General features: G+C 50.1%; 2 protein-coding genes and 1 pseudogene across 2 annotated transcripts; 2 read left to right on the plus strand and 1 right to left on the minus strand.

The window, feature by feature from the left end:
* Nucleotides 1-4427: 4427 nt before the first annotated feature.
* Nucleotides 4428-5348, plus strand: LOC128945863 (olfactory receptor 14I1-like; the record flags this gene model as incomplete). The annotated part of the gene is made up of 1 exon (XM_054289756.1): nt 4428-5348. A coding segment is annotated over exon 1 (921 nt), but the record flags the coding sequence as incomplete, so codon positions are not given.
* An 11376-nt stretch (nt 5349-16724) lies between these two features.
* Nucleotides 16725-17642, minus strand: LOC128945941 (olfactory receptor 14J1-like). The gene has a single exon (XM_054289861.1). It carries the CDS (start codon nt 17640-17642, stop codon nt 16725-16727), a length of 918 nt encoding a protein of 305 aa, XP_054145836.1.
* A 32849-nt stretch (nt 17643-50491) lies between these two features.
* Nucleotides 50492-51448, plus strand: LOC128945871 (olfactory receptor 14J1-like; annotated as a pseudogene).
* Nucleotides 51449-63864: the final 12416 nt, after the last annotated feature.

Consider the following 63864-nt stretch of genomic DNA (forward strand, 5'->3'; position numbering starts at 1 on the left):
GCTCTAGGCAGCCTCTCAAGGCATAAAGGCCTGGCTGGCTGGGACACCTGGGGCCACCTGACAGCTCCAGCTGACCCTGGCATGTTGAGGGCTGCTGCTCATCAGCCCCTGGAGCACTGGGACTCTGGGCTCTCCTTCCTGTGGACAGAACTGTCCTTCTCCTTCAGCTGTCCATGGCCAAAATCAGGATTCCTCCTCCAGATTTCCATCTAAGCAAAGATTGTTCCCAGATGAAATCTGCCAGGACAGACAGATCTGGCTGGCTTGGCCACCCAGGGGCCACCTCTCATCTGCCTTTGAAAAACTGGGACAATGTGCTTTTCTTTCTTATGGGAAAAAAAGCACCTTTCACATCCAGGCACCCATGGCCAAAGTTGGGAATCCACCTCCAGAATTCCCTAGATCTAGGGATTTCTCCCAGACAAAAGCTTCCAGGAGAGACAGGTCTGGCTGGCCTTGGCTTCCTGAGGACTGGTTCTCATCTGCCTTTGAAACACCGGGGCTTTTTGCTTTCCATCCTAATGAAAAGAACTCTTCTTCCTGTCCTTGTGTCCACAGCCAAAACTGAGATTTCACCTCCAAAATTCCTTACATCCAAGGATTTCCCTGAGATGAAAGGTGCCAAGAGAGAAAGGTCTGGCTGGCTTGGCCTATGGTGGCCACCTTTCGTCTTCTTCCAAAACATTTGGACTTTGTGCATTTTCTTCCTATAGAAAAACCATGCATTTCAACCAGGTGCCCATGGTCGAAACTGGGACTCCACCTCCAAAACTCCATCCATCCAAGGATTGTTCCCAAGTGAAAGCTGCCAGGACAGACAATTCTGGCTGCCCTTGGCCTCTTGGGAGCTACCTCTTACCTGCTTTTGAAACACTGGGGCTTGGTGCTTTCCTTCCAATGAAAAGGAACTGTCATTCTTGTCATGGTGTCCATGGTCAAAACTGAGATTCAGCCCCACAAAATTCTGTATACACAAGGATTTCTCTGTGACAAAAGCTGCCAGGACAAACAGGTGTGTCTGGCCTGTGGCTCAGATAGCCTCTGCTTCTGCCCCTAAAACAATGTTGTTCCATTATTTCCTTCCTCTGGAAAAGAATCATCCTTCTTGTCCAGTTGTCCATGTCCAAAGATGGGATCCTACCTCTAAAATTCTGTCCATATGGGGATTGCTCCCAGAAAAAATCTGCCAACACAGTCAAGTCTGGCTGGCCTTTGGTGACTGCCTCTCATCTGTGCCTGCAACTCTGGGACTCGGTTGCTTCCTTCCTGTGGAGACCATTGTGCCCCTGTGGGAATTCATGGAACCAAAGAGCCATTGTGATCCTGCAGGGCACTGTGATCCATGGAGAGCACTGTGGAATTGCAAGGCCCCATGGAATCATGGAAACCATTGTGACACTGTGGGGCCCCACGGAACCAAAGGGCCACTGTGACCCTGCAGGGCCTCATGGAACCAAGGGGACATGGAACAGATCTGGCTAGTTTGGCCTCCCAAGGACCACCTGAAAGGTCCAGCTGATCTTGGAATGTTGAGGGCTGCCTCTTATCAGCTCCTGGATCACTGAGGCTCCATGTTTTCCTTCCTTTGGAAAGAACTGTCTCTCTTTTCAGACACCCATGGACAACATTGGTACTCCCCCCTGAAAAATTTCCTGTAGGCAAGGGAAAGATACCCAGAAAAAAACTTGCCAGCTCTGCCTGGCCTTGGCCTCTGGTGATCACATCTCATCTACCTCAGAAACAACAGGGCTCTGTGCTTTCCTTCCTATGGAAAAATACTGGCCTTGACCAGGGGTGGTGGCAGAAACTGGAATTTGACTGACAAAATTCCACCTATCCCAGGATTGCTCCCAGACAAAACCTGCCATTGACAGACACCTCACCCTGGCCTTGGGTACTTATGATATATTCTTAGACTATAAGCAGAATGTTTTCATCTGAAAACACCATGTAGAGGGCTCAAAGATCTCCCATGCTGGGGTTTGCAGGCCTAAAGAACATAACCAATATATGGAGGCTGACGTGCCTGGTCTGAGTTCTGAAGAGACTGAGGACAGAACTGGAGTGGCCTGGCAGGGCTTAAAAGGTGGATTCAGAAATGGTGGAGCTTTTTCTCCATAGTGGGAAAGTGCCAGATACAGAAATGGTAGCCCAAATGCAGCAGGCGAGATCCAGGCAGGACAAGACGAGACAGGAATTTCCCTCCCAGACAGGGCTGTGGTGCAGCACATCCCTCAGAAGGAGTCTGGGTCAGCCCAGGGCTTTGTGTGGGCAGGCAGAGGCAGGCAGGAGGCAGAGCTGTCAGCAAAGGAAGGGCCCAGCCAGGTGGGGCAGCCGGGGGATGCCGACAGCCTGCAGGGACAGAGGTGCAAGGCAGGGACACCGTGGGACAACCTGGGCTGCACAGGGCACAGGGATGGGCAGCAGCTGCAAGACAGCCCTGCCAGAGCCAACTTGGGCAGCACTTTGGCCATGGCTGCTGGGCCTGGGCCTGAGGCCACGAGGGGACAAGTGACCCTTGCAGGGCTGGAGCCTCATTGCCTCCTTGTCCCTGCTCAGCAGCCTGGCAGGGGCCGCCCCATGCTCCTGCCCTTGCCATTGCACATCCCCACATGCCAGTGCCCATCCTGGGAAGAGCCCTGAGCAAGGAGGGAGGGACAGGATCTGCCTGGCCAGAGACTGGGGCTCAGGCCTTGGCCCTTTGCATTCCCGAACCACATCCAGCTTTGCTCAGCACCAGAGACACCTTTGCCTTGTTTGTCCCCAGCTGTCATCACTGCCTCCAGTGTTCTGCTCTAACTGAAACCTGGGGACAATTTCTCATTCGTGTCTCTCAGTGGTTCCCATTAAAACTTGGAAAACTTCAGAGTTTCAATTTAGGTTTGAGTTTTTGAGAAGTTTTTTGAACACTCTCTCAGGGGCTGAGTCTGATGTAAACAACACCAAATCCCCAAGAGTCTCATTAAAGTCCTTGTGCTGTGTCTGTGCTGCTGAGCTTTAAAGGAACAGCTCTTCCCAGGGCCAGCTCCTCTCCCAGCTCAGCAGGGCTGAGGGCTCTGCCTGCTCAGGGCTCACTGAGGGGACACGAGCCAGGCAGAGACAGGCTGAAGGCAATCAGGATTGGGAAGACATTGAGCTGAGACTTCACCTGGGGAAACATCTTCCCAGCCCTGTGCATGGTGAGTGTGTGGGTCCACGGCAATGTCCCTTGTGCTCTTGGAGGGATCTCCTGAAGTCAGCCCACCCCACAGCCTGGGGGATGTGTCAGGAGGACTCTCCCAGTTTCTCTGTGGCACAGGAAGAGGAGGAGGAGGATGTGCTGCAGAGCAGGGCTGCCCTGGGCACCCTCAGAGGCATAGGGCAGGATGGTTCCTGCTGCCAGGGATGGCTGCAGGGGCTGAGCTGGGGCTGCAGCCAGGGCTTTCCAGGGCTGTCCTGCAGAGCAGCTCCTGCAGCCCTCAGGGCTCTTGGCCAGCCCAGGGCATGTGCCCCATGCCACGGCAGCTCTCAGCCTGCCTGGCAGCTCCCCATGGACGCTGCAGGGGAGAAGTTGGAGGTGGAAGGAGCCACCCCCATCAGGGCAGATCCCTCCTGCTGTGGAGATGGCGTTGCATGGCCAGGGCTGCTCTCAGCTTTCTCCTAAAGGGAAGGGAAAGGGGCTGTCAGCTTTGGCTGTGTCACTGAGACTCCTGCACTGTCAGCCTGGGCATCAGCAGATCTCCCTCCGAAAGTGCCTCCTCAGCCTCCTCTCCCTACAGACAGCAGCAGCAGCACCTTGGCTTGCAGCATCTCTGTTTTTCTGCCCTGCCCTTAAGGCCCTGGTGCCAGGGAGATGCCCCTGAGCAGTGCCCTGTGCTGGGAGGGGTCTGCAGGGCAGAGCTGAGCCCCCAGGGCTGGGCTGGGCTCTGGCAGCACTGGTAGGGAGAAGGCTTGGATAGAGAGAAACAGCTCCCAGTAGGCACAACTCCAGGCAGCAGAGAGCCAGATCAAATCTTGGTGTTCCTCCCTGTCCAGCAGCATAGCGGAAGGTGGAAAAATTTAGAGATGCTGAATTTTAAACTACAGCCTACAAAAAGTCCACTTTTTTTTTAAAGCATGTTTAAAGTATGATTGCCCTGAACTAGAGGGAGATGAAATGAGCAAAGGGCACCTCTGTAGTTCCAGAAGGTCTGACTGCTCTGGGGTACAGGCAGTCTGGTTTTCCCTCTGGCATCCTTTTGTTCAGGCTGAGAGCAATGCTGAAGCAGCAACTCAAAAGGGACAGAAACCTGGAACCAAAAAATAAAGAAATTTAGCAAATTTCCTTCAAAACAAGATCAATGGTTTTGAGGGGATTCCTAATAAAATAGCATAGGAGTGACTCAAGGAAATCTATCCCAACCTGTCAACACCTTCTTTCAACAGTCCACCATGGCCAGAGTGAAGCAATGTCCAACACCAGCTCCATCAGGCACTTCCTCCTGCTGGCATTGGCAGACACGTGGCAGCTGCAGCTCCTGCACTTCTGCCTCTTGCTGGGCATCTCCCTGGCTGCCCTCCTGGGCAATGGCCTCATCATCGGCGCCGTAGCCTGTGGCCACCACCTGCACACGCCCATGTTCTTCTTCCTGCTCAACCTGGCCCTCTCTGACCTGGGCTCCATCTGCACCACTGTCCCCAAAGCCATGCACAATTCCCTCTGGGACACCAGGGACATCTCCTACAATGGATGTGCTACACAGGTGTTTTTCTTGATGTTGTTTATCTCAGCAGAGTGTTTCATCCTGACCATCATGTGCTACGACCGCTACGTGTCCATCTGCAAACCCCTGCACTACGGGACCCTCCTGGGCAGCAGAGCTTGTGCCCACATGGCAGCAGCTGCCTGGGCCAGTGCCTTTCTCTATTCACTGCTGCACACAGCCAATACATTTTCCCTGCCCCTGTGCCACGGCAATGCCCTGGGCCAGTTCTTCCACAGTTTAAGGATCTGTGAAATCCCACAGATCCTTAAACTCTCCTGCTCCAAATCCTACCTCAGGGAACTTGGGCTTCTTGCTGCTAGTGCCTGTTTAGCATTTGGTTGTTTTGTGTTCATTGTTTTCTCCTATGTGCAGATCTTCAGGGCTGTGCTGAGGATCCCCTCTGAGCAGGGACGGCACAAAGCCTTTTCCACCTGCCTCCCTCACCTGGCTGTGGTCTCTTTGTTTCTCAGCACTGGCTTTTTTGCCCACCTGAAGCCCCCCTCCATGTCCTCCCCATCCCTGGATCTGACCCTGTCAGTTCTGTACTCAGTAGTTCCTCCAGCCCTGAACCCACTCATCTACAACCTGAGGAACACGGAGCTCAAGGCTGCAGTGTGGACACTGATGACTGGACACTTTCAGAAACATTAAACTACTTGCCAATTTTTTCAAGTCATTGCAATATTACAAGGCAGTAATTCCTTTTTGCCTTTTTTTTTTTTTTTGGGCTGTTGGTGTTTTTTACCTTTGTTTTAGTCTATTAATCTTGTTCACAAAATAGAACCATTGTTTGTGCCATTTCTTGTTTCTTGTCTCTTGCTGTGGCCCCAGATTGTGTCAATGAGGAGCTCTACTCTCAGTGGCTTTCAATAAACTTATGTATCGCCCAGCAGAGTTTTCACCAGAGAGCCCCTTTTTTTCCCTTCTCTGGAACTGCAGCAGCAATGTCTGTGTGCAGAGCTGGGGCAGATCAGGACTGGTCTTGCTGGCCACACCATTCTTGATCCAGGCCAGGAGCCATTGGCCTTCTTGGCTACCTGAGCACACTGCTGGCTCATGTCCAGCCTGCTGTCCATCACTCCCTGCAGGTCCCTTTCTGCCTGGCCGCTGTGCAGCCACTCTGTCCCCAGCCTGTAGCACTGCAGGGGTTGTTGTAGCCAAAGTGCAGGACCCAGCATTTGGTCTTGTTCAACCTCACCTTGTTGGATTTGGGCCCTGGATCCAGCCTGTCCAGGACCCTGTACAGAGCCCTCCTATCCTCCAGCAGATCCACACACACACCCAGCTTGGTGTCATCTGCAAATTTGCTGATGCTGGACTCAATCTCCTCATGCAGATCATCAATGCAGATATTGAAATCCACGCTGGCTGGCTCTGATCCCTGGGCCATCCTGTGGGTGCCCTGTGATGGCACTCAAGATGATCTGTTCCATAACCTTGCCAGGCACCCAGGTCAGGCTGACAGGCCTGGAGTTCCCCAGATCCTCCTTCCAGCCCTTCTTGGGGATGGGCTCACATTGGCACGTCCAGTGCTCTGGGACCTCCCTGCTGAGCCAGCACTGATGGTAAATGATGGAGAGCAGCTTGGGGAGCTCATCCATCAGCTCCCTCATCCCCCTGGGATGGATCCCATCTGCTCTCAGAGACACCTGTGAGCATCTGAGTGGCTCAGCAGGTCCCCAGCTGCTTCCTCCTGGATTACAGGGGGCTGTTCTACTCCCTGTGCCCATCCACCAGCTCAGGAGAACACTTGTCCTGAGGACAATTTGACTTATTCTCAAAAACAGAGGCAAAGAAGGTGTTAAGTACCTCAGCCATTCCCTCATATTTGGTAACCATATCTCCCCTAATATTGAATGCAGATTGTCCTTGTACCTCTTTTTGCCATCAATGTATTTATAGAAACATTTCTGTTATCCTTCACAGAAGTGGCCTGGTTAAGCCTTCAGCTTTCACCTCTCTAATTTTCTTTCTGCATGACCTAACAACATCCTTAAACATTTCCTGAGTTACCTGCCTCTCTGTCCAAAGGTGATGCACCTTCTTTTTTGCCCCAAGTTCCTGCAAAAGGCCCATCACACACAGAATGTCACCTATTGGCTAAAGTACGCATCAGAGCAGGAAAATACAAGAGTCTATAAATTAAAAGAGGGAAAGCAAGCTAGTAAAGTAAAAGAAGAAGAAGAGGCTGGGAAGGCTAACAAAAACTGGGACCCCTGACCACTTACCTCTTCCTACCCTTGCAGTACCTCAAATCCTTCCTCCAATTCCTCTTGCTGTGGACCCAATTCCTCCTCCTCTCCCAGCTCTCATTCCTTTACCACCTCCTAACCCAGTTATACCTCCACCACCTTCCCCTCCACCCTCTCCTTACTCTCTTTACCCTTCCCTACTGCCCCCTTACCTCTACCATCTCATGCATCCCTTATTCACCAGCAAGTTCCTGCTCTGCCTCCCCCAGCACAAATGAGAATCCAAACAACATCTCAGAATCTCATGCCAAAGAGTGAAGTTACCCAGTCAGCCTCCACAGCTGATGTTGTAACACCTGGTCCAAAGAGACTAAAGTGGAAAAGTTGTTCCCCCTCAGAGAAGTTCCCATGGGCAGGGTGGCCAGTGAGATTGGATATGCAAACGCTCGCTGGACTGAATCCGAAGTTAGAAACTTTAGGAAAGAATTGTGAAATTTAGTGGAAGACCCAGTAGGAATAGCAAATCAAATTGATCCATTTTTAGCCCTAAAATTTATACATGGGAAGAATTAAACTCCATCTTTAACATCCTATTTTCCCAAAAGAGACTCGATTAATAAGAACTGCAGGAATGAAAATTTAGGAGGGAGAAAACCAGCCCAGGGCCCCCAGGTGACCAAAAAATGCCTTCAGTGGAGCCTGACTGGGACCCTACTCAAGAAGAGGTGAGAAGGAATATGAGAGATTACAGGTTCCTGATGACCAGAGGGATAAAAGAATCAGTCCCTAGAGGGAGTAATACCAGGTTAGCGTTTGACAGCAGCCAGGAAAAAGATGAGACCCGAGCACCATGACTTGATAAGGCTAGAGCAAAACTTCCAGATTTACTCTAATGTTGACCCAGACAGCCCAGATGGCCAATCTCGGGTTCCCTGCAGTCAGGGATGACACCGAGAATCCTTTTTTCCCAGCCTGGTGTTTTGAAGAAGGAGTCTGAATTCTTCGGCTCAGGTTTCCAAGGTTGTTTATTATTTCTTCTCCTAACATTTTTTCTCTGGCCTGCCAGAGGTCAGACAGAGGCACACTCCCATCCCTGGGCTGGTGTCTACGTTTTATACTATGAACTATGTGTACTTTATTTATCATTATTTTCCAGTACCTGAAGACACACAGCAGGGGACATTCAATCAAAACAAATGCACCTTTTATTGAGTGCCCACAGCAAATGCGACAGAAGGACTAGAAAGGAGATAAAGGACAGAGAGAGAGAGAAAGGAGGGTTGGGTGGGGGGAATAGCTGCCAACAGAGATATGAAATCCTTGTGGTTGGGCCAATAGATCCGTCTGGTCACATTGGGGAGAATCTCAAAGTCTTTGATTAACTCAGGGGTCTTTTATAATCTACCGCCGGGAGGGGAGCAGGACGGCACATGGAGGGAACAGTGGAGAATAAATCCATTGGGAACAGGCACAGACAGTCCAGTTCTGAACGGCACAAACCGGTGCCAGCAGTGAGTGGGGCCCGTTGTTTCAGGACTGGTTCCTATGGGAAACCTCCTGCTTCCTATGGCAGACATCCCGCTCCAGTCAGGCCAGCACCCCTGGGTTAGAATTTGAAGGGTCTCAGTCTCAGTCCTTGGGGAGGGCTTCAATCTCCATCCTTGACGGCAGCTGTGAGGCAGATGAGGGATCTTTGGACAGTCTCTTACAGAATGACATCCCAAAGCATTAAAAATTTATGCATTTTCCTGTAAAAACAAGTAATGAATTAATAAATGATAATTATTTACTCTAATTTACTTGTAATACTGTTATTCTATATTTGTATTACCAAATTTTAATATTTACTTTTTAAAATCTATGCATTTTTAGCAAGCAAAAAATTTATTGGTCATTGGTTCTAAGTAACACAGCTCCCTTCATTAATTCATTGACCAGTGTGGCTATTGATTTCTCCTCCTTTATGCTAATTAGTCCTATTTTAAATCCTTTTGTCATCATTTTTATCATTATCACAGAAAGGGTAAAAGGGGCCACTTTGGGGTTCATGGAGACATTTCTGGGGCACATTTGGGGCAGTTTTGGGTCTGGGGAGGGAATTCAGAGACAACTTGAGGGTCTGGAGGACACTTGGGGGAGCCGCGTGGGCACTTGGAGGGGCACTCAGGGATTCCGAGGGACAGTTCGGGGTCCAGGGCAACACTTGGGGGTCCAGGGGGACCCTTGGAGGTCAGGGAGGGGAATTTGGGGCCCTTCGGGGTCCGGGCGGGGCCTTGGGGGGCTCGAACGGGGCTCTCTGAGGTGCGGGGGATGACGGGAATTGTAGGCGAGATTTTATTACGGTTTAACAGGGCGGTGGAGCATCATGGGAGTTCGAGGCACAGCTGCAATGGCTCTCGGTGAGGCGCGGGGCATGACGGGAGACAAAGTCCCTGCTGGACCAGCGCCGGACGTTCGCCGCGGAGCATGATGGGAGCTGAAGTCCCGGAAGTGGCTCTTACACAATGTTTGGGGGTCCGGGAAGGCTCTTGAGGGACGCTTTTCCGTCTGAGCTGCGACTTAAAGCCTTCGGGGGGAACGTAAACGGTTTGGGAGCCCTTGGGAGGAGGTCTGGGAGCTCTAACCGGGCTCTTTAAGGTGCGGGTCACGGGAGGAGTTTTAGGCGCGGGACTGTGTTCTGAGGGGCTCTGGGGCCGCAGGGGATGAGAGGAGATGAATTCCCAGAAGTGGCTGTACTGGGCATCTTTGGGGTTGGGAGCACTCAGAGGATCCGGGGACGCTTTTGGGGGGTCCCAAATGGGCGCCGAGGGGGTACTGAGGGATCCTGGAGGGTCTGGGGGACACTTAAGGGACAAAGAAGGTGGCGGATCCCGGGGTTCTATGGAGCGCGAGGCATGGCGGGTGTTATAGTCCTGGCTCCAATAGGGCTCAGTTAAGCCACAGGGCATGACGGGAGTTGTAGGCAAAAAAAGTTTCCCACTCTAGGCACCGCCCCCGTATCCCTGATCTCCGGCGCTGATTGGCTGCGGGCGGTGATGGGCGGGAGCCTAGAGAAATGGGATGCGGTGGAGGCAGGAACAGCCCATTCAAACTCCTACAGTCCCGCCAGGTTCGTTCACAGTACAGAGCAGTACAACCCCAGTACAGCCCAGTTCATCCCAAGTAGAACCCAGTTCAACCCTGGTGCCCCTTCAGTCCCTCCCAGTAGAGCCCAGTCCATTCCAATACACCTGAGTTCATTCCGAGTCCTTTCCATTCCCCTCCCCCCATTGTCATCCACAGGATGCCCCAGTGTTTCCCGGTCTTCTCTGCAATGTCCCCAGTGTTACCCAGGTTCTCCCAGTACTCCTCAGCGTCACTCCCAGTATGTCCCAGTGTCTCCCACAGCGTTCCCAGTGTTCCCCATATGTCCCAGTCCTCCCCAGTGTTTCCAAGGACAGTTTAATTTCTCATGGGGCCGTGGCAGCCAAACCCACCAGTGGGGTCAGTGCAGTGCCCATGGCCACAGCCCCTTGCAGTGGCCCAGTGCAGCTTGGGCTGATGATCCACCCTCACAGCTGGCCCAGGGCAGCTCTGCAGTGCCTTTGGTGGCGCCTGGGGCTGGCACACACCTGAGCACTGTGTTTGCAGTGGGGAAACTCAGGAGTTTCAGATTGCTTCAAAAAACCCAAAAAATGAAAACCCCTCTTAGGCTGGGTGCAACCAGCTCTGCAAGCACAGCAGGTCCCAGGGCAGTGAGGACAGACAGGATGGGGCTGGGCAATGTGGAGCAAGGTTGTCCACACTGGGTCAGAGCTCCAGGCACAGCTTCTGTAAGCAGGCCAGAGCTGCTGAGGAGAGATCCTGGGTCAATATCAATCACAGAATGCTGCAATCACCTCTGGTCCAAAAAAAAAAATTTAAAAAATACAGTAAAATACAATAAAAATAAAATAAAATAAAATAAAATAAAATAAAATAAAATAAAATAAAATAAAATATATAATTTAAAATATGAAAGTGTATTTCGTACAAGTCTCTAACACAGGACTAGGAACTAGGAAAGCTTTAATGACCCTCTCAGGGTTTTGGTGTTGTTTACATTGAACTGAGTCCCTGGGAGTGTCTTCAAAAAACTTCTCAAGAACTCAAAGTTAAAATTAAACACTGAAGTTTCTTGAAGTTTAATGGGTCCCATTTGAGAGACATGACTGAGAAAGTGTCCCCAGGTTTCAGTCAGAGCAGAACACTGCAGGCAGTGAGAACAGCTGGGGACAAACAAGGCCAAGATGTCACTGGTACTGAGCAAAGCTGGATGTTGTTCAGGAATGCAAAGGGCCAAGGCCTGAGCCCCAGCCCCTGGCCAGGCAGATCCTGTCCCTCCCTCCTTGCTCAGGGCTCTTCCCGGGATGGGCACTGGCATGTGGGGATGTGCAATGGCAAGGGCAGGAGCATGGGGCGGCCCCTGTCAGGCTGCTGAGCAGGGACAAGGAGGCAATGAGGCTCCAGCCCTGCAAGGGTCACTTGTTTCCTGCTCCTGCCTCAGGCCCAGGCCCAGCAGCCATGGCCAAAGTGCTGCCCAAGTTGGCTCTGTCAGGGCTGTCTTGCAGCTGCTGCCCATCCCTGTGCCCTGTGCAGCCCAGGCTGTCCCACGGTGTCCCTGCCCTGCGCCTCTGTCCCTGCAGGCTGTCGGCATCCCCCGGCTGCCCCACCTGGCTGGGCCCTTCCTTTGCTGACAGCTCTGCCTCCTGCCTGCCTCTGCCTGCCCACACAAAGCCTGGGGCTGATACCAAAAGGCTTCATTCCATTTTTACCCTGCCTGGGAACTTTCAGCACAGCAACAAGTCATGAAGGGGCTGCTTCCCCAGCAAGGATGGTTGGAAGAGAAGAAGAAGACATCTGGCTCAAGGGTGCAGGGATAGAGAAAACAAGGAGTGAATCTGGGAACTTGGGGTGGGTTTTATGGAAATGGATAAATTGTAATTCACATTTAGTGACTGTATGTAAGTAACGCACTGGTACAATTCTATGTCCATGTAAGGTTAGCAGTTATCCCATGTTGGACCTCAGGCCTGAATAAATGATACAGTCTGAAATAGCAAATTAGTGTTAAGGAGCCTTATTCTGATATTTTGGACATTTGGTGACAGCAGAGGCTCACAGAACCAAGGACTCAGCTGTGACACCGTGGAACCCCATGGAACAAACATTGTGATGTTGTGGAACCCTACGGAACCAAAAGTCCATTGTATCAGAGCAAGGCCTCTTGGAACCAAGGAGAGCATTGCTGACAGTGTGGAAGCTCATGGAGCCATGGGGTCATTGTGACAGTGTGGGGCTGCATGGAACCAATGGTCCATTGGGACAGTGCAGAACATTCTGGAATCAAGGGGATCATGTTATGCTAGGGAACTTCATGGAACAAAGGATCCATTGTGACACTGCTGTGCTCAGACCATTGTTGACAGTGTGGAAGCTCCTGGAAACAAAAGTCCATTGTGACACAGCAAGGCCTCCTGGAAAAATGGAGACCATTATGACGCTTTGAGGCCTAAAATTGGAATCAAAGGAGCCTCATCATGGAATCAAAAGAGCATTGTGACACAGCAAAGCCTCATGGAACCAAGGGCACAATAGTGACACTGTGGGGCTCCAAGGGACCAAGGGGGGATTCTTCAACTGCAGAACCAAGGAGAATATTTTGACACTCTGGGGCATCATGGAACCACAGGTCCATTGTGACACAGCATGGCTGCATGAAACCATGGAGGCCATTTTCACACTTTGAGGCCTTGTGAAACCAAAGGGCTGTTGTGGCACTTTGTGTCTCCATGGAACCAAGGAGTCCATCGTGACAGTATGAGGCCCTGTTGGGCCAAAGGGCCATTGTGGCACTGTGTGGCACCACGGAACCAAGGGACCATTGCAACACTACAGGGCCCCATGGAACTAAGGATTCTTGAAACAATGTGGGACTCATGGAACCAAAGGTCCATTGTGACATTGCCGGGCCTCATGGAATTAAGGGGGGGCAGTTGTGATGCTGTGGGGCCCCATGGAAGCAAGGGACCAGTGTTACACAGCTGGGCCTCATGGAACCATGGGAGACCATTGTGACACATGGGGCCTCATGGAAACAAAGGAGCATTGTGACACAGCAAGGCCTCATTGAATCAAGGGGAGACAATAGTGACACTGTGGGGCTCCATGGGACAAAGGGGCCATTCTGACACCGACTCATGGAGCCACAGGTCCATTGTGACACAGCAAGGCCTTGTGGAACCATGGAGACCATTGAGACATCATGGAAACTCATGGAACCAAGGGTCCATTGTTACAGTGCAGAACCAAGGAGACCATTGTTGACAGTGCAGAACCTCAATGGACCAAGATTCTGTTGGTATGCAGTGGAACCAAGGAACCACTGGGACACAGCAGGGCCACATGGAACCAAGGGTCCATGGAGATACTGCAGATCCAAGGAGACCATGGTGATGCTGTGGAACCTTGAGGAACCAAGGGGCCGTTGTGACACTGTGGGGGCCCGTGGAACCAAATATTCATGGTGACACAGCGGGGCTGCTTGTGACCAATTGTCCATTGTGGTACTACAGATCCAAGAGACCAGGGTGACACTCTGGCAGTTGATGGAACCAAGGGGCTGTTGTGACACACCAAAGGCCTTGTGGAACCAAGGAGAGCATTGTGGCAGTGCAGAACCAAGGAGGCCATTTTGACAGTACAGAACCCAATGGAACCAAGGGTCCATTGTTCTGCAGCAGGGCCTCATGGAGCCAAGGGGCCATTGTGAAACTGTGGGGCATAAGGGAGCCAAGGACACCACCGATACTGAAACAAACTGGATAGAAATTTCTGAACAGAGTTTGGAGTATTTGAAAGCAGGTATTCTTTATTACAGTATGGTCGTCCCTTGGGCCATCCTCCCTCCATTGGAGTGCATTAAGCATTGAATGAACAGAGTTTTTATCACACACACTGATTATGTATCCATCAGCTATCTCCGCTTCCTTTGAGTTTATTTTACATAGTTGCACCCCTTATCACAAATCCTTTCATGGTTCTTTGGGTTTTGTCTTCAACATCCAGTGTCCTTTTTAGGCGGCTGTTCCTTGAACCCTCCTTTTGAGTAAGAGCAATATTATTGTTTTGCATAACTTCTGCTTTGTCAACTTTGCAGAGCTGAGCTGGCATCCTGCTTGCATTTGTGTGACTTCTGTTTGCTAGAGGTACATCCTCAATCAGTTTCTCCAAGGCTGTCCTGTTCTGTTCTGCTGTCCTTGACAAGAGTAAATGTTGTTCTGTTCTCCTGTCCTTGTCTCAGTGCTCGCCCCACATGAGGTGTCTGCAACCCCCCCAACCTATGGGTCTGGGGTGGGCAAGTGTTCCTGGGGAACAGGGATGGGACAGCTGGGCTGGACTGACCCAAGGGATGTTCCATTCCATGTCACACCATGATCAGCAATCAACTGAGAGAAGCGGGAGGCACAAGGGGGGTAGGGGATTATTTTCTTTTTAAGACATTTTTCTTTCAAAACAGCACCTACACATACAGAATCCTCTCCTGCCATAATGTGATTAAAGATTTTCTGCTGATTAGAGATTTCCGGTGGATTTTCTTTTCTTCTGTTTGTGGCCTTTGCTTTTTGTGGTTGGTTTGTTTGTTGTGTGTGGGGTTTTTGTGTTGCTGTGGGTAGATCTTGCTTTGTTTTTTTAATTGGGTTTGGGGTCTTTTTTTTTCATTGGGTTTGGGTTTTTCCCTATTGAACTGTCTTTCTTCTGATGCATAAATTTTCTCTGCCCCTTCTTGGGGCTTGCTTGGCACCTGATGGCAAGACAAATTTACCCAACTCGGTCGCCTTGCCCAATTACGTTTTGCAGTCACCATGAACTAGATGAGTTCAGTCACAGACTTCCTGCAATTTGGCAGCATCCACAAATGAATTGAAAGTACATTTCATGGCATTGTAGAGACAATAGAAATATTCCACAGTGGTGGCCAAGGGCTGGTCACTGAGGGATGTTACCAGAGCGTGGCTGCCAAGAAGACTCTGTACCATGGATGACATCTGACCCTCATTGTTCAGCCAAATTCCCACCCAGCCCATGTTCCACTCCTTCAGCCCAGCTCTCTCCAGTCTGGCTCTGAGGAGACCACAGCAGAGCCTGTCCCAGGCCTGACTGAACTCTGGGCACACAACATCCCCTTCTTACATCCCCTTCTTTTCCCTCCCACGTGGGTTCTGCAGTCCCTGCCCCATCCTGCCAGTGCCTGGAATGGTTGCAGGAGGATTTGCCACATCCCCTTCCCTGCTGAGCCTGAGCAGGCTGTGACTCTCCCAGTCCCCCTCCCTGCTCTGTTTACAGACTGGTTCCATGTCTGCCCTTCCCAAGTGCCCAGGACCCTCTGGGATGGCTCTGGCCTTTCCAAGGGGTTTGAGAGAGGTCCCACAGTGACACTGCCCAGCCTTCTCAACAGCCCTGACACCAAAGGCCTTTTCCACATCCCTCAGTGCCAACTCAGTGCCCAGAACACAGCACAGCCCTGTCCAGGTCCTCGGGCTGGTTCAGAAGGGAGGCAGCTCTGATTTCTCCCCATAGACCCTCACTCTATCCAATGTCTCTCCTTATCCAATGTCTCTCTGTGCAGTCCATGGCTGCCCTGAGCATTTTTCCCTGGAGCCTCCCTGCCTGGGATATTTCTCTCCATGCAGTCCTAACCACAACCCAGCAAACAATCCAGGTGTTTTCCCAGAGGATGATACTTTCAGAGTGAAGTGGCCTCAAGGCCCTGTTTGTGCCACTGGAATTGTGCCACCCCTGGGTGCTGCTGATGGTGTTTGTGCTCACTGGGGCTCATCTCCCCACAAACACACGATGCACTGCTGAGATCTCCTCAGTACAGAGCAAACATGGCCTGCTGGCCTGGTCACTTGGTGTCCCTCCGTGCAGGGACAAACAACCTCCTGCAGGTGGGGAGAGGCCAGTGCTGGCAGTGATGGTTGCAGGGGCTGGTGTGGGACAATGCCCTGGGGCACCTTCCCAGGCTGTCCCAGAACAAAGACACAGCCCAGGCCCTGCTCTGCTGCTGCCTCAGGTCCATGCCAGGAGCTCTGGCTGTGCCAGGACACTGCTGTGAGCCCCCCTTGCACACTCTCCCACTGCCCCAGGCACTGGGCTCTGCTGTGCCAGGGCATTCCACAGCACATTGCTGACAGCAGTTCTGGAGGGGAGCAAAGCCTCCCTGCCCTGCCCTGAGGAGATGCCCTTTGCTGCTGGAGCTGCTGTGCTGGAGCCCAGCTAGGTCCCAGCAGTGCCCATGGCCTGGCCCTGCCTGTGGCCACAGCAGGGACACGCAGCAGGACAGTGACCAAGCTGCCAGAGCACTCTGGCCTTACAGCCACAGCAGGGCTGGGAAGGACAGGGTGCAGTTGGGCATAGCAGCTCTGAAAGGACCAATCCCTTCTGCTCCGTAGCCGTGCTGCTCTGCTTGGACTCTTTTCCCCTTCTCCTCTCTAACTTCATGATGGTCTCACAGAGCTGGGATCCCAGATAAAACAGGCACTTCAAGGTAGTTTATTTTCTTCAAATGTAGCAATAGCACAAACCCAGGTTTACAGAGCTTGTGGGTCAAATTCAAGAGGTGGACACTGAATTTGATGGAGGTGATTAAAAATTTTTATTGAGGATAATTTTGTGAGAGAAACCCCCATCGAATACTACCAAAGACCTGGGCAGGCCTGTTGGACCTGTCACGAGTTCCATTCCAAAAACTATGCAGAAGGAAACTGGCAATTGGTTACTTCAGAAATCATCCAGTCATCATTTTCCTCAGGGCATCCTTGAGCTCCTGGTTCCTCAGGCTGTAGATGAGGGAGTTCAGGGCTGGGGGCACTACAGAGTACAGAACTGAAACTGCCAGATCAAGGGATGGGGAGGAGATGAAGGGGGGCTTCAGGTAGGCAAAGGCTGCAGTGCTGACAAAGAGGGAGACCACGGCCAGGTGAGGGAGACAGGTGGAAAAGGCTTTGTGCTGTCCCTGCTCAGAGGGGATCCTCAGCACAGCCCTGAAGATCTGCACATAGGAGAAAACAATGAACACAAAACAACCAAATGCTAAACAGGCACCAACCACAATGAGTCCAAGTTCCCTGAGTTTGGAGTGTGAGCAGGAGAGCATGAGGATCTGTGGGATTTCACAGAAGAACTGGCCCAGGGCATTGCCATGGCACAGGGGCAGGGAAAATGTATTGGCCGTGAGCAGCAGGGCATTGAGAAAGGCACTGGCCCAGGCAGCTGCTGCCATGTGGGCACAAGCTCTGCTGCACAGGAGGGTCCTGTAGTGCAGGGGTTTGCAGATGGACACGTAGCAGTCGTAGCACATGATGGTCAGGAGAGAAAGCTCTGTTCCAATGAAGAAGAGAAACAGAAACACCTGAGCAGCACATCCTGTGTAGGAGATGTTCCTGGTGTCCCAGAGGGAATTGTGCATGGCTTTGGGGACAGTGGTGCAGATGGAGCCCAGGTCGCTGAGGGCCAGGTTGAGCAGGAAGAAGAACATGGGCGTGTGCAGGTGGTGGCTGCAGGCTACGGCACTGATGATGAGGCCGTTGCCCAGGAGGGCAGCCAGGGAGATGGCCAGCAAGAGGCAGAAGTGCAGGAGCTGCAGCTGCCGCGTGTCTGCCAATGCCAGCAGGAGGAAGTGCCTGATGGAGCTGCTGTTGGACATTTGATTTCTCTGGCCATTGGGAGCTGTTCATGGAGAAAAGTCAGTGACTGGTTAGGAGAAACTTCTTCCAGCAAAATCAAAGCCTTTTCCCACAGACCCTTCTCCTGTAACACTCTGACACCCTTTTCAATTTCCAGCAGATTTTCCTTCAGCTCCAAGTGTGGAGCTCTGGCTAGTGCTGCCTGACTGGGACTTCAGGTTCATGGCAGCTACACAGCTACACACAGAGGTTTTTTTTTATTTCAGCCTTGCTGTGCAGACATAGGAGGGGCACAGGGTCCTGTCCTCGTGTTCCTCTTTGAATCTCTGTTAACGCAGAAAGCCCTGTCAGCATCTGCCCTCCCACTGCCAGGGAACAGGAATGGTAAAGTCTATTCAGATGTACTAGTGTTATTTACAGCTTTTCTTCATCTCCTCTGCTGATTATTTTTGGATGTCAGAAACTCTCTGCATTTCTGCTGCCTCAGGGAGAACAGTGAGTTCTCTGAGGCAAGATGGTGAGTGGAGAGGGAGGGAAGGAGGTCTGTCACCCTGTCCTGTTCCAGGATTCTCTGGGCTTTCACCTTTCCCAGACAGAGGATGATCACCCTCCCATGTTTCCTTTAAAACCATCCTGACATTGCTGAGAGCAGATGGATCCCCACAGTCCAGCAAATGTCCATCCCCTTCTCAAGGTCTCAGCCCCATGTTTGTACCCAGGGACAGACAGGGCTCATTTCACCAACCCAACAGCATTTTCTCAGCATAGACCTTCTATGTCTCACCGTGGGGCTTTTAGATAACACAGAGATGCTACAGGACAGGTTTGTATCCTGGAGGGAAGCTCAAAGCTTGGACTGAAATCTCAGGGAGACTTCCAAGTGTCCTTATGATGGCTTTGGATGAAGGGAGATGCAGCTCCTTCCCTGGCTGCACCGACAGCATTGCCCAGAGCTGGGCACTGGGGACAGCGTCACCCTGAGCCAGCTGTGCCCCCTACCAGAGCCCCTCAGGGCCAGGCAGCTGCTCCCAGCCCTGTGCTCTGCAGAGGGAACTGGGCCCGGGGCTGCAGAGCTGCCCCACGGCTCTGCTGCAGCTGTGCCTGCACAGGAGCGGCTGCACACCTTGGAGCCCCAGCCCTGAGGGCAGAGGCTGGGCTGGGGGACAGGAGGGAGGGGGCTTGTTTAGAGGGAGGGGCTGCACTGGAGGGGATCCTATGGGCATCTCTAAACTCTCCCTGCCACAGCAATGTTGGATTTTGATTTCTCTCCGTGCCTGATCTTCTCTCTGTATCCTGGAGATTTCCCTCTTGCAGGTGTTTCCCTGTGCCTGATCTCCCTGTGCCAGCACTCATAGACCCCAAAACTCTGTGCACTCTCCTTTAGCCTGACAGAATCCTGCCTGTTTGCAGGGCACTGGATGGAGGCAGGTTCTGTTTGCAGCTTGGAGAAAGGACAGCTCAGACTGAGCCTGATGGCTCCAGCAAAGGTGATGCTGGTGCTGTCCATGGGCAGAGTGACGGAAAGCACATAAGGGATCTTCTGTGAACCTATTGATTACTAAAAGTAACAGTTTCAGATCTCTCAGGCACTTTTGAAAATTCTTAATTAATAATCAACCACTAATATTTATCCCTCCCTCCCTGCCATGCTCCAATAGTTGGAAACTGAATGCCTGGTCTTTGTAAATTTCCTCATTTTTATCAAAGTCATTGTCTTGGTAATATTCTACAACTGATCAGAACACCTCAGCATGTCAGAACTTCACGAGCATTTCACCGGCACTGCACCACAAATACTCAAGAGTTGTACTCACAGAGTCTGTAGGCATTGGGATGTTCCAGCTTAAGGAAATGGCTCCAGGAGCTGCAGCTGCATTGTCCTGCAGCCAGAGGTTCCTGTGCCAAGGGCTGGCAGTGATTCTGCCCCAGGCACTTCTCAGCACCTTCCCAGCCCTGACTGATTGAAGCTCTCTGTGCCTCTGTGCTGTGCCCAGGGTGGCTGCAGGCAGTGCCCCAGCCCTGCTGGGCTGGCAGAAGAGTTGGTCATCCAGAGAAATGTGCTTTTGAAGCTCTTCTTTGCTCTTTAGGAAGGAGCCAAGCCCAACTCAGCAGCACAGACACAGCACAAGGACTTTAATGAGCCTCTGGGGCTTTGTGCTCAGGCCCTGAACATCAGTCCCTGAGAGGGAGCTGAAGAAACCTCTCCAGAACTCCAAGTCAGAATCCAACTCCAAACTTTCTTGGACTTTTAATGGGTCCCACTGAGGGACACAACCGAGAAAGTGTCCCCAGGCCCCAGGCAGAGCAGAGAACTGGAGGCAGTGATGACAGGTGGGGACAAAGAGAAGACAAGTCTTGGTGCCCTGGGGCACAGCAGGGTCTGTGCCACCAAGGGCTGTGAGGAGACACCTTGTCCTGAGGCACTGGGGCCTCCTGGCACAGCCCCAGCCAGGCTGGGCACTGTCAGCCCCTTGTCCTGCCCTTAGCATCCTCCCCAGCCCACATCCCAGTGGCCTCAAGGATCTGCTGGAAGGAGTCCCTGGGGAGCCTTGCTCAGGAATTGCCCTGGGGTCTCCTTAATGCTCTCAGAGTTTTTCAAAGGACTTTGAGTTTTGCTTTTGCCTTGGAGTCTCTGAGAGGTTTGTGCAATCATGGCCTCCAATTATCGGCTGTAATTAGTCCCTGGAGAGGCTTTGTCAGTAACAACACTCACTGGGGCTCCTTAATGCTTCAAGGTAATTCAGTTATTTTAAGGTACTTGTTGTTTCCCTTTTGATACAGACTCTGTGAGAAAGACTGTGCAGTCACAGCCTACAATTATCTGCTGTAATTAGTCCCTTGAGAGCCTTTATCAGAAATGACACTCAGTGGGCTCATTAATGCTTCAAGGTACTTCAGTTATTTTAAGGTACTTGGTGTTTCCCTTTTGATACAGACTCTGTGAGACATTTCTGCAATCATGGCCCTAATTATCTACTTTACAAGTCCCTGGAGAGCTTTGTACTGACATTAAGTGGGGCTCATTAATACTTTAAGATACTCAAGATTTTTAAGGTACTCTGGATTTTCCTTTTCACACTGAATCTCTGAGAAGTTTTTGTGCCATCCTGGCCTCCAATTCTCTCCTCCAATGAGTCCATGAGGAGCCTCTGTAAGGGATGGACCTCAGTGGGGCGCATCCATGATTTGAGACACTTTGGGGTTTTCTTCTAACTTTGACTCCTGGAAAGGTTTGTGCAATCTCCTCTCAGAACCTGGAGTTCCAGGGCTCAGCTTCAAATGCACCACGGGGCTCATTAGGATCAAGCAAATCCTGACAAACCATGGCTCTGCCTTGATTTCCCTCTGCTCTAATGCAGTTCATCAGAAATATTTCTGTAGTGGTTTTAGTTCACCAATTTGAGATTTCTTAGAGAATGGAGCAATTATTGTAGTGGGTTCAGTGTTGGCTAATTACCAGTGCACTCACTAGAATATACTTACTCATTTCCTCCTGTGTGATAAGATTAGGAGAACGGCAAAGCAGGCTCAAAACTTTAAGAGGGTATAAGGAAAAGTTCATTAATAGCAACTAAAAGAAAGTGTAATAAGAACAAAACTTTCAGAGCACTTCTCCTCTCCCTACAACCTTTTCTTTCTTACTGACAATATAAAGAGACAAGCCTAAAATTTTCAGTCAGTTTAACCCAACTAGAATAGTCTTTCTTGAGTTCACTTAAGGAGAGGAGTCTCTCTTTCATGCTATGGAGACTTATCCAGAAGAAACACTTCTCTTGTGGCTCTCAATTTCCATGAATAGCAACTGCCCAGAACCATCTGCAATTGTGACATCCCTCCCAGTTTTTCAAAGCTCTTTTACAGTTGTGTATATGGGCCATGTCAACTTATGGGGTATTAGTTAAAAGATGAGCTGTGTAAGAGCAAAGGTTTTCCTCATCTATTTCTGAAATCATCTTCATCTCTGAGAACAGAGATCTTTTTCTTCTCCCTGTGAAGGCACAGGATCTCATCACTCTTCCCTTTTTTAATGTTTTAACTTCTCATGGGATCACAGCTACTTCAACATTTGCTTACTTTAGCATGGAGGCCTTTGCTGAACAAGTCAAGTCTCCATAATTTTCAATGTGATATAGGGAAAAAAAGAGTTTGATGTATCAGTTACATTCTTCTCCATTGCTTTACAAGAGGATTTCAGCCCCAAGATCAAGGCATCTCCCCATCCCTTCAATCTGGGACTCAACTTCCCCTTCACTGACCTTGGTGTCTTCATGTAGCTCCTCTGTGTGCCTGCACTTTTTCCTTTTCTCTCACTCGAGGAAGGATGGAAGCACTGAAAGACTTCATATCTCAACTGGGGCCTGCAGATGTTTCCGTGACCCCAGCTGGGCTCAGTACTTGCAGCCAGACCTGCTCCCTGTTCCCTCGGTTCCATGGGGCCCCACAGTGTCCCAATGGTCCCTTGCTTGCAGGAGGCCCTGAGGTGTCATAATGCCCCCTTGGTGACACGAGGCCCTGAAGGGTCACAACGGTCTCCATGGTTCCATCAGGCCCCACAGTCATAATGGTCTCTAGATTCCATGAAGCCCCACTGTGTCACCATGGCCCCTTGGTTCCATGGACTCCAGTGGTGCCACAACGATCCCCTTGGTTCCATGGGCTCCAGTGGTGCCACAATGATCCCCTTGGTTCCATGGGCTCCAGTGGGGCCCCAATGATCCCCTTGGTTCCATGGGCTCCAGTGGTGCCACAATGATCCCCTTGGTTCCATGAGGTCCCCACAGTGTCCCAGGGATCTTCATGGGAAGGAAAGAACCCAACCCCAGTGTGGCAGGGGCATCCACCAGAGGCCAAGGCCAGCCAGACTTGACCGTACTGACAGATTTACCTGGGAGCAACCCTTGGATATACAGAATTTTGGAGGTGGAATCCCAATTTCAGACATGGACACCTGGAGGAGAAGGATGGTTCTTTTACATAGAAAAGAAAGCAGGGAACACAGATTCAACAGTGACATTTGGGGATCCATGGGGGCTATTGCAAATCCTTTTTGCACCTCATGACCAAACAGACAGGAGCTTCTCTAATAAACGTTGCATGAAGCTTTCACCATGACAGGAACCCTTGTGAGTGTCTGGGACATCCCGGCTCTTTGACAGCCTGGGTACTGCTGGGATGTCACCGTGGAGCCCCTGTGAGTGCCTGTGACAGATGGGTGCCTTTGCAGCCCAAGGTGCCCTGGGACGGCACCATGGAATGGCTGTGACTGCCTCTGACCACAGGGCTCTTTACCATCTCCAGAAACCCCTGGGAGGCCTCTGTGGAGCCCCTGTCTCTGTCTGTGACATTTCATCTCCTGAACAGACTGGAGACTCTTGGAAAGTCCCCACGGAACCCCGCTGGAGGCCTGTGACAAATCTGATCCTTAGTAGGCAAACATCACCAGACTCCCTGTTGCTATGGTCAGTTTCCATGGCAACAATCACCAGACTCCCTGTTGCTGTGGTCAGTTTCCATGGCAACCATCACCAGCTCCCTGTTGCTATGCTCAGTCCCTTGGCAGCTCCATGGAGATCCCATGCTGGGGTGGTTGCCATGGACACCAGCTCAGGCCTGCAGCCAGAGCCCGTTGCCATGGCAACCATTGGCAGTCCCATCCCCAGGGTCGTGGGATCCCAGAACCACAGAATTGGCTGAGATGGAGGGACCCATCAGGATCCTCCAGTCCAACTGCTGGCCCTGCACAGGACACCCCAACAATGCCAGCCTGGGCCTGGCAGCGCTGTCCAAACGCTGCTGCAGCTCAGAGAGCCCTGGAGCTGGGACCCTTCCCTGGGGAGCCTGGGCAGGGCCCCAGAAGCCTCTGGGCAAAAACCTTTTCCTGACATCCAACCTGAGCCTGCCCCAACTCAGCTGCGGCCGTTCCCTCCACTCCTGTCCCTGGGCACCAGAGGGAAGAGGTTCCCACAGCCCCAGCCAGGGACCCGCTCCCAAGGCTGTTGCCATGGCCACCAGGGCTGGGACCAGCTGGGATGCTCGGTTTCCATGGGCTGGGGTTCAGGAATGGGATTCCCCAACATGCTGCTCCTGCTAAAACCACGCTGCCCTCGCTGCCCTCCCGCCTCCCATGGAAAGCACAAAATGCAAAGATCCCAGGTTGGGATAAGAACAATTTATTGGGAACAGCAATGAGATAAGGAACAAACAAGAACAGAAATAATATTGATAGAAGGGATAAATAAAACTGTTTACAGGAAAAACTAAAACACAACTCACTGGGTCTTCCTGGCCACAATTTCCTATTCCTGGAAAGGACACCCTTCTCCTTAGGGAGAGAGGGTTCCTTTCCTGCCCCTGGAAATGACCTGAGGTGGGAGTGAATGTAATGAGAGGACCATGGCCAGACCCTCATGTTCTTCCATCCCATATTATGTCCCTGGGAGGGGCAGGACAAGGGACTGGTGTCTTCCCAGCATGGATCACAGGGAACAAGGATCACCAGGGCTCTTCCCAACGTGGATCCTTCAATGATGGATGAAGTTGGGGCAGTGAACAAAAATCCTGCACTTGGGGCACTGGCAGTCCTTCCCTTACCGGTGCCTCTGTTGGTGTCGGGTAAAGAATGGGTGGTCTGAGAAGGTCTTCCCAAAATGAGGACACTCGTAGGGCCTCTCTCCAGTGTGGATGCGCCAGTGGATGATGAGGTTGGAGTTGTGCTTGAAGCCCTTCCCACACTCAGGGCAGCAAAAGGGCCTCTCCTTGGTGTGCATCCGCTGGTGCTAGAGGAGATTGGAGCTGGTCTGAAACCTCTTCTGACACTGGGGACACTCATAGGGCCTCTCCCCAGTTTGGATGTGTTGGTGCTTGATGAGGGCAGAGCTGTCACTGAAGCCCTTCCTACATTCCCCACACTCATAGGGCCACTCCCCAGTGTGGATCATCTGGTGGCTTATCAGGCTACTGCTCTGCCTGAAGCTCTTCCCACACTCCAAGCACTTGTGGGGCTTCTCCCCATCATGAAGCTGCTCATGGGCCACCAGCTTTGAGCTCTGGCAGAAGCTCAGTCCACCTTCCTGGGCCAGGGTGGGTCTTTCTTCCTCAGAGCACCCTGGGCTGGGTTTGCAGCCCCTCCTCATGTGGGATGTCTGAGGTTTTTCTTCCCTGTTTGATTCCTGTGCACCAGAGTCACTCAAAGCGGCCTCTTTCACAAGGTTCTGCCATGGAGATTTTTCCTTCCTGGTCTCCATCCTCAGCTTCTTGTCTGGGGGAGGAAGGACAAGGACAAGATGGGATTTTCCTCCATGCCACAGGGAGGGGGAAGGAGATCCCCCCGGTGCATCCCCAGCAGCATGGTGTTGGCAGCAGGGCTGTCCTGCAGCGAGGGGATTTTCTGGGCTGGGAGATGGAGCAGGAGAGAGGAGGAGAGGGGCACTGACTTCCTCCTCACCTACCTGGGTGTCCCGGGGCATCTTCCTGTTCCTCGCAGCTTCCTCCTCCATCCAATCAAGGTTTGGGAATGGGAAATCTTTTTCTGGGAGGAAAACAAGGGCTGAGGAAATTTTCTTTTGTACTGGTTTGAAGGCAAACCCGGGGAGAGTCTAAGTCAGAATTACAATTTAATAAGAAAATGAAGATCAAGGCAATGATACAGAAACACTGCCTTAAACTGACAGAGTCAGGATATAACCTGACACCCTGTTGGTCAGGGTGGTGGCAGCAGTCCCATTAAATGGTGGCTACAGTCGTGTTGGAGTGATGAAGGTGATTCTATCAAAGCAGTGATCCTGTAGAAGGGTCTGGTCTTCCTCCGGAGGTCCAGTGGTGGTTATGGAGCTCTTATCCTCTGGGAATCCAGCAGGCAAGGTGCTCCTGGTGTTGAAAGCTTCAGCTGATATCCAGGTAGGAATGCTTGGTTCCTCCTCCTGGGCGGAGCATCCCACAATGGGATGATGGAATTTTATCAGTCCTGCAGTGACACTCAATGGTCCATTCACAGAAGGTCTGGATTAGAGCTGGGTTTGGGTTAAGGGTAGACATGGGATTGGCTTTAGAGGTGGTGTTGGGATTGGGTCTGGGGCTAGAGAGACTGGGCTGGGATTAAATACAGAACCGTGAGTTTCTCTAAACGTGGAGTGAGATTGAGACCAGGATCAGGGTCAGGTTTGGGACTGAGCTCACCCAGAGAAGGACAGGGGGGATGTCACTGCAGGATGTCCCCGGCATCGTCCCAACCCTCCTCAGGCACCTCCAAACATGGGGGGCAGCTGGGTGCTCCAAGATCCAGGTGCTCCCACGCTGCACCTCAATACCAGGTGTGCATTCCCTGAGGGCAGCCCTGACTGTGACCCTTGGGGCTCTGGGATCAGCCCTCACATCCCTGTGGGAGAAGCTGCAGAGAGGATGAGAGATTTCCCCCCCCCCCCTAGTTCCTGTGTAAGGTTGAAGCCCCTATTTCTTCTGATGCCTCCTCCTCTCCTCAGCTGAGGATGTCAAACTCCCCAGGAGCAGGAAAATCCCCATTCCCTGTTTGCTTGTGGCTGCAGCCTGGAACATCTACCCAGAACAAAGAACTTTCTGACAGCCCTGCTGAATGACACCAGGAGGAAGTTTTTGAGAAAGGGAAGAAATTGTATTTTGATAGTAAATAAAAGGTGCAAAATTATTTCTTCTGGTCATATTCCTTTTCAGTCAATTCCGGTCTGTTTTCAGAGTGTTACCTTCTCAGCTGATTGTGTTTGTGTCCTCCTTTCTCTCCTGCCTCTCTTTGCCTGCTCTGTTTCTCTCTCAGCATCTCCCTTGACCCAGGGCAGCTGCCACCAAAGACCTTGCCCTGTTTTAATTCCCAATCCACGAGCTACAATAGCCATGGGTGAAGTTATGAAGGCTGGCAGTGAAATGTCACTGTAAGATCTTGCTCCACTTGGCTTTCAGCCCATTCTTAAGAGCTTTGCCTTCCAGGGCAGGAACATCTTTTCCTGGCTGGGAACTGGAATTCCAGCCCCTGGGAGTGTGCGCCATGCATGCCAGAGGGGCATTCCCGAGGCTGCCAGGGTGCTGCTCCTGCCGTGCCTCCCAAGGAGCTGTGCAGGGCCAGGGGACAAGGTCCAGCAGCTCTGTGGGCTCCAGAGCACACAACAAAGGTGGCTTTGCCGGACATTTTCCAGCACATTTCTGTCTGGAACCAGACGGAGGGAGGAAATGGAAGCGGGTCACTGACAGAATCCTGAACGATTGGGGTGGGAAGGGACCCTGCCCATGGGTTACGATTTTGCGAGGGAGAGATGTCTCTGCCCCAGTGAAGGTGCGAATGAGAGCATGGGAGCACAACCTGTGGATTTGATTGAACATGGATTGAACTGAAAAAGAAATGGGGAGGAGAGAGGGAGTGAAAGAAATAGGAAAATGGTCTCAGAGAGAGAAAGAAATAGGAAAGAGTCTCAGAGGGGGAGATAGAAGTAGGAAAATGGTCTCAGAAACAGAAAGAAATATAAAAGACTCCGGCCCGGACTGCGCAGCTCCCGGGGACACCCGCAGGGCGCAGCGCCTTTCACAATTCCAGCCAATCAGAGGACGCGCTCAACAATTCCAGCCAACCAGAGCTTATCTCGCCGATGACTCACCGGTTGCCAGGCTGCCCCGCAGAGCCCAGCGGCCCCAGAGCGGAATTTGGGGCTCGGGCTGGGGGGACGGATCCGCCCCGGGGGGGTCCCCGAGCCCCCTGCCCAGCCCTAGGGCCGATCGGGGGCTCCCCCACCCAGCAGCCGGTGCTGCGGGGCCGCGGGGCAGAGCGGTGGGAAAGGAGGGTCCGGGCTGGGAGCGGAGGAAATGCGGGAGGAAGAGGAGGGACAGGAGGAGCAGGAGCGGGAGCGGGAGAATCGCGGCGCTCGCAGCGCCCGCACGCTGAGCCTGCAGCACTCCCTGCCCCGGGAGCATCGCCCCCAGCCCCGAGCCGCAGGTGAGGGCGGAGGCCGAGCTCGCCCCGGCTCTAGCCAGGGGTCTCCGGGAGGATTTTTTAGAGAGTGTTCGGAGCCGGCAGATCCCGGAGTCGAGCCCCGGATATCTCCGGGTTCCCCAAGAGGAGCTTTTTCGGGGGGAGAGGAGCCGCGATCGCCCCTCGGGAGGGTCCCGGGGGGTCCACGTGGGGACGGCCCGGTACCGACGGGGCGGGACATTGGTTTTGGGGATCCCCGTGCGAGCCGGGGCTGTGGAACGGGGGACCCCCGGGGCGGGGAGAGGGGAAGGGGAGATACCGGAGCTGGGGGACCCCCGGCAGCCCGGAGATGAGGCGGGGACGGGACCCCCTGACCCTGAGAGGGGCGTGTCCTGGGGTGGCTTCATGATGCTCGTACCCCATCGGTCTGTTTAGCCCAGAAATGAGTTCTGCACCTTTAAGGCTGGTTCTGAGAACGAAGGGGAGGAGGGAGAAGCTGCAATTTGTTTTCAGAAACTGCGCTCACTCCTCCACATTCTGGCTTCTGGACTGTTGTGATGCCTTAAGGAGCTGGAACAGAGGCCAGACAGAGTTAAGAGGATTAAAGTGAATTTTTAGTGAAATGCCTTCAAAGGTCACACCCTGACAGTACTGCAGCCACAGCTGTGCCTCTGCCTGGATGAGCAAAAGAGGGCTTGATCATGAGATCTCACATTTTTATAAGTTTTAGTCCATTTGCACATAACTGCCCAATTAATAACTTCAAATTATGAAGTTTCATCCTCCTTGCTTGCCTGCCCTCCTCTTTTCATGTTGTTTATGCTTTGGGCCTGAAGTTTGAAGAGATTGTCCTTGAGTCTCCAGCTAGAACAGAATTGTTTTGTATTCACCACTCTGTGAAAAGATCCCAGTAACACTTAATATAAAGCTAAAAGCTGCACACCAAAACAGAGAACAAAAAACTTAAAACCTAAGGTATCAGTTGTCTGCTGACAGACAGCAGGACAGAGCTCTCCTCTGCTTTTAGTTAGCTTTGAGCTTGCTGAGGCAGAGAAGTTCCCTGGACTGTGATTTTTCTTTTTCTTTGGAGCTGTTTAAACCTGCTCTGCACTGAACACCCAGAACACCGCCGGCAGCTCCCACCTGTGGCCCACCTGGCTGAGCCTGGGCTGCGGAATTTTCAGCGCTGGAGGGACTGATAAGAGACTGATAAGAGACTAAGTGAGCCGAGCTACAGCCCAAGGAGGGACTTCCTGAGTTTGTCATCTCTTTTGTAGCAGCAAGAGGTTTTATTGTTTAATATTGTTCATTTTTTGTGCTGGTGAATGCTTTGCCTGTTAAATAAACAGTTTTTTCCCCCTTTTCTCCGAGGAAATATTTTCCTGATCTGGTTGGGGGAGTGGCTGCTTGAATTTGCTTTTTAGGGAAAACCCCTTTGGAGATTTTCCCCCAAATTTGCCCTAATCCAGGACAGGGTGGTGGGAAGAGAGAGGACCCCCAAGTGGCTGGAGTGGGGGGAGTCTGGAGTGGGAGGAGTCTGGAGTGGGGGACCCTGAAACCCCTCAGCATCCCTAAGTAGGATCCTGGAGAGGGGGGATCCCCAGTGCCCATAGGATCTCCACCAGCCCTGAGGTGGGGGACAACCAGAACCCCAGAGACTGGAAATGGCACCCTCCTGGTGGCTTTTTTTTATTCACTCTTGATTTTTGAAGGTTTTTATGGACACCAGATGACTTCTAGTGATAGACTTGGGTGGGAGGAATCCCCAGCCCAAGGCATTCACACCTTGTTTTTCCCCAAAACAGGATTTCCCATTCCCAAACCTTGGCAATATGGAGGAGGAGAAGGCTGTGAGGAAGAGGAAGATGCCCCGGGACATCCAGGCAGGTGAGGACGAAGTCAGTGCCCCTTTCCCCCTCTCTCCTGCTCCATCTCCAAGCCCAGCATAGCCCCTGGCTGCAGGACAGCCGTGCTGCCAACGCCATCCTGCCAGGGATGCATTGAGGGGATCTCCTTCCCCTTCCCTCTGGCACGGAGGCAAATCCCATCCTGTCCTTGTCCTTCCTCTCCCAGGGATGGAGCTGAGGATGGAGATCAGGGAGGACCAATCCCCGCAGCAGAACCTCGTGGAAGAAGCTGTTTTGAGTGACTGCACAGTGCAGGAACCCAATGGGGAGGAAAAGCCCTGGCAATCCCACACAAGGATGGGCTCCAAACCCAGCCCAGGGTGCTCTGAGGAGGAAAACCCCACCAACCCCACCCTGAGCCAGGAAGGCAGCCAGAGATCCAGCCAGAGCTCAGAGCTGGTGGCCCATGAGCAGCTTCATGACAGCGAGAGGCCCTATGAGTGCTTGGAGTGTGGGAAGAGCTTCAGGAAGAGATTCAACCTGATCTGCCACCAGACGATCCACACTGGGGAACAGCTCTATGAGTGCTTGGAATGTGGGATGAGCTTCAGCCACAGATCTGACCTGGTTGTCCACCTGAGGTTTTCCACACTGGGGAGAGGCCCTACGAGTGTCGGGAATGTCAGAAGAAGTTTAACACCAGCACCCATCTCCTTGTACATGAGTGGATTCACACAGAGGAGAGGCTCTTCCACTGCCCTGAGTGTGGGATGGGCTTCAAGCACAACTCCACCCTCGTCACCCACTAGCGCATCCACACCAGGGAGAGGCCCTATGAGTGTCCCCAGTGTGGGAAGAGCTTCTCAGACTGCTCGTTCTTTACCCAACACCAACGGAGGCAGCGGTAAGGGCAGCCCTGCAAGTACCCTGAATGCAGGAAGAGCTTCATGCACTGCTCCAGCTCCATCCCCCACTGGAGGAGGCACTTTGGGCACAGCCCCAGTGATCCACATTCCCTTTGATACACAGTCGGAAGTGGCTGGTGTTCCTATTTCTTTGCCTCTCATTATCTTTTGATTTATCTTTCTCCCTTCAAAACAAGGAAAATTGGGGTAAAAATCAACAAATTCCTCAAAGGCATCTAAAGCCTTACATTTTACTTGTGTTTTGGGGAAATCTTGGATTCTGGGAGATATCTGGGAGGATATGGGGAGGTGGGTATTTGGTTTAGTTGTCTTTTTTTTGTGACAGTCCAAAAGATGAGAGGGATTGATCTGTCAGCTCAAAACTGTTCAATGCCACTGAAAACTATTTAGTCTCACCCTAGAATTCCTCAATTCCACAGCCCCTCAGGGTGAAATGGGGTTGGAAGAGGATTGGGTGAAGTGGGATGCAAATCAGGAGGGTTGAGATGGGCATTTGGTGGGGCAGGATGGGTGGGAGGGGGTTTGGGAGGTGTGGAATGGGGGAAGTACAGCTTGAGAAGGGGGTCATGATGTCCAGCAGGGGTGGGATATGTAGTGGTTGGAATTGGGGAGTGGGCTGGGGTTGGAATGAGACAGCCAAAGTTTGGGGATGATGAAGGGAGTGCGAACGTGTTACTGAGTGAGTTTTTGAATAATCCACGTTCCTGAAGAGATTTTGGGGTATCTCATGTTTCTGACACAGTTTTGGAGCACTCCCCAGCACTTGGGGGTTTCCTGAGAGCAGCTCCATGGAGCCCCATTGCCAGGGGTGGTTGCCTTGGGCATGAGCTCAGAGCTGTAGCCAGAGTCCATTGCCTCGGTGCTGGAGAGCAGAGAAATGATGAACAGCCCCAGACATCTCCAGTGTGTGTTGGGGGCAGGGAGAGTTCTGCATAGGTGAGGTGATCACTGTCCCACCCCAGCCACTGCAGCCCCTGGTGCAGCCCCAAAGTGGCTGCCAAGCCCCTGGCACCCCAAAAACCCCAACTGAGAGAGGGGCCAGAGCAGGTCAGGCTGTGACACAGGTGTGACACTGACATGTCTGTTGGGAATTTAGCTGACTAGAGACTGGAAAAGTACAAGGCCGTGGCTAATTCCAAGTCCTGCACCTGCAAGGTAGCGTGTCCTTGGGCCTTGCTGAGTATCATACCGAAGTGGACAAGAGAGATGTGAGAAGTTAGAGAACGTAGGCCCAAAGGAATGAGGAAGAGTTGATGGTATAGTTTAACCAATAGATTGCTTGGCTTACAGAATATTTATAAGCTTATTACTTGCTGTATAAGTGTTTGATGCTTTCTTCAATAAACGGGACCTGTTGATGACCATCAACAGGTGTCCTGGTCTCCCTTCCTTCGACACATGTCCCACGGCCCCAGAGTTCACAGCAGCTGAGATCGAAGACTGACTGTGGATCTCTCTCCCTCTCTCTCTTCTCCAGACTTCCTCTTCTCAAAATCTGCATAACTTGAAGTTGGACAGGTTAGAGTTTGCTCCGTCAGTGCTTTGTCAAGTGATTTACTGTAATTCAATGCTGTTTAAGATTTCCCAAGTACCTCATTCTCTGAAGTTTGCAACTAAAAGTTTGTTCTCCACCCTCCTGAGCAGTTTGTTGTTTTCTCCCCTTGGCCAAGTGTCCTGCAGGCTGTGCCCCCTGGGCGTGCTGCTCCTCTGTCCTGGCCGGCTGCATTTGCCCATCTCGCTGTGCCCCAGCATTTCTCACCCAGCGTTTCTGTGCCCTCCCTGGGCTCCCTGCACCCAGCGCTGCTGGCTCCTGGCACACAGAGCCAGGGCAGGAGCCCACCCTGCCAAGTGGCTCTGGGCAGGGCGGGGGCTGCAATGGCTTCTGAGCTCAGCAGCTGCTCCTGGCATGGTTCCATGGAGACCGAGTACAGCAACGCTGCTGAGCATTGTCCCTGCTGAGGGTCACACACTGCTGGGGCACATTCCCTGCCTGCAGGATTGCTGAGCATTGTCCCTGCTGAGGGTCACACGCTGCCGGGGCACATTCCCTGCCTGCAGGATTGCTGAGCATTGTCCCTGCTGAGGGTCACACGCTGCCAGGGCACATTCTCTGCCTGCAGGATTCGGGCCCGACCCAAGCACGGCTCTTATGGCTCCAGCACTGCTTTCCAGCAAAAACAGGGGAAGGCAAACTCTGTGTAGCTCATGGTATTTTAGAGTGTCTAAAACTCACTAAGTCATCGATCTCAGAGGTGAGATTCATTTGGAACTCATGGCATGGAGAAGTAGCGCAAGATAGAAAAGGGGAGTATGGGAATAAACAGAGGAAAACATTTCAGATGATTTCTTTCCATTTTCATTGCACTTCTGGAAAGCTGGTTCAGTTTTCCAGGAATCTTCTCCACAGTCCTTTCTGCTCTTAAGAACTTTTCCTGGAGAATGAGGTAAAGCTCCTGTCACAAGATGTGCCACCAACTGCAGCTTCTCTTGGCCTTCCACACTGTGCGTGCAGCAGGACTCTTGTAGCAAAGCAAGACAAATGTTTGGAGAGCTTGACAGCTTGTCCTTTCTTTTCCTGATGGACTGGAGAGTTGTGCCATTGGTGAGGTTTTCATTGTGACTGTTCCACCCTTGGAAAACAGGAGGTGGTACCCGGACTTGTTGGGGAATGCAACCCTGACCGAATGCAGAGAAAGAATCTCCAGAAATTGCAGCCAGAAATGGAGAGTTGTGTGATAATCATTCACACATCTCCATAGACATCTGGAAAGTGATCTAGAACATGAAAATTGGTTGTCAGAGGCAGTTTCTTTCTGTTTTCACTTTAGATGATTCTACATCTCTTGTGCTGGTATAAATCAAGAGCATGAGAACAATCAGTTCATGATAAGCAGCAGAACAAGCTGCATCTCCCAGAGTAGAAGATTGAAAGAATCTGAAAAAGAGAAATGCAGGGAATGACTTGGTGAACTTTGTCTGTAAGAAGGGTAATTTTTTCTAAGAGTATCTAATCCATTTCCTCTGCTTTTCTCCTTCTTAATATGGCCATTTCCATCCCAGATTCCTCATGAAATGAGAAGCCTGAGCTTGCAGACGTGCATGAAAGATGCCCTGTTCCTCTGCACGGACAGTCAGGGTGAAACAGGAAGCAGTTTTGAAATTATTGTGTGATAGATGAGTAATGCAATGGCTGAGTCTCACAATTAAAAGGCAGATATTATGGATATCTTAAGACAAGTTTTATAGATTTATAGTTGTTTTACCCCCCTTGTATTGTTATTACAAGGTTACCTGGTAGTTGGGGTATTTGGGAGGGTTGGCTTGTTACTATGGCAACACCTGACTGCCAATCAAGATGGAAGGAAGTGACCTCCACCACTGGACAGTGAAGAAAGAGTTGATTAACAAGATTTTGAGAGGGGCTAAAGGGTTAAAAGGCGAAACATTGATTGTGTGGACGAGCATATGTTGGGAAAAATCCTTTGCTCCCTGTGCCGTAATATTTTCTGTGTTCAGTCTTCTGTTGTACTTTTTGACAAGGTTTCAATAATCCCTTTAAATTTTTGGAAGTGAGCATAATTTCTCACAAATGGGGACTCGTCTTGGAAATACACATGCTGTCCTTAGGAATTTTCAAAAGGGGCACCCCCTGCCACAGATTTGGTGGAGTCTATCGGACTCTCCCAGTTCCACCAGTGATTGCAGGTTGGAAGCCCAAAGACACCAGGAGACTGGATAAAGAAATGAGGGGAAGGGGGGTGAGCACCATCCACATATCTATTTTTGGCCAGATTGTGACTCTGTAATTCTGGTGTATGAAAGTGATCTTCACATTAGTAATATACTGGATCCATCCTCGTCCCTTAAGTGTCAGGATATTGGATGGTAGAAAGAAAAAAGAAACAGCGGGACGCATGGGAGGGAGGAAAGCGGGGATCCCATAGACAAGGACCCCATGGCTGGTGGGACATGTAGGATTGAAGGGTTTGTGGGGACTTGGGAACTGGGTTCACCCATTGGGGATCCGCAGTGGGATTCCCATCCAGCACACACCAAGGGAGCCATTGAGCTTCACATGGTGCGGTGGCTCGTGCAGTGCTCAGAGTGGGGGCAGCCTCTGGGGCGCAGCCAGCGCTGTAATTTCCAGGGCCAGCCGAAGCCAGGCTGGAAGTGGGGTGGCCGCCGAGGGGTTTGCTGCAGGGGGTCATCCAGGAGCCGGTGCAGCAGTTCATGTGCTGCCGAGCCAAGGGCGTCGGGGCAGTCTGGCTGCCAAGCCAAGTTGCGTCAGGGCAGAGCCGTGAAACTGAGGGGGTCAGGCTGGGCTGGCTGCTGAGCTGAGCCAAATCAGGGCAGTCTGAGCCGCTGAGGCTGAGCTGAGTCAGGCCAGGGGCAGGACTGCAGCTGCTGAGCCAAACTGGAGCGGGCAGAGCCTCCGAGTTGAATTGAGGGGGAGAAACCACTGAAGCCGAACCAAGGTGGGTCAGAAGTGGGATGGAAACTGCTGAGTCAAATCAAGGCGGGTGGAGCCACCAAAGCTGAGCAGGTCAGGCCAGGGGTGGGACTGCAGCTGCTGAGGGGAATTGGGCCAGGGGCAGGTCATAGCCGAGCTGAACCAGGCGAGACAGGGAGCAGAGTGTGACCGTGGGACCAGAACATTGAACCGAGGAGGAGAGGAAGGGTAGGGACCAATCCAGTGATATGGAAGCCCCTGGATTGTAAGATTTTTTTTACTTTTACTTGTTAAAAGATAAGTACAGTTTTTTGGTTTTTCTCTCTCTTCCCTTTTATTCTCTTTCCTCTTTTCTTTGTTTCTTTTTTTCCCACTCCCCCTTCTCTTTTCCCTTCTGAGAGAGGCAGGCTCTGTCCAGAGGGCCTGTGGTTGGAAAGGTGGGCTCTGCCAGAGCAGGGCCTGTGATCGGCCAGTCAGGGTGGGACTGGGGGCAAATAGAGAATCCCCAAGGGGAGGAGTAGAAATTGAAGAGGTACCAATAGGTATGCCCCCAGATAGCCCACTGGGAAGGAAACTAGCCCGGTGGAAATATTACTCAAATACCACAGATAAGGATGAGCTAAAAATGAGCTCATTTTGAGCTCATCCTTATCTCTGGTATTGCATGGTAGAATGGATCAGAAGGGAAATGTATACTGGCTGAGATATGCGTCAGACAAAGGATGGATGTGTCAGGCATTAAACATCCATGTAAGAGCTAAGAGACCAATCAGAAAGAGAGTGACTGCCCTGCCTGCTGGGAGGGGGAGAGTTCACCCTCAAAGGTGAGCATGATTAAGGTATCAGAAAATAAAGAATGGGGCCCATTAGAACACTTAGCCCCTCCAACTCCAATAGCCCCAGATGCACCTCCCTTACCCCCTCATGGGCCTAGTGAAAACACCAGAAACAGGGCGGCACAATGAGAGGAAAGCAGATCAGGGGATGGGAACCAAGCAGTGGGATTGTATCCCCTGAGGGAAGTACCCCTGTGTGGGATGCAGGGAGGAATTAGATTTGTAATCGTGCCTCTCAGTTCTTCTGATGTGAGAATGTTCAAGAAATAATTGAAAAGATTACTAGAGGACCTCACTGGATTAGTGGAACAGTTAGATCAGTTTCTGGGGCCCAATATTTATACATGGGAAGAGATGCAATCAATAATGACCATGCTGTTCACACCAGAAGACAGATGATCTGGGAAGCTGGGATATGGATATAGGAAAGGGAGCATGTGCAAGGACCACCTGGGGCTAGTACTCCATATGCTACCCCTCCTTCTACATCTATCTGAAAATGCCCATAGTGAACCCCACCTGGGACCACAACAGCACTGGGGGTAGGCAAGACATGGAGGAATATAGAACATTGATTATAAGAGGCATCAAAGAAGCAGCTCCACTTGACCAAAATGCCCAAATGCACATGAGGTTCTCAATGAGCAGCAAAAGAGGGAAGAAACCCCCACAGAGGGTTTAGAAAGGTTGAGGAAAAATATAAGGCAGTATTCAGGAGTTGATCCTGACACAGTGGCCAGACACTTATCTTACTGAAGATAAATTTTGTCACTCATACCTGGCCAGATATAGGAGAAAGTTAGAAAAGTTAGATGGTTGGCAAGAAAGGAGGTTAGAGAATCTTTTAAGGGAAGCACAGAAGGTGTATGTAAAAAGGGACTAAGAGAAGGCCAAGGCAAAAGCCAAAGTAATGGTAACTGCCATTAGGGAAGGAAACCAGCATGTAAAGAACAACCCTGGTAAGATAGGAGGATTCCGAGTGCAGGAAGATAGATGGAGGGGGGATGCAGCTCCTTGGGTCTGGGCACAAAAAGGAGAGTTTGGGAAACAGGGGAACCTATGACCAGTTTGGTTTTACTGTAAAGAGAGTGGGCATATCAGAAAGAATTGCCCCCACAAGGAAAAGGAGCTGAGGGTCTATGAGATTGAGCAAAAAGGAGAAGTGGAAGACTAGGGGTATCAGGGGCTCTACCTCCTGGGGACAGGATACCATCAGGAGCCCTTGATAACTTGAAAAATAGATCCCCAGGAGAAAGAATTTGAATTCTTTGTAGACATGGGGGCTGAAAGAACTTGTGTTTGTAGAATCCCAAAGGGGTGCAAAAAGGGTCAAGATACTGTGCAAGTAGTAGGTGCTAAAGGGGAAGAGTTCAAAGCACCAGTTATAAAGGATAATTTTTTTTTATTTGAATAAATTAAAAAAAAAAATTGGGGACTAATTATATTAGTTCTAGAAGCAGGGTGAAATTTATTAGGATGGCATTTACAGGTGCAGTTTGACATTGGAGTGCTTCCAGAGGAAGGGAAAATGGTAGTTAAGCTTCTCCAATTAAGGGAAGAAGATGAGGACAAAATTCATGAGATGGTATGGGCAAAACCAAAAAACTGAGGTAAATTGAACATGAAAGCTATAGTAATAAAAGTAGTTAATGAGAACCATCCAGTTTGGGTACGACAATATCTACTCTCCCTGGAAGGGAGACAAGGATTGCAGCCACTGATCCAGGACCTGCTTGAGGATAGGACCTTAGAACCATCTATATCCCCCATAATACACCCATATTACCAGTAAAGAAGTCAGATGGGACTTACAGGCTTGTTCAAGATTTGAGAGAAGTGAAAAAAAGAACAGTGAATCTGTACCTAGTAGTGCCTAACCCCTCTACACCACTGAGTAATATCCCCCCAGCACAGTGGTTCAGTGTGATAGACCTAAAAGATGCTTTTTAGGCATGTCTACTGGCAGAGAAAAGTGGGATATATTTACCTTTAAATGGGAGAACCCTGATTCCGGGAGGAAGCAACAGCTTCGGTGGACTGGGTTACCCCAAGGGTTTTCCGACTCCCCTAACATCTTCGGTCAAGCCCTAGGAGAAGTAATACAGCTCTTCTCCATCAAACCTGAGATAAAGCTCATCCAATGTGTAAATTATTTGCTTTACTCAGGACAGGAAGAAAAAGAAGTTTGGGAATCCACTATAGTATTGTTAAATTTTCTGAGGGACCAAGGACTTCAGTTATCAAAAGGGAAACTTGAATTTGTAGAGTGGGAAGTAAAATTCCTAGGACCTGTGATTTGTCAAGGGAGCTGGAGGCTGAACCCTGAGAGAATTATGGGGTTAGTCTCACTCCCACGGCCAAAAACTAAGAGGGAAGTCAGAAGGATTTTAGGCCTGTTGGGATATTGTGGGCTATGGATTGAAGGATACACACAGGCTGTCCAATTCTTGTATGAAAAGTTAGTTGAAGAAGAGATTAGGTGGGAAAAAGATGATGAACAAAGTTTGAAGCTGTTAAAGCAAAAATTAGTGCACTGGCACTGAGTCTTCCTGCCTTAGACCAACCCTTCTATTGTTTGTGGATATAGAAAAAGGGGTAGCACATGGAATATTAGCCCAGGACTGGGGAGGATCCAGGAAACCAGTGGCCTATTTATCAAAATTCCTAGACCCTGTTAGCCAGGGGTGGCCAACTTGCATTCAGGCTGTGGCAGTGACTGCCCTACTCATAGCAGAAAGCAAAAAATTAACCTTTGGAGGAAAATTGAAGATGTATATCCCAAACTCAGTAAGGAGTATCCTGAGCCAAAAGGCTGAGAAATGGCTCACTGATTCCTCAGTGCTAAAGTATGAAGTCATCTTAAGAGACAATGGTTTAGACCTAATTGTGAGTAACCAACTCAACCTTGCCCAGATTTTATATGGAGAACCAGATGAGGAATTAATACATAATTGCCTAGAGGTTATAAACTATCAAACTAAAGTAAGAGAGGACCTAACAGATCAGCCACTCCAAGGTGGAAAACGATTGTACATCAATGGATCTTCACAGGTAATAAAGGGACAAAGGGTATCGGGGTACGCTATGGTGCATGAAGGGTTGGCAGCCTTATAAAAGGAAAAGTTACCTTCCAACTGGTCAGCCCAGGCATGTGAGTGGTATGCCCTAAAATGAGCTCTGGAAATATTGGCACAGGAAAGGGTTACAATCTATACAGTACTCAAAATACACTTTTGGCATAGTGCATACCTTTGGAAAATTTTGGGAAGAGAGTGGGCTATTAAATTCAAAGGGAAAGGAACTGATAAATGAAAAAATTCTTTCAGAAGAGTTAGAAACCTTACAATTAGCAGAGGAAGTAGCAGTGGTATATGTTAAAGGACATCAAAAAGGGGGATGCGAGGGAACAATTAGGCTGATCTAGAGGCTAAAAATGCAATTGAATCAGAGACAGAAAAACTAATAATAGTATTAACACCCATGAGAGAAATGCAAAAAGTCCCTATATTCAGTGGGACAGAAGAGGAAGAACTCCTTAAAAGAGGAGCCAAGAAAGATAACAAAGGGAAGTGGAGATGAGCAGATGGGAGATAAATGTTGAATAAACCCCTTGCCAGGAAAATGTTAGAAGGCATACATGGAACAACACATTGGGGTAAAAAAGCGCTAAGTGATCAGTTTCTAAGGGACTGGGGGTGCATAGGAATTTTCAGAATAGCTAAGCAAGTAACTGAACGGTGTGTGATATGTCAAAAAGTGAATAAGAAAATTGTGAGGAAAACACCCAGGGGAGAGTGAGAACTAGCCTTAAGGCCCTTTCAAAACATCCAAGTAGACTTTACTGAGCTTCCCCAGGTACAAGAGTGGAAGGTTTTGCCAGTGATAGTGGGTCACTTGACTCATTGGGTAGAGGTAGTATCCACTGTGAAAGCCAATGCCAATGTTCTGAGGAAAACACTTCTAGAATCAATCATTCCCCAATATGGGATGGCAAACAGGATTGATTCAGATGGGGGAACTCATTTCACATCAAAGATATTGCAGAAAGTTGTTCAGGCCCTAGGAATAAAATGGGAATTACACACTCCATGGCATCCACAGAGTTCTGGTTGGTAGAGAGAATGAATCAAATTCTTAAAAGAGCTCTAGTTAAGCTCATGATTGAAACCTGAATGTCATGGATAAAATGTCTCCCTTTGGCCTTATTAAGAATTAGAACCCAACCCTAGTCAGATCTGGGGGTGTCACCCTATGAAATGATGTTTGGGTTACCCTTCCTGACCTCACCCCAGAAGGTTGCCGCCTATGACGAAGGGGAAGCCAATGCCAAGAAATAAGTTATGTCTGTAACACAAACCTTAGAAGGGCTAAGGCATGAAGGGGCAATTCCTCAAACTACCACCCTCGATTTCAGAATCCATAATATTAATCCTGAGGATGGGGTGATGATTACGTCATAGAGAGATCAGCCTCTAACTCCTCAATGGGAAGGTCCCTTTCAGGTACTGCTCACCACCGAATCAGCCGTGCGAACTGCAGCAGGGTTGGACTCATGCCAACAGAGTCAAAGGCCCAGTAGGAGAACCCAAAGAGTGGACTGTAACATCAAGGCTGGGTAAAACAAGATTGACTCTCAAGCAGAGACTGAGAGACAACCAGAAAGACACCAAGAAGCCCAAAAAGTAGAGTCAAGCTTCCACCAAACAGCTCAAAAACTGTCTCCCTGTTTTCATGGGTGAGAATTACCAGCATCTGTTAAAGAGAAGTACACAAGGGACTGTAAAAGGTAATGGGACAGCTTCTTTAGGAAAATGTCGGGGGATGGGTAGATATAAGTCCAATTGTGTTTGGAACCCACGTCTTAAAAAAGGAACCCACTAGGCCGCGGCAAAATATCCAAATATGGATAACATTGTAAACAGACCAGTGAAGAGATTTTTGATTTTATTTCCAGCACATCAGTCTCATAATACAAAAAGGAGACATGACAGCTCACTGATCCACCCCAAAATGTCTCCCCCAGGAGGGCTCATACAGCAATACATAAAATCATCTCAATCTAGAATTCAGCCAATCACACACAGAAAACACATATTGACAAGCATTCTATCCAATCCCACAAAGTATACGTAATCGTAGCTAAAACAAAGACTGGTTCATAAGAGACAATGAACAGAGCTCTATTCATGCTAACCTTCTAAAGATATACATTAAATAACCTTGTTGCCATCCTAAAACCAATTCTACAGAGATCTATTGTTATTTGTCACGTCTACTGCTTGGGAAACTTTTCTGCTTGCATGGGAAACTTTTCTGCTTGCATTTGCAATGCTAACAGAACTTCAGTCTGAGGCCTATACCTTTTTTAACCATTTTCTAAAAACCCTCTAACCTTATGGATTCCAACATTTCCCCCTCTCTGTTTGACACAGAAACTTTCATTTTCTTGTCGCTTACTACTTGCGTTTCATAGCTATATTGCAAAATTTCTGCTTATTATCTGTTGAAGACCTATTTTCACTAAACTGAAGTATGGCTATATTACGGCACAGCAACTTAATGCTGTGAAAACCTAATTCTTGAAAGAGGTATGATTCACGTTCGGCAACAGTCACAAGTTATCGTTCGAAAAACTCTGGTCGATTCCAAGGCCTTAATTCAAAACCTTCGTTCATGTCAATACCTTCATCTACTGCTTTCGTAAGATTTTGTACACTCTCCGTGCTTCTACTTCCTAATTCTCCTGCTTGAATGACAAAAACTTCTCGGACTGTTTTGTTCATCATTCGCCGAACACAACAGAGTATACAAGGTACCACTATCAATATCAGTATTAGAACACCTAATACGTAAAGACCTATCTTGCAAAGTTGCCTTAGCCAAGGTGCAAAATTCCAATTTTGAAACAAATCATCCAACCAAGAACCTCCATCTTCTTTAATTTGGGCTGTCAGATCCTTTAATTTTTGAATGCTTTTGTGAATGGATTCAGAATGATCAGACAAATTCATACAACACAATCCTTCAAATTCCTCACAACCATGTCCTTGTGCCAGTAAAAGAAAATCAATGGCTGCTCTGTTTTGAAGAGTAGCATGTCTAATACTATCAACATCGGTCAACATATCACTGATTGTGGAGGATGTGGCATTAGCTTGTTTGCTCAGCCAACATCCAACTCGATCTAATTGTCTCAATGACACTGCTGAAGCCAATTGTGGTAAAAATATACCTGCTGAAACCCTTCTGGCGGCATTCCAAGGCATAAAATCACTCTGACAGTTCTCATCATAATGAGGAACAGCTCTCGTTCTCCTTTGTTTCTTTTTCATCACTGCTTTTGCAGTGGGGGCAATTATGGTGAGCATGCCAATGCTACAAGGGCCACCTTCAAGGTGAGCTGGAATGCCTTGCCAAGCTCTGTCTCCGCAGATGAACCAATACCCTTTCGGCAATTGCCGTGGATATTGATCCGTCTCCGGAAATACATCCCAACTATTCGAAACATTACACCAAAAACTCAAATTTTTATATGCAAAATAATGAGGAGTAACACTGAACTTTGGGGGATCACCTTTTCGCCAGGCACGAGTCATGAAAGTAAAACAAAAATCCATGGTCAAAGAACCAAGGATTTCCAATTCTTGAGATTCAGATGCTGCCCTAAGGAGTTTTTTGGACCAAATGTTCCAATTCAAGGAAGGACTGTTTCCATTGTCAATTCCACCTGGTTTACCATTAGATTGTTTTTTGATCAAAGGCAACTCTTTCACTGGCACACCAACCAGACAGGTTGAAAAAGGCTTTTCTGGTTCCGAATTAGACAGACATATAGTATCCGATCCAGCAGCCTTGGCTAAGGTCACCCAAACATTCGTTTTCGGTTGATCCACAGGCAAATCTGCACGACAAAAAACCATTAAAATCAAGCAAAACAAGTATACCATTTGATTTTCCCCCATCTCTTTCAAGAACTAAGTTTTGGCAAAATTCTTTCTACACAAAAACGACAACCTAAGTTTTCAGCCAAATATTAATTTTGTAAAGCAAACATTCAGCATTCAATTAGTATACTCATGAATAACATTGGCACAAAATCAGAGTTCATGGGTTCCACCGATGCACAAAGAACGTCAGGCACAAGAGGCGTCAGGCGAGACCCGGGATCCTTCGATTCGGTTCACGTCTGCGTACTTGCTTCCTCGGTTCTGGATTCGACAACAGGTTCTGAAGTGCGATATGGTTTGACGTTTTTGGCAGGAACCCACTTAATTCCAGCACCTGTGGAGATAGAAGCATACCCTTTCCCCAAATTATTAATCAAAATGGACCTTCACTTGAAAAACGTACATAGCCTTACTCAGTCTCATCTGTGGGGTGCTCTCCGTTCCCCCTCTCTGTTGATCTAATATGCGTTTTAGGGTTTGATGTGTTCTTTCAATGATTGCTTGGCTTGTGGGAGAGTGGGGAATACCAGAAATGTGTCGAACACCCCATTCATTTAAAAATGTGGTCAATTTTTGAGATATGTATGCAGGACCGTTGTCAGTTTTTACTTCTTGGGGTACGCCCAATGAAGCAAAAGCTTGCAAGAAATGATGACAGACATGGCTGCCAGTTTCACCTGTGTGAAGGGAAGCGAAAACTGCACCAGAGAACGTGTCCATGGAAACATGAATATTTTTAAATTTACCAAAAGAAGGATACTTAGTAACATCTGTTTGCCACAACTGTAGGCTTTGTAAGCCTCGGGGGTTGATTGCTCCTGTAGAGACAGGAGGTTGTACCAATTGACAATCAGGGCAAGTATGAATGATAGCTTTAGCTTGACTTTTAGTGATTTGGAACATTCGCATGAGTGCTTGTGCATTTTGGTGGAAAAAGGCATGACTCAATTTTGCTTGTTCAAAAATGTTTGGCAATGTGTTAGAAATGACCATTGTCAGCTTGTCCGCTCTTGCATTTCCTTCCACTAAAAATCCAGGAAGTGAAGAATGCGCCCTAATGTGAGAAACAAAATATGGATTAGTTCTATATTGCAAAGTTATAAAAAGACATGAAAGCCAACGATGTAAAGTTTCATTACTAACATCTTTTAAAATTGAACATTAACATTAGCAACATAAGCAAAATCTGTGACCAAATTAAAAGGCTGAGGGAAAAGCTGAAAACTCAAACCACAGTCAAAGTCCAGTGATGAGGTTGTCTTCTTTGAAGAGTTGATGGTCTTTTTTTGAAGAATTGATGTCTCAGTCTTGAATCTTTGTTGTATCCTTGGAGTTTAGTTGTAGAAATGTCAAGTCCAACCTTTTGGATTTCAGTCCCAACACCAGCACAGGTTTGCTGCATCTCTGTCTTCGTCGAAGCTGTGATGGGCAGATTATCCATGTAGTAGTAGAATCTTGAATCCTTGAAATTTCTCTGAACTGAGGACAAAACTTGTACAACAAGACATTAGCAGATCATATACATCATGACAATCACATCCTATGATAGGTAGAAAGTCACTTTGATTGGAATCTTTACATATGACAATCCTTTTGTGACATGACCAGCCTAGTGAGAATATTCACCCATTGCCAGTGGGTACCACAATTTGTGTCTGAGCGCCGTGGAACACGCTGTTTCTGAAGTTTAAAGACAGGAGGTTGCCATTGATATCAAATAGTGAGTGACAGAATTTAGCAAGATGCCTTCCTTTTCGGCATCGAGGGCAAATAGAAATTTGATTTGATGTCCCACGACAATCCTTTTTAAGGTGTCCTAATTTACCACAACCAAAGCAGACAGGCTTTTTATTAGGATCTACTTTTACAGCATTAACAGAATTTTCCCAATGTTTTTCTAAAAACTTTTCAATTTTATCTATTCGTTGTGTCAAATTGTGTTCCAGTGTTTTTTCCAAAGCATTGACCTGTGAATTTACAGCATTTTGTGAACCCACAAGTCTACTGCAAGCTGTTAGCATCTGTGTAATTGTTGGAGGCTGATCAGGCAAAGCTAAAATAATTTTTCTACATTCATTATTAGCATTTACAGAAGCAAGATTTTGAATGATATAAGAGCGGGCTTGTTCATCTGGACATTGCCTTTCAACTGCTTGAGTTAATCTATCCAAAAAAGAACCATAAGATTCAGTTTCACCTTGTTTGATCAGTGGATAAGAATTCAAGTGTGAGCCAGCAGGCTCAAGTGAAAGCAAGGCCTTTCTAGCAGCATCCTTAATGTCTGTTAACACAGGCCGAGGCAGTTCAGCTGCTTGATTTTCAGGCCTATTGTAAGGTGAATCACCAGCTAATTGAGCAACATCTAGATTAGCATAATCAGTATTTGCATATCCTTCAACCAACTTGTTAAGTAGTTTTTTCCATTGTATTTCCCATAGTAGGTACTGTGAATTGGTTAAAATCAGAGAAGCCACATTCCTGCAATCAGCAGGAACTAAATCATAAGAGTTAAAAGTATGTTTCAACACACTGTTAAAATAGGGAGAAGAAAATCCACTCTCTTTCAAAGCCTGTCGCAACTCCTTTATATCATGATGATCAAGTCTTTCATATTTTGGATTTCTATCATTTCTTCCATATTTTACTGGTAAAGCAAGATATTGTTCCCTTAAATCCGAATCTTTTTCTAGTTTCTGATTAATGTATGACCAATCAGGTAAATTCAATGGAAAATCAAAATTGTCACTTCGATCAATGACAGGCTGACCTTTACTTTTAACCAATACATTTTCTGATTCTGAAAAATCACTAAATCCAAACCTTCCAGGCACTCTGCCCAAATCCAAATTCCTGACAGGGACACTGTACTCTTGTCCAGGAGTTCTGCCAACTCCGGGAACTCGGCCATAACAACACGCCTCCTCTGAAGCCCGACCCAAAGGGGCCAGGACAGAGGCGTGTTCCTCTCTTCTGGGAACAGTGCCATTTAACCTTGAGTTCGATACTTTACTACAAGTTTCACATTGTCTCCCTGCCAAGAAAAACTCAGCTTGGGAGTCCCCAAATCCAGGTTTTAAACTTACATGGTTTTGTTTTAAAGTACAAGAATTAGGATCATGGCATCTTAAAAACTCAACCCGTGTTTTTTCAGGTTTTTGAGAGTTATCCATCCTTTCAAAGGACTCCACCCTTTGAATTGAAACCAGTTTCTCTTTCTCTGTATCTTTAGATTGACAACCACCAGAACAACCATATTTTTGCTTAACTGAAAAAGAGTTCCCCGGAACCGCAATTTCCCGAGTGGAAGCAGCCAATTCAGCCTCCACCCCAGGCCCAACAGAATCCCATTCAGGTTTCAGTGTCCCTGTGCAAACAATTTTAGGAAGTACAATCACTTTTTCATTCCCATCTTTTACACACTTTGTCCCATCCCCCTTACAAGAGTCACATATTTTTACATTAACAGAACAACGCGAAGAAAAGTCCGAAAGAGTCTCACTTTTTCCCAGAGAGAGAGAAGGATGATTTTTTTCAACAGAGTTCAAAGCAATAGTGTCACCATTTGAAACAACACTTGTTACATTCTCCGATACACACACAGTCTCCGGTTTACTGGAATTTAAAGAGGCAGAGCCAGAAGCTTTGTTTTCTGAGTCCAAGTTGATCTTATTATTATCAGTTTGTTTAAAACACTCCAACAGAGCTCTACAAATCGGCATAAGTTCTCTTAAGCTTTCATCTTTTTTGAGAGAGACTAGGTTATAGATTCTCCAGTTTATCTGATCCCAAAAATGAAAAGTAAAAGCAGACTGCAAGTTCAAATCTTGAGTATTCGCTTTAAGCCAGATAAGTAAGTTTTTAAGCTCAGGTTTTGAGACTGCAGAACAAGCTTTCTCTTGTAACATTGTCTTTTTATACAGTCTCTCATAACATCCAACTTTTGATAACTTTGTTCCCATTTTCGTTTTCTCGTTACCCAAGCCTCTCCCGAGAAAAATTACTTACAAATTCCTTGGCTTCGGCGGGAGAGATGTTACTGTCCTGTTGATCAACACTTGAGTCTCCGCGGCTGGTACATCCACGATTTTTCTTTTTTCTTCTATTCTACGTCCTCACACGGGGCACCATTTGTCGGGGGATGGGTAGATATAAGTCCAATTGTGTTTGGAACCCACGTCTTAAAAAAGGAACCCACTAGGCCGCGGCAAAATATCCAAATATGGATAACATTGTAAACAGACCAGTGAAGAGATTTTTGATTTTATTTCCAGCACATCAGTCTCATAATACAAAAAGGAGACATGACAGCTCACTGATCCACCCCAAAATGTCTCCCCCAGGAGGGCTCATACAGCAATACATAAAATCATCTCAATCTAGAATTCAGCCAATCACACACAGAAAACACATATTGACAAGCATTCTATCCAATCCCACAAAGTATACGTAATCGTAGCTAAAACAAAGACTGGTTCATAAGAGACAATGAACAGAGCTCTATTCATGCTAACCTTCTAAAGATATACATTAAATAACCTTGTTGCCATCCTAAAACCAATTCTACAGAGATCTATTGTTATTTGTCACGTCTACTGCTTGGGAAACTTTTCTGCTTGCATGGGAAACTTTTCTGCTTGCATTTGCAATGCTAACAGAACTTCAGTCTGAGGCCTATACCTTTTTTAACCATTTTCTAAAAACCCTCTAACCTTATGGATTCCAACAGAAAATAAGACAAAGGAAGGAGGGCAAGGCTGTATTGGTCCCTTTGTTTTCTACCAAGAAGGCTCCATAGCCCTGCCATGGGCAGCAACCCCATAGGCATGGACAAAAGGCCATACCAGACCTCTATAATTTCCTCAGTGGTCAAAGGGACAAAAGGCCATACCAGACCTCTATAATTCCTCGGTTGTCTTTTAATTCAACAAGGACTGGAGGGCACGACCAAGTTGGTCTCTGTACTCAGCCCTAAGATACACCAACTATGGGTAGCAGCCACATAGGCACGGTAGATGGGAGTCAAAGCCATACTGGACCCCTGGGATGCCCTTTTGTCCATTCCAAATTAGTCTAAGGAAAACCTGAGATTTTTTCTCCTGTTCTCACTGTCCTTGCCCACATCAACAGATGCTGGTATGAATCATTCAAGAGAGAGAGAGAAAATGTTTTACTTAACTGTTTGAGCAAAATGACTTATAGGAAAAGAAAAGGGAATAGTGTTATAGATGAGTAAACCAGTGGCTGACTCTCACAATTAATGGGTGAATATTAAATATATGTTAAGAGATATTTTGTAGATGTACAGTTATCCTTCCCCTCCCCCTTGCATTGTTATCACAGGATAGCCTCAGTAGTTGGGGTATTTGGGAGGGTTGGTTTGTTACTGTGGCAGCACCTGACCTCCAATCAAGGTGTAAGACAGTGATCTCCACCACTGGACAGTGAAGGAGTCGATTGACAGGACTTTATGAGGGGCTAGAGGTATAAAGGACAGAACATCCATTTTGTAGATGAGGACATGGTGTCTGAATTCTTTGCTCCCAGCGCTGTATTCTATTCTTTATTCAGTCTTCTGTTATATTTTGAAAAAGCCTTAATAAAGCATTTAAATTTTTGAAGGTAAAAAACTTTCTCACATGGGGTTTGGGAATGCGAGGCAAGGCTGCCCACACTGAGTCAGCTCCAAGGTACAACTTCACTGACCTGACCAGACCTCCTTAGGGGCGGCCCTACATCAATATCAATCGCAGAATGCTGCAAGCACATCTTCTTTAAAGAGAACAGCAATGAGATACACACTTTAAAAAAGGATTACCTATTTCATAGAAGCTCTTTGAAATATTTCTCCATAACTGTAAAAGGAAAACTTCTTGCTGAACTGAACTAGACCAGAGGGAAATCAAGGAACAGCCATGGTTTGTCAGAAATGGCTTGATCCTAATGAGCATTTGGAGCTGAGCCCTTGAAGCTCAGGGCCTGAGAGTAGATTGCACAAACCTTTCCTGGAGTCAGAATCGGAAGAAAACCCCAAAGTGTCTCGAGGAACGGATGGGTCCCACTGAGGTCCACCCCCAACACAAGCTCCTCATGGACTCCTTGGAGGACAGAATTGGAGGCCAGGATTGCACAAAAACTGCTTCGACACTCAGTGTGGAAAGGAAAATCCAAAGTACCTTAAAAAACTTTGAGTATCTGAAAGCACTAATGAGCCCCACTGAGTGTTGTTACTGACAAAGCCTCTCCAGGGACTAATTACAGCAGATAATGGGAGGCCATGTTTGCAAAAAACCTCTCAGTGACTCCAAGGCAAAAGCAAAACCCAAAGTCCTTTGAAAAACCTGCAGTCCCTTGGGAGCATACAGGGCCATTCCTGAGCAAGGCTCCCCAGGGACTCCTTCCAGCAGATCCTTGAGGCCACTGGGATGTGGGCTAGGGGGGGATGCTGAGGGCAGGACAAGGGGCTGACAGTGCCCAGCCTGGCTGGGGCTGTGCCAGGAGGCCCAACGGCCTCAGGACAAGGTGTCTCCTCACAGCCCTTGGTGGCACAGACCCTGCTGCTGTGCCCCAGGGCACCAAGACTTGTCTTCTCTTTGTCCCCACCTGTCATCACTGCCTCCAGTTCTCTGCTCTGCCTGGGGCCTGGGGACACTTTCTCGGTTGTGTCCCTCAGTGGGACCCATTAAAAGTCCAAGAAAGTTTGGAGTTGGATTCTGCCTTGGAGTTCTGGAGAGGTTTCTTCAGCTCCCTCTCAGGGACTGATGTTCAGGGCCTGAGCACAAAGCCCCAGAGGCTCATTAAAGTCCTTGTGCTGCATCTGTGCTGCTGAGCTGGGCCGGGCTCCTGGCTCAGAGGCAGCTCCTGGTAACCAAGAAGAGCTTCAAAAGCACATTTCTCTTGATGAGCAGCTCTTCTGCCAGCGCAGCAGGGCTGGGGCACTGCCTGCAGCCACCCCGGGCACAGCACAGAGGCACAGAGAGCTTCAATCAGTCAGGGCTGGGAAGGTGCTGAGAAGTGCCTGGGGCAGAATCACTGCCAGCCCTTGGCACAGGAACCTCTGGCTGCAGGACAATGCAGCTGCAGCTCCTGGAATGATCTCCCAAAGCTGGAACATCGCTATGCCTACAGACTCTGTGAGTACTTTCTCTGCTTGTCTCTTGTGCAGAGCAGCCAGGGGTGCCCAGGGCTGTCCTGCAGAGCAGGGTCCTGCAGCCCAGGGCGCTGTGCTGAGGCAGGGACTCTGCTGCCTGCCAGGAACAGCTCTCAGCCAGCCCTGGCAGCTGCTCCCAGCACTGGGGGACAGGATCTGGGTGGGAGGAGACAGCTGGTAAGGCTTGGAAGTGTTCTCCTTGTGTGGTGATGATGCTGCATTGTCCAGGACTGCTCCCATCCAGGCATTTACCTGCAGAACATTTCCAAGTAGATTATACGGGGAGCATAGCAAGGCAGGGGCAGCAGGAAAGGGGAAGTCCTGCTTTTTTAATCTATTGTTTTGGGTTACCTGAATGGGAAATTGACCATAGATATTCATTTTAGTTCAGCTTGAGGCAAATAAAAAAAAAAAATTATCTCTGATCTAAATAAATCAGGCAGTGACAGAAATCAGCACAGGGCCCCTCCCAGGCAGCATCAGTGTCACTATTCCAACATCCTCAGGGTTTCTCTGAAGTTGCCATCAGAGCCTGCAGAGCCGGAGCTGCCCCTGGGCAGTGTCTGAGCTGAGAGGGGTCTGCAGGGCAGACCTGAGCCCTCAGGGCTGGGCTGGTCTCTGGCAGCACTGGCAGGGCCAAACCCTGGGCACAGGGAAGCAGCTGCTGGCAGGGACAGCTCCGGGCAGCAGAGCCCTGGACAGGCAGAGGGGGGAAAGTGCCCCCAGGCTGTGCTGGGATATTTAAAATCCTCTCCAAACACAGCTATTCCATGATTTCTTTTGTTACAGATCCCCATGCCAAGGCTCAGCAAATGTCCAACAGCAGCTCCATCCGGCAATTCCTCCTGCTGGCATTGGCAGACACGCGGCAGCTGCAGCTCCTGCACTTCTGCCTATTGCTGGGCATCTCCCTGGCTGCCCCCCTGGGCAACGGCCTCATCATCAGCGCCGTAGCCTGCAGCCACCACCTGCACACGCCCATGTTCTTCTTCCTGCTCAACCTGGCCCTCTCTGACCTGGGCTCCATCTGCACCACTGTCCCCAAAGCCATGCACAATTCCCTCTGGGACACCAGGAACATATCCTACTCAGGATGTGCTGCACAGCTCTTTTTCTTTCTGTTCTTCATTGGAGCTGCGTACTATCTCCTGACCATCATGTGCTACGACCGCTACGTGTCCATCTGCAAACCCCTGCACTACGGGACCCTCCTGGGCAGCAGAGCTTGTGCCCACATGGCAGCAGCTGCCTGGGCCAGTGCCTTTCTCAATGCTCTGCTGCTCACGGCCAATACATTTTCCCTGCCCCTGTGCCATGGCAATGCCCTGGGCCAGTTCTTCTGTGAAATCCCACAGATCCTCAAGCTCTCCTACTCTAAATCCTACCTCAGGGAACTTGGGTTTCTTGCTGTTACTGCCTGTTTATAATTTGGTTGCTTTGTATTCATTGTTTTCTCCTATGTGCAGATCTTCAGGGCTGTGCTGAGGATCCCCTCTGAGCAGGGACGGCACAAAGCCTTTTCCACATGCCTCCCTCACCTGCCTGTTCTAACCCTGTTCATTAGCACTATCATGTTTGCTCACCTGAGGCCCCCCTCCATGTCCTCCCCATCCCTGGATCTGGCGCTGTCAGTTCTGTACTCGGTGGTGCCTCCAGCCCTGAACCCCCTCATCTACAGCCTGAGGAACCAGGAGCTCAAGGCTGCAGTGTGGACACTGATGACTGGATGCTTTCAGAAATATTAAACTGCTGGCAAATGTCTTCAAATGACTTGTAATAAAAGTCACCTTTCAAACTTCTTGTTTGTTTGGTTGTGGTTGTTTTCCTTTCTTTTACTGTTTTCATATTGTCCACACAGAAATGTCATTCTTTGTGCCATTTCTCATTTTGTTTCTCTCCACCTTCCCTACGGTCACAGACTGTGTCAATGAGAGGCTGGTTTCCTTGAGGCTTTACAGGAACTAAAGGATCTCCCAACAGAGTTTTCACCAGAGATGCCCCTTCTGTTTCCTTCTCTGGAGCTGCAGCAGCAATGTCTGTGTGCAGAGCTGGGGGCAGATCAGGGCTGGCCCAGCAGCTGTGCCCAGCAGCAGCAGCACTTGGCGTTGCCAGTGCTGCTGCCGTGGTCCTGCCCTGCTGCCCTGGTGGCCCTGGTGTTGCTGTAGGGCCTGAGTCCTCTCGGGGCCGGGCACAGCCCTGGGGATGGCAGTGCCGCGGCTGCAGCAGGTACAGGCCATGGGCGCTGTTGGGGCAGCACTGACGCCTCAGCCCAGGGTCTGGGGGCTCCAGGCTCCTTGCCCAGGCTCTCTCAAGAACACACCCAGGCCAATGCTCAGCACAGAAAAGCCCCATGAGCAGCCCCAGGCTGGCCGTGGGCAGGCTGGGGGCAAACAGCATGGCTGGTGCTCTGCAAGGGCCCTGGGGGAGATGGGAAGGAGCAGCAGAGCAGGGGCTGATCCATCCCCAGTGTGCTGCACAGCCCAGGGCAGCGTCCCAGAGCGTCCTGATGGAGCTGCCAACAACATCCCCCCTCTGCAGCCCTGGCCTCTCCCCCAGCTCACACAGGTGCCTCATCCTTGCAGGCACAGACATGGCAGCACTGGCTCAGCAGCCCCTGTTTGCATTGCACAGAGCAGGGGGAGCACCCCATTGCTGTTGATGTGGGGACATGAACCTGAGGGAGCACGAATGCCATCAGCCCCTGGGGCCAGCAAGGGCTGGGGGACACCAGGGAAACCACTCAGCTTTGTTCTGGCCTCTGAAGTCAGCCGGAAAGTTTGTTCCCATCAGCTGGGAGTTTCCTGTCCCACTGCAGATGCTGTTGCTCAGAGCCAGGGCTGCCTGGCAGTCCCCCCCAAACTGCCCTGAGCATTTCCTTGGCTTCACCTTTGATTTCTTTACTCTTCACTGGTACAAATCTCTTCCCATTGCCCACCCCTGTTCCCTGCCCTGCCGACAGCCCATCCCTGTTTGCCCTTTCCTCTCTGGCCCCACTCCGCATTGCAATTCCTGACTTGACCCCACGGGAACGTCGCTTGGGCAGCAGGATCATTCTGCAAGTGCTGCAGGAATTGTCTGCAGGCTCCTGCAGTGCCTGGTGCTGCTCCCTTGCCAGAGGCACCCCAGGCCACGAGAGCACATCTGGGCTGCTGTGTCTGGCTCTGGGGTTCCCTGTTCTGGGCAAGAGGGAGGAGCTGCAGAGGCCCTGCAAGACTGACAGCATGGGCTTTGGGGCTGTGAGGAAAAGCTGAGGGACATGGGCTGCTGGAGCTTCTGAAGAGGAGGCCCAGGGCTCCTCCTGCTACTGCTCCAAGAGTGGTTTCAGAGAATCCCAGAATCAGCAAGGTTGGAACAGTCTTTGGAGATTATCAAGTCCAGCCTGTGCCCTGACTCCACCTTGTCTGCCCTGAGCCTTCTCTTCTCCAGGATAAACAACCCCAGCTGCTCCCTCAGCCTCTCCTCACAGGACTTGTGTTCCAGACTCCTCCCCAGCCTTGTTGTCCTTCTCTGGACATGCTCCAGCCCCGCAATGGCCTTCCTAAATTGGAGGACCCAGAACTGGAAACAGCACTCGGGGTGTGGCCTCATCAGTGCTGAGCATGGGGGAAGAATCCCTGCCCTGCTCCTGCTGGCCACACCATTCCTGATCCAGGCCAGGAGCCATTGGTCTTCTTGGCCACCTGGGCACACTGCTGGCTCATGTCCAGCCTGCTGTCCATCAGTCCCTGCAGGTCCCTTTCTGCCTGGCTGCTGTCCAGTCACTCTGTCTACAGCCTGTAGCACTGCAGGGGTTGTTGTGGCCTAAGTGCAGGACCCAGCACTTGGACTTGTTAAACATCACCTTGCTGGATTTGGGCCCTTGATCCAGCCTATCCAGGGCCCTTTACAGAGCCCTCCTACCCTCCAGCATATCCACACTCCCAGCCAACTTGGTGTCACCACGGTTCCATTGGGCCCCACAGTGCCCCAATGGTCTCCATGATTCCATGAGGCGTCCCAGTGTCACAATGTCCCTTTGGTTCCATGGGACCCCTTGGTGTCACAAAGTCCCTTGGATCCTTGGGCCCCACAGTGTCACAATGGTGCTGTGGTCCCCTAAGGCCCTGCAGTGTCACAGTGGATCCTTGGTTCCACGAGGTCTGGCAGTGCAGCAATGCTCTCCTTGGTTCCACAGTGTCACAATGGCCTCTTGGTCCCAAGGGCCACCATGGTGTCAAGCATGTTTCTTTCATTCCAGGAATCCCTGAGGAGCAGCACTGGCCCCTTGGTTCCATGGGGCTCTGCAGTGTCACAATGGCCCCATCCTGACACCAGGTCCTGCTCTGTCACAATGCTCTGCATGGTTCCACAAGGCCCTGCAGGGTCACAGTGGCCTCTTGGTTCCATGAGGCCTCAGAGGGCCACAATGAATTCCTTGGTGCTGCAGTGTCAAAATGGAGCCCTGGTGACAAAAGACCCTGCAGTGTAACCAGGGACCCTTTTGTTCCATGGCGCACCACAGTGTCACAATTGTTCCCTCAGTTCCCAGAGTCCTTGCAATGCTGCAATGCCCACTTGATTCCATTGTCCCCATGCTCTCCCAAGGGTCTCCTTGGTTCCGCAGTGGCACAATGGCCCCTTGGTTCCACAAGGCCCTGCAGTGTCACAGTGGCCTCTGTGATTCCAGCAGGACCTAGACTGTCACAATGGACTCCTTGCTTCCATTCAGCCCCACAGTGTCACAATGGCTCCTTGGCTCTGTTCTGCCATGTCACACACAGTGTCACCATTGTCCCCTTAGTGCTACCAGGCCCCTTGCTTAGTGTCACAATCATCAGGGAATCAACCAGGCTGCAAAAGACCTTGGAGAGCATCATGTCCAACCTGGAACCCAACACCACCTTGTCACCCAGACCATGGCACTGAGTGCCACATCCAGTTTTTCCTTAAACACTTCCAGGGATGGTATCTTACCTGTTCCTGATCCATAGGATTCTCAGGGTTTGGATGAGGGAAATTGTGGGTAAGTGGTGGGGACAAAGCATTACTGATCGTCAACTTTAAAACTCTTGATTTTAATATTTATTCAGACTGCATTAGAAGGTGCTGGGGTCAATATCAATTGGACATTGCTGAAATCACTCTATAAACAGGAAAAGAAAACTTAACAGGATAAATCATTGTTTTCAATACAGTATATTCAGTTTGAATACACTTCAGAAATGTGTCTAATTAACCATGAAAGAATTGAAAACCTAGAGTATTCCCTGTGGCTTTTCTTGTTCAGGTGCTTTGAACAAATGTGTATGAGCCTTTTCCCGTGAATTCCTGAACTGAAGAGCTCAAGAAAGAAGAGGCCTCTGCAGTAGGTAAATTCATCATCAAACTCCAAATGGCTGAGAACCAATCCCCATCAGAGCAGCAATGAACAGAAATGGGCACAGCTTTGTGGCTGCCCCAGCTTTGGCATGGGCCCTGGGCCTGGAGCAGGACCAGCACTTGAGGGCCCCAAGGCCAGGGCTCTTGTGCTGCCCTGGGCAGATGGGATGGCAGCAGGGGCTGCAGAGCCCTCAGCACCTCAGCCACAGGGGAGCAGGGCAGCCAGGGAGCCTCCTTTGGCCTTGGCCAAGCACCGTCCCCCATGGCTCGGGCTGAGTCCTGTGGCAGCTGCAGCTGCTGCTGTGCCCTTGCCAGGGGCTGAGGCCGTGGGGCAGTGCCCAGAGCAGCCTGGTCTGAGCAGAGGTGTGGGGCCAGAGCTGGCTGGGCTGGGCTGGGCTGGGGAGAGGCCCTTGGTGCTGCCCAGAGTTCAGGGCAGCTGGCAGAGCTTGCAGGGAGCTGGGCTGGGCTCAGAGAGCCTGGCCCAGAAACCATCAGTGTCCATCTCAGCCTGGCTGAACGTTCAGGGGCAGGACTCAGGCCAGGCCTTGTGGGGCAGGGCCAGCGCCTGTGCAAGGCATTGCAAACAGGCAAGCGGCCAAGAGAGGAGGCTGCTCTGTGCCCTTGGTGGCATGGACAGAGCAGGGAGGGGGCCCAGGACATTTGTCAGTGCCAGCCTCTGTGCCCAGCCCTTGACAGCCCTGGCTGCTGAGCCCAGCTTTGGCCTGGGCTGAGTTTGGCTGTGGCCCAGCTCCATCCTCCTGTGGGGCTCAGGGCCAGTTACAGGCCATGGCCAGCCCTGGCTGCCTCTCTGCTGGCCCAGATGCCGGCAGAGCCCGGGGCAGGACTGTCTGCATCCCCACAGGTGCCAGGGGCTGTTCCAGAGCTGGCCCAGAGGCTGCCCAGCAGGGAGGCCATGGGGCACAGAGCCCCAAGGCTGCTGTGGGCACCACGGCACAGGGGCCATTCCCAGCTGCAATGCTCCTGGCCTGGGCTGGGCCTGCACAGGGGCTGGGCCACCATGGCTGGGCCTGCACAGGGGCTGGGCCACCATGGCTGGGCCAGCAAAGGGCCACAAAGGGGCCACGCAGCTGCTGCCGGGGCTGACAGCAAGGCCAGGCACACACAAGCAATTTGTGAGCATGGCCTGTGCTGGCCAGGCCTGACTGTGCCAAAGGCAGAGCTCAGCTGCCCTTGGGGGCTGCAGCAACAGTCCAGAGCCCAAAGAGCCTTCATGGCTGTGCTGGAGACCAAGGCAGGATTTGGAGGGCACTGAATTCCAGCACACACCTCAGCTCTCTGATGATCACTGCACCATGCTGGGCCCTGTTTCAGACTGGAGCAGAGCAGATGTTGATGGGCCAGAAGCCCTGCAGAGCTGTCAGGGACCTGCAGCTTGCAAGGTGTTCTGCTCTCCCTCAGGTGCTCTCAGACAGATCCAATCCCAACTCGGCACATCAGAGCACAAGTGGCACTGCCTGTTCATGGGCACACAACTGATGTCTGCCTGCAAAGGGGTGCAGATTTTAATATCTGTTAGTTTCATAATAAACAAGCACATTTTTATTATCTGGGTACCTTTACTACTTTTAAGAAGTCGCAAAGTTTTCCCACCAGGACCAAGAATTTCCGAGAAGTGTGCTGATGGCAGAATGTGAAGACATACTTATCTTCCTCTCTTCTTGTCTCACCAATATTCAGTGTATTACTTCCTCTCACTCTTCCTTCAGTTGTTTCCAGCTCTCCTTTTTGAATGGCCATGTCTACGGACATCTCTTCAGTAGACCAGCTTGATCTATGTCCTTCCCATTCCTCCCAGTTTTTCTCCTCTGGATGCTCTCTGGTCATTCAAGTGCCTCTCAACTGACTCATTTCATGCTTTGAAACTCAGGGAGTGCCTCAATCTTTCTGAAGTTCAAATAAATATATCAATATTCAACATCTTGTTGTGTTTATATCTATCACAGAATTGTGATTTCTTATGTCCTTGTCTAAAACTGTTCCTGTACAGAAATCCCTTGGGAATGGGGAACGTGTCAGATGCTGCTGGGACATCCCAGAGAGCTGAGGGAAGAGCTATGATGGTTATTAAACTGTTCAAATGTTCAACTTGTGTTTGTTGGCAAGAAACCTTTCTGTGCCTCTGGATGCCACCAGTCCCTGAGCCCAAAGGACACAAACCTGATGAGTTGTGGTTCCCACTGCAGGGGCACTTGCACCTTGGCTCTGCACAGGAGAGCTCTTCATCCCTTTTCTCTTTTCCTCCCTCATGACATGGAGGAAGCTCCTGACTTCAGCCTGTGACTCGTGTGTGCAAAGAGCAAATATGGGCAGAATCAGGGCAGGGAGGGTTTGGTGGACTTTGGGGTCTGTGCTGGGCACAGAAGGTGTTTTCCATTGCTCTGAGACTGTCTCCTGTGGAAAGTGGATTAAATATCCAGCAGAGGAATGACTTTTGCATTTGATGGAGCTGTGCCTTCCCTTGGCTTTGTTGGCTGACAAGAAATGGACATCCCTCTGTGTCTCAGGCAGCTCCTTCTCCAAGGAAAGCAGGTGGGAGTTGGAGCCAAGGAGCTGAAAGCTGCAGGTGCAGCCTGGGCTGGAGGGAGCTCAGATTTGCACAAGGCTGCTCTGAGTGCCAGGGCTTGGATGGGGGAAATGATGGTGTGGGGGTAGTGACAGAGTCTGATTGATTGTCAGTCATGAAGGGTCTTGATTTTCATCTTTATTCAAATTGCGTGAGGAGGTACTTGGATTCAATGTCAATTGGAGACTACACATACTGATTTATGAACAGGAAAAAAACCAAAGAAGGACCTAAAAAAAGTTTTCTCATTATCTTTGTAAATAGAATATATTCCGTTTGAACACACTAGTGAAATCGGTCAAGTTAACCACAAATGATGTGAAAACTGAAATCAAATTATTCCCAGAGGTTTGGCTTGTTAAGGTGTTCTGAATGTTAATGAGCCCTGGGCCACTGAATTCCTGAACTGAAGAGCTGAAGGCTGAACAAGTGATTCGGAAAATTAAATTAAATTGTTCCCTGAGGCTTGGCTTGTTAAGGTGTTCTCAATGTCAATGAGCCCTGGGACACTGAATTCCTGCACTGAAGAGCTGAAGGCTGAACAAGCCTCTGGAGCAGGAAAATTCAGCAGCACCCTCCAAGGTGCTGAGGATGTCAGCAGCCCCCACTGAGGCCATCCCTGCCCAGAGACCATGGGGGAATGGGCAGACAAGGAGAGCGTCCCTGGGGCTGGGGCAGCACAACTCAGAGGCACCAGTGGCTCCAGCTGGGAAATGGAGTGTGGAATGTGGCTGGGAAAGCCCTGCCTGGGCTGTGCCCAGCAGGACAGACAAGCCCTGACTCTCATCCACTAAAAAACATTCTCAATGAGAGATTTAAAAGGAATTGCAATTGTTTGTTTCCTCTGAGTTGGACGCAGTGCAGAAATTCTGACAAGAGATCATCAGGAGCTCAAAAGAACAAGACAGCTTTTACTAGTTATATTAGAAAATTATGGAAACTTGGCAAATGGTTTGATGACGCCTCTCAGTGTCACAATGAACCCTACATTTCATGGAGCCACACAGTGTGAGAACAGTCCCCTTGGTTCCATGAGGCTCAGCAATGTCACAGTGGTCTCCATGATTCCATGAGGTCCCAGAGTGTCACAGTGGTCCCTTGGTCTCACAAGGTCCCACAGTGTCACAGTCGTCCTTTGGTCTCACAGGGCCCCACAGTATCACAATGGTTCCTTGGTCTCACAGGGCTCCACAGTGTCACAATGGTTCCTTGGTGTCACAGTGCCACACAGTGTCACAATTGTCCCTTGGTTCCATGGGCCCTGCGCTGCTGCATTCCCCCCTCCCCTTCTCAGGCCGCCCTGCCAGCTGAGAAATGCTCCTTGGGCCTGGGCCTTGGCCAAGAGCCCCTGGGCTCAGCTCCTCTGCAGCTCATCACAAACACTGTCTGCTCCAGGCACTGCTGCTGCCCAACCAGCTCCTGGTTCCTTTAGGAGCAGCCCTGGGAACTGTTTTTGTTCCCTCAGTGGCACAACATCCCTGTTCTCACACTGCCAAAGAAAGCTGTTGATGCCAAGGGCAGCCAGGACGAGCCATTGCTGTGACTGAAGCCCCTCTCTTGGGGCCCTACAAACAGCGCTCCAAAAGGAGCCCTTGGAGCTCTCCTGGGCCAGCGACTCCCTCTGAGTGGGGCCTCTCCCAGCCGGGAACTCTCCCGTTTGCTGCACTTCGGGATCCCGAACAACAATGGAGCCTGGGCCAATCCCCCCACTCCTCCAGGCTCAAACGTTTGCCCACTGGGGAGATGGCAAAGGATCCACAGGGAGCATTGCCTGCCCTCAGGGGAATTTCTCACAAGTGCCTTTCACTGACTCTTTGTGTCTGTGTGCACACAGGTGTGCCTGTGCTGGGGAAATGTGGCAGAAATGCTGCTCTCTGAGGGGTTTGAGTGCTTTGGATAGCTGAGTCAGTCAGGCCTGTAAGTAAGTTTAAGTCATGAGGTCTAAGCTAAGTCATATGGTGCTAAAAGTTTTTCTTTTGCTACGTTATGTTAAATATAACTTATAAGCTAAGTTGAATATTTTTGAGTTTTATTCCTCTGTTAAATTTCTAACATAGGTTTTAAGTTAGGTTAAATACTGTTAAGTGCTGTTCTTTTGCTAAATTGTGAAGTTGACTGTATCAGTTAAAATTAAGGTATAAGATAAGTCCTGTTAAGTTTGAGCTCTGTTAAATTTTTAGGCCATATTCCTTTTATCCTTGCCCTCACTGTCCTTGTGTCTCACACACAAAGGGACAGTTCTCAGTTCATTTCTGGTTTGATTGCCTGGATTTGGTTTGGTTTTGTTGTTGCTTTGTTTCCTTGGTGTGCTGAAGTGTCCAGTCAGGAGCAGAGTGACTCTTGCCAAGGAACTTTGTGCTGCTGTCCCTTAATATTAAATCTGGTTTTTGCTGATCCCTTGCTGGGGATTTTGTCAGCTCTCTCAAGCCCTCATTCATAACAGGGTGAAGGAGCCCTGGCCCAAGCTCTGGCCCTGGGGACACGGGGACTCTGCCGGGGGGTCCCTGTCCCTCTGTGCCACCCCCAGGGCCCCGGCCCCCCATCCCCGTGTCAGGCTCTGGGGTCGATCTCGTGGAACATCCTCTGGGGGAGGCTGCGGGGCCGGGGGCGGGGGGACCCAGGGGGACAGGGGACCCTGCTGTGCACGAGCAGGGTTGGACTGCTCTGCGGGGAGCTGTGAGGGGGGCCAGGGCAGAATGACCTCCCCAGGGACCTCACACAGCATCCTGTGATGCCACACAGTCCCTGTGATGTCACACTGCCCCTGGGATGTCACACAGCCCATGTGATGTCATACAACTACCTGTGATGTCACACAGCCTCCTGGGATGTCACTTAGCTATCTCTGTGATATCATATTACCCCTGTGACATCACAACGCCCACCTTGATGTCACATGGACATCTCTGTGATGTCACACTGCCCCTGTGATGTCACAAAGCCTCCTGAGATGACACAAAGCCCATGTGATATCACAGAGTCAATTCTATGATGTCACCCTGTGATGTCATACAACAGTGCTGTAATGTCACAGAAGACTGCTATGTCACAAAGTTACCCTGTGATGTCACAGTCTGTTCTGTGATGTCACAACCTGCCCTATGATGTTACACAGCCACCCGGTGATGTTACAACCCACTCCCTGATGCCACAGAGCCATCCTCTATGATGGCAGTATTTGCTCCATGGCATTACACCCTCCTCTGTGACATCACAGCCAGCTCTGTGATCTCATAGAACACTCAAGAACTCAGTTACATTGAAACACTGAAGTTTCTTGTATTTGAAGAGATTTCTGTCAGGGGCACAACTGAGAAAGTGTCCCCAAGTTCCAGTCAGAACAGAACACTGGAGGCAGTGATGGCAGGCGGGGACAAGTACGGCAAAGGTGTCTCTGGTGTTGAGCAAAGCTGGATGTGCTTCAAGAATGCCAAGGCCTGAGCCCCAGCCCCTGGCCAGGCAGATCCTGTCCCTCCCTCCTTGCTCAGGGCTCTTCCCGGGATGGGCACTGGCATGTGGGGATGTGCAATGGCAAGGGCAGGAGCATGGGGCGGCCCCTGCCAGGCTGCTGAGCAGGGACAAGGAGGCAATGAGGCCCCAGGCCTGCAAGGGTCACTTGTCCCCTCGTGGCCTCAGGCCCAGGCCCAGCAGCCATGGCCAAAGTGCTGCCCAAGGCGGCTCTGGCAGGGCTGTCTTGCAGCTGCTGCCCATCCCTGTGCCCTGTGCAGCCCAGGCTGTCCCACGGTGTCCCTGCCCTGTGCCTCTGTCCCTGCAGGCTGTCGGCATCCCCCGGCTGCCCCACCTGGCTGGGCCCTTCCTTTGCTGACAGCTCTGCCTCCTGCCTGCCTCTGCCTGCCCACACAAAGCCTTGGGCTGCTCCAGGCTCCTGCTGGGGATGTGCTGCACCACAGCCCTGCCCAGGCAGGGAAATTCCTTTCTCCTGGTGCAAGTCTGGGCCTCCCAAGCTGCCCTTGCCATTAATTCTTTCTCTCTCTGGCTGTTTTCCACTATGTCAAAAGGATCCACCATCCCTGAAATTGCTCTTTAACACCCTCATGGCTCTGCTCCACTGTCCTCAGTCTCCACCCCACTGAGCACAGAGCTCTTTTGTCCCTATACAGTGCTCATATGCCCAAGGCCTCCAAACCCCTCCTTGGGACATCTCTGGGCCCTCTCCAAGGTGTTTCCAAATGAAAACATTCAGCTCATTGTCTAAGAAAATCACCAGAGGACAGGGCTAGCCTGATCTGTCTGTCCTGGCTACTTTTGTCTGTGAGTAATCCTTGGATATACAGAATTTGGGAGGCCAAATTCTAATTTTGGCCATGGTCCCTGGACAAGAAGGCTGGTTCTTTTCCATAGGAACGAAGGAACAGAGCCCCTCTGTTTCAGGGACAGATGAGTGGTGATCACCAGAGGGCAAGGCCAGCCAGAGGTAGCAGAATTTTTTTCTGGGAGGTACCCTTGCATACAGGAAATTTTTTAGGGAGTCTTCCCATTTTGACAATTGGCATCTGAAAAGACAGAAAGTTCTTTTCCATAGCAAGGAAAGCACGGAGCCCCAGTGCTGATCCAGAAGCTGATGAGAGGCAGCCCTTGACATTCCAAGATCAGCCAGACCTGTCAGGTGGCCCCTGGGAGGCCAAGGCAGCCAGAGCTGTTCCGTGTTCCCTGGGTTCCATGGGGCCCCACAGTGTCCCAATGGTCCCTTGCTTCCAGGAGGCCCCAAGGTGTTATAATGCCCCCTTGGTGACACAATGCCCTGAAGGGTCAAAATGGTCTCCCTGGTTCCATCAGGCCCGACAGAGTCTTAATGGCCTCTGGGTCCATTAAGCCCCTCTGTGTCACCAAGGCCCCTTGGTTCCATGGGCTCCAGTGGTGCCACAATGATCCCCTTGGTTCCATGAGGTCCCCAGAGTGTCCCAGTGATCTCCATGGGAAGGAGAGAACCCAGCCCCAGTGTTGCAGGGGCAGCCACCAGAGGCCAAGACCAGCCAGGCTTGATGATACTGGCAGATTTTGCCTGGGCGCAACCCTTGGATATACAGAATTTTAGAGGTGGAATCCCAATTTCAGACATGGACACCTGGAGAAGGACTTTTTTTTCCATAGGAAGGAAAGCACCGAACACTGGTGTTTGAATGGCAGATGAAAGGCAGACATCAGAGGCCTAGGCCAGCCAGACCTCTCTGTCCTGGTAGCTTTTTTCTGAAGGAAACCCTGTGATCTAGGGAATTTGGGAGGTGGAATCCTATTTTCAGCCATTTCTGCATACATAAGAAGGATGGTTCTTTTCTTTGGAAGGAAAGCTCCAAGCCCCAGTATTACAGCGACCTGATGAGGTCTCCAGGGTGAGAGAAGGACGAGAATCTTGTTTCATGATCAGAAGGCTAGATTTATTGATATATGATATATAATACATTATAACTATACTAAAAAGAATACGGAGGGAAGTTGCAGAGGCTGCTAACCTAAGAATTGCATAGAAAAGAATCCATAACAAAGTTCTGTGTCCAGCAGAAAGCAAGGATAAACTCTTTCTGTGAGTGGTCAGCAAATCCAAACACTCACAGAAGCCCAATCACTGCTGCACCTGTTACATTCCACACCAGGCGATAACAATTGTTTACATTGTTCTTCTGGGGCCTCAGCTTCCCAGAAGATGAACAAATCCCAAAGAAAGGATTTCTATGAAAAAATGTCTGCGACACCCCAGTGTTTGGAAAGCAGAGGAGAGGCAACCCCCAAGAGGGCAAGGGCAGCCAGATCTGGCTGTCCTGGCAGCTTTCTCTTGGGAGCAATTCTTAGATGTACGAAGTTTTGGAGGTGGAATCCCAGTTTAGGCTATTGGCACCTGGTCAAGATGGATTGTTTTTTTCTATAGGAAAGAAAAGTGCAAAGTCCAAGTGTTTTGGAAGAAGATGAGAGGTGGCCATCCTGAGGCCAAGCCAGCCAGACCTATCTCTAATGGCACCCTCTAGGGGCTATCCTTGGACATTGGGATTTTTGGAGGTGGAATCTCAATTTTGGCTGTGGGCACCTGGACAGAAAGAAGAGTTCTTTTTATAAGGAAGGAAAGCACTAAGCCCCAGTGTTTCAGAGGCAGATGAGTGCCAAGGCCAGCCAGGCTTGTCAGTCCTGGCACCTTTTGTCTGGGAGCTATCCTTGGATATAGGAAATTCTGGGGGCAGATGCCCAATTTTGGTCATGGGTGCCTGG

The sequence above is a fragment of the Melozone crissalis genome, unplaced genomic scaffold (assembly GCF_028551555.1).
Source record: "Melozone crissalis strain CALT ecotype California unplaced genomic scaffold, PUWL_Pcris_2 ptg000068l_1, whole genome shotgun sequence".
Taxonomy (NCBI): Eukaryota; Metazoa; Chordata; class Aves; order Passeriformes; family Passerellidae; genus Melozone; species Melozone crissalis.

Bases quoted from the DNA above. Each gene is read 5' to 3' on its own strand.
- LOC128945941 (XM_054289861.1), bottom strand. From the start codon at position 17,642: ATGTCCAACAGCAGCTCCATCAGGCACTTCCTCCTGCTGGCATTGGCA.